Source organism: Microcebus murinus, chromosome 32 (genome assembly GCF_040939455.1).
Source record: "Microcebus murinus isolate Inina chromosome 32, M.murinus_Inina_mat1.0, whole genome shotgun sequence".
Classification (NCBI taxonomy): domain Eukaryota; kingdom Metazoa; phylum Chordata; class Mammalia; order Primates; family Cheirogaleidae; genus Microcebus; species Microcebus murinus.
Genome location: NC_134135.1, coordinates 2,820,383 through 2,891,012, shown reverse-complemented (window position 1 = coordinate 2,891,012; position 70,630 = coordinate 2,820,383). Strand labels below are relative to the sequence as shown.

Below are 70,630 nucleotides of genomic sequence, written 5' to 3'. Positions count from 1 at the left end.
GTTGGGCGCGGTGTCTCCGCCGGCTGGCGTCCGTCCCGTCCCCTAGCGGGCGCGGTGTCTCCGCCGGCTGGCGTCCGTCCTGTCCCCTGTTGGGCGCGGTGGCTCCGCCGGCTGGCGTCCGTCCTGTCCCCTAGCGGGCACGGTGTCTCCGCCGGCTGGCGTCGGTCCTGTCCCCTAGCGGGCGCGGTGTCTCCGCCGGCTGGCGTCGGTCCTGTCCCCTAGCGGGCGCGGTGTCTCCGCCGGCTGGCGTCGGTCCTGTCCCCTAGCGGGCGCGGTGGCTCCCCCGGCTGGCGTCGGTCCTGTCCCCTGTTGGGCGCGGTGTCTCCCCCGGCTGGCGTCGGTCCTGTCCCCTAGCGGGCGCGGTGTCTCCGCCGGCTGACGTCCGTCCTGTCCCCTAGCGGGCGCGGTGTCTCCGCCGGCTGGCGTCGGTCCCCTAGCGGGCGCGGTGGCTCCCCCGGCTGGCGTCCGTCCTGTCCCCTAGCGGGCACGGTGTCTCCGTCGGCTGGCGTCGGTCCTGTCCCCTAGCGGGCGCGGTGTCTCCCCCGGCTGGCGTCCGTCCTGTCCCCTGGCGGGCGCGGTGTCTCCGCCGACTGGCGTCCGTCCTGTCCCCTGGCGGGCGCGGTGTCTCCGCCGACTGGCGTCCGTCCTGTCCCCTGGCGGGCGCGGTGTCTCCGCCGACTGGCGTCCGTCCTGTCCCCTGGCGGGCGCGGTGTCTCCGCCGACTGGCGTCCGTCCTGTCCCCTAGCGGGCGCGGTGTCTCCGCCGGCTGGCGTCGGTCCTGTCCCCTGTTGGGCGCGGTGTCTCCGCCGGCTGGCGTCGGTCCTGTCCCCTGTTGGGCGCGGTGTCTCCGCCGGCTGGCGTCGGTCCCGTCCCCTAGCGGGCGCGGTGTCTCCGCCGGCTGGCGTCGGTCCTGTCCCCTGTTGGGCGCGGTGTCTCCGCCGGCTGGCGTCCGTCCCGTCCCCTAGCGGGCGCGGTGTCTCCGCCGGCTGGCGTCGGTCCTGTCCCCTAGCGGGCGCGGTGTCTCCCCCGGCTGGCGTCCGTCCTGTCCCCTGGCGGGCGCGGTGTCTCCCCCGGCTGGCGTCCGTCCTGTCCCCTAGCGGGCGCGGTGTCTCCGCCGGCTGGCGTCGGTCCTGTCCCCTGTTGGGCGCGGTGTCTCCGCCGGCTGGCGTCCGTCCCGTCCCCTAGCGGGCGCGGTGTCTCCGCCGGCTGGCGTCGGTCCCGTCCCCTAGCGGGCGCGGTGTCTCCGCCGGCTGGCGTCGGTCCTGTCCCCTAGCGGGCGCGGTGTCTCCCCCGGCTGGCGTCCGTCCTGTCCCCTAGCGGGTGCGGTGTCTCCGCCGGCTGGCGTCGGTCCTGTCCCCTAGCGGGCACGGTGTCTCCGCCGGCTGGCGTCCGTCCTGTCCCCTAGCGGGTGCGGTGTCTCCGCCGACTGGCGTCCGTCCTGTCCCCTGGCGGGCGCGGTGTCTCCGCCGGCTGGCGTCGGTCCCCTAGCGGGCGCGGTGTCTCCGCCGGCTGGCGTCCGTCCTGTCCCCTGTTGGGCGCGGTGTCTCCGCCGGCTGGCGTCCGTCCCGTCCCCTAGCGGGCGCGGTGTCTCCACCGGCTGGCGTCCGTCCTGTCCCCTGTTGGGCGCGGTGTCTCCGCCGGCTGGCGTCCGTCCCGTCCCCTAGCGGGCGCGGTGTCTCCGCCGGCTGGCGTCCGTCCTGTCCCCTGTTGGGCGCGGTGGCTCCCCCGGCTGGCGTCCGTCCTGTCCCCTGTTGGGCGCGGTGTCTCCGCCGGCTGGCGTCCGTCCTGTCCCCTAGCGGGCACGGTGTCTCCGCCGGCTGGCGTCGGTCCTGTCCCCTAGCGGGCGCGGTGTCTCCGCCGGCTGGCGTCGGTCCTGTCCCCTAGCGGGCGCGGTGTCTCCGCCGGCTGGCGTCGGTCCTGTCCCCTAGCGGGCGCGGTGGCTCCCCCGGCTGGCGTCGGTCCTGTCCCCTGTTGGGCGCGGTGTCTCCCCCGGCTGGCGTCGGTCCTGTCCCCTAGCGGGCGCGGTGTCTCCGCCGGCTGACGTCCGTCCTGTCCCCTAGCGGGCGCGGTGTCTCCGTCGGCTGGCGTCGGTCCTGTCCCCTAGCGGGCGCGGTGGCTCCCCCGGCTGGCGTCCGTCCTGTCCCCTAGCGGGCACGGTGTCTCCGTCGGCTGGCGTCGGTCCTGTCCCCTAGCGGGCGCGGTGTCTCCCCCGGCTGGCGTCCGTCCTGTCCCCTGGCGGGCGCGGTGTCTCCGCCGACTGGCGTCCGTCCTGTCCCCTGGCGGGCGCGGTGTCTCCGCCGACTGGCGTCCGTCCTGTCCCCTGGCGGGCGCGGTGTCTCCGCCGGCTGGCGTCCGTCCTGTCCCCTGGCGGGCGCGGTGTCTCCGCCGACTGGCGTCCGTCCTGTCCCCTGGCGGGCGCGGTGTCTCCGCCGGCTGGCGTCGGTCCTGTCCCCTGTTGGGCGCGGTGTCTCCGCCGGCTGGCGTCGGTCCCGTCCCCTGTTGGGCGCGGTGTCTCCGCCGGCTGGCGTCGGTCCCGTCCCCTAGCGGGCGCGGTGTCTCCGCCGGCTGGCGTCGGTCCTGTCCCCTAGCGGGCGCGGTGTCTCCCCCGGCTGGCGTCCGTCCTGTCCCCTGGCGGGCGCGGTGTCTCCGCCGACTGGCGTCCGTCCTGTCCCCTAGCGGGCGCGGTGTCTCCGCCGGCTGGCGTCCGTCCTGTCCCCTGGCGGGCGCGGTGTCTCCGCCGGCTGGCGTCGGTCCTGTCCCCTAGCGGGCGCGGTGGCTCCCCCGGCTGGCGTCGGTCCTGTCCCCTAGCGGGCGCGGTGTCTCCGCCGGCTGGCGTCGGTCCCGTCCCCTGGCGGGCGCGGTGTCTCCGCCGACTGGCGTCCGTCCTGTCCCCTGGCGGGCGCGGTGTCTCCGCCGGCTGGCGTCCGTCCTGTCCCCTGTTGGGCGCGGTGTCTCCGCCGGCTGGCGTCCGTCCCGTCCCCTAGCGGGCGCGGTGTCTCCGCCGGCTGGCGTCCGTCCTGTCCCCTGTTGGGCGCGGTGTCTCCGCCGGCTGGCGTCCGTCCCGTCCCCTAGCGGGCGCGGTGTCTCCGCCGGCTGGCGTCCGTCCTGTCCCCTGTTGGGCGCGGTGGCTCCCCCGGCTGGCGTCCGTCCTGTCCCCTGTTGGGCGCAGTGTCTCCGCCGGCTGGCGTCCGTCCTGTCCCCTAGCGGGCACGGTGTCTCCGCCGGCTGGCGTCGGTCCTGTCCCCTAGCGGGCGCGGTGTCTCCGCCGGCTGGCGTCGGTCCTGTCCCCTAGCGGGCGCGGTGGCTCCCCCGGCTGGCGTCGGTCCTGTCCCCTGTTGGGCGCGGTGTCTCCCCCGGCTGGCGTCGGTCCTGTCCCCTAGCGGGCGCGGTGTCTCCGCCGGCTGACGTCCGTCCTGTCCCCTAGCGGGCGCGGTGTCTCCGCCGGCTGGCGTCGGTCCCCTAGCGGGCGCGGTGACTCCCCCGGCTGGCGTCTGTCCTGTCCCCTAGCGGGCACGGTGTCTCCGTCGGCTGGCGTCGGTCCTGTCCCCTAGCGGGCGCGGTGTCTCCCCCGGCTGGCGTCCGTCCTGTCCCCTGGCGGGCGCGGTGTCTCCGCCGACTGGCGTCCGTCCTGTCCCCTGGCGGGCGCGGTGTCTCCGCCGACTGGCGTCCGTCCTGTCCCCTGGCGGGCGCGGTGTCTCCGCCGGCTGGCGTCCGTCCTGTCCCCTGGCGGGCGCGGTGTCTCCGCCGACTGGCGTCCGTCCTGTCCCCTAGCGGGCGCGGTGTCTCCGCCGGCTGGCGTCGGTCCTGTCCCCTGTTGGGCGCGGTGTCTCCGCTGGCTGGCGTCGGTCCTGTCCCCTGTTGGGCGCGGTGTCTCCGCCGGCTGGCGTCGGTCCCGTCCCCTAGCGGGCGCGGTGTCTCCGCCGGCTGGCGTCGGTCCTGTCCCCTAGCGGGCGCGGTGTCTCCCCCGGCTGGCGTCCGTCCTGTCCCCTGGCGGGCGCGGTGTCTCCGCCGACTGGCGTCCGTCCTGTCCCCTAGCGGGCGTGGTGTCTCCGCCGGCTGGCGTCCGTCCTGTCCCCTGGCGGGCGCGGTGTCTCCGCCGGCTGGCGTCGGTCCTGTCCCCTAGCGGGCGCGGTGGCTCCCCCGGCTGGCGTCGGTCCTGTCCCCTAGCGGGCGCGGTGTCTCCGCCGGCTGGCGTCGGTCCCGTCCCCTGGCGGGCGCGGTGTCTCCGCCGACTGGCGTCCGTCCTGTCCCCTGGCGGGCGCGGTGTCTCCGCCGGCTGGCGTCCGTCCTGTCCCCTGGCGGGCGCGGTGTCTCCGCCGACTGGCGTCGGTCCTGTCCCCTGTTGGGCGCGGTGTCTCCGCCGGCTGGCGTCGGTCCTGTCCCCTGTTGGGCGCGGTGGCTCCGCCGGCTGGCGTCGGTCCCGTCCCCTAGCGGGCGCGGTGTCTCCGCCGGCTGGCGTCGGTCCTGTCCCCTAGCGGGCGCGGTGTCTCCCCCGGCTGGCGTCCGTCCTGTCCCCTAGCGGGTGCGGTGTCTCCGCCGGCTGGCGTCGGTCCTGTCCCCTAGCGGGCACGGTGTCTCCGCCGGCTGGCGTCCGTCCTGTCCCCTAGCGGGTGCGGTGTCTCCGCCGACTGGCGTCCGTCCTGTCCCCTGGCGGACGCGGTGTCTCCGCCGGCTGGCGTCGGTCCCGTCCCCTAGCGGGCGCGGTGTCTCCGCCGGCTGGCGTCGGTCCCGTCCCCTGGCGGGCGCGGTGGCTCCCCCGGCTGGCGTCGGTCCTGTCCCCTGGCGGGCGCGGTGTCTCCGCCGGCTGGCGTCGGTCCCGTCCCCTAGCGGGCGCGGTGTCTCCGCCGGCTGGCGTCGGTCCCGTCCCCTGGCGGGCGCGGTGTCTCCCCCGGCTGGCGTCGGTCCTGTCCCCTGGCGGGCGCGGTGTCTCCGCCGGCTGGCGTCCGTCCTGTCCCCTGGTGGGCGCGTCCGTCCCGTCGCTGTGGGGAGCGAGTGCCGAGCCCCGCAGCCCCTGGAGACCGCGCCCACGGCCGTCGCCGCCGCCCTTGCGGTCACTATTTTCATCAAGGGGCACTTAGCAAGCGGCGACCCCGACCGACGGCGGACGCTCTGGGCTCGCAAACATGTTAATCACATGATCGCGCAACGAGCGTGTAATTATGAACTGAGGCAAGGCTGGGCGAGCGTCTGCAGCTCGTCGTTGCTGTTATTTGACTCCGTGCCCAGCCAGCGCGAGGACGCCCGCGAGGGACGGGCCGGGGGACGGGGCGGCGGTCTGGGTGCAAGTCTCTGCCCGGTGGGTCCTCGCTCTGGAACCTCTCCGCTACCGGGGTCACGGAAGGGCAGAGCCTGAGATCCGATAGAAAAAGACCTGCCGCACGCCTGTCATCCTAGCACTCTGGGAGGCCGAGGAGGGAGGATCCCTCGAGGTCAGGAGTTCAAAACCAGCCTGAGCAAGAGCGAGACCCTGTCTCTACTATAAATAGAAAGAAATTAATTGGTCAACTAATATACATAGAAAAAATTAGCCGGGCATGGTGGCGCATGCCTGTAGTCCCAGCTACTCGGGAGGCTGAGGCAGGAGGATCGCTTGAGCCCAGGAGTTTGAGGTTGCTGTAACGCCACGGCACTCACTCTAGCCTGGGCAACAAAGCGAGACTCTGTCTCAAAACCTAAAATACAATAAAATAAATAAAAAGAAAAAGACCTGCGAATCTTTCCCTCGGCCCTCCCGACACAGCTGCGCCAGGCACTGTCCTCAGTGCTCGGCCCGAGTTGAGACTTTTTAGCCACACGTCCCTGTGAGATGTCACTACTGTTGTTCCACTTAGCAGATGAAGAAAGCGGGGCACCAAGAGTGCACGTGAGTCGGCAGAGGCCATCCAGCTTGGAGGGGTCGGAGCGCAGGGCGAGGTCCGTCTCAGCGCTCGCGCTGCTCTGTCTGCCCGAAACCTGGCGGGACTCCGCCCTGGCTGGAGCTTCTCACCCGCAGACCCCAAGTCCCCTCTGGGCGCCGTCCTGCCTCGCCCAGTGTTTGGGTGCCATGTGGCCCAGAGTTGTGGCCACATCTGCAGAGCGTGGCGCTGGCCCCGAGGGGGAAGAGAACCCGGGGGTCTTGTAAGAGAGAGACTGCATGGAACCAGGCCAACCTCCTACTCCTGGTCCCGGGAGCCGATGACTCCAGACAGATTGCTGGCCTCACTGCCCCCCTCGACACCCTCCGCCCAGTGGCCATGCCGGTGCCTGCCGAGCAGCCCTCGTGATTTCGGCCTTTTCTGAGGCAGAGAAGGGTCCAGCCTCCGTGGATGAACGAGTCACAAAAGTCAGTTTTCACAGCTCCATTTCCCTTCCCAAGTCCAGGGTGGCCCAAACAAACCTGTGTACGTGAATGTTCACGGCAGCAAGTGTTCACGGCGGCCAAAAGGTGGAAACGCCCCACACGTCCATGGACTGATGAATGGATAAAGACAACGTAGAACGGCCACGCAGTGGAATATTACTCAGCCGTGAACAGGGATGAAGCACCGGTGCATGCTGTAACACCAGCGACCCTCAAAAGCGTCATGCTCAGTAAAAGAAGCCAGACACAAAAGGCCACATATTGTATGAGTCCATTTATAGGAAATGTCCAGGACAGAAAAATCCACAGAGATGGAAAGCAAAGTCGTGGTTGCCAGGGGCCGGGTGATGAAGAGAGGGGCAGTGGTTCCTTAATAGGCATGAAATTTCCTTTTTGGGTGACGAACAATTTCTGGAACTAGGTAGTGGTGATTGTTGCACAGCATTGTGAATGCATTTAGTTCCACTGAATTGTGCATTTTCTAATGTCTCGAATGGCAAAATTTTGCATTGTGTGCATTTCACCACAATAAAAATAGAGTCCAGGCGTGGACAAAGGACAGCTGCGACCACTGTGACACCCAGAGACGTCAGCGTGACGGGATGCTGGGATGGACGTCGCTCCCCGGTAAGAAGGCAGGAGGTGCAGATGCCACTCCGCTACCCCGAGCACAGTCAGGTCAGGACACGACCTCTGGAGCTGCCCCAGCCATGTTGTGCTCAGGAGGTGACAAGACAAACATTGCAGATGTCAGAGTGATAAAATAGAAAGGGCTTGTTCCTCAGCGACATGCTTGAGTTTTTGCACAAAACCTTCCTGTTAGGCGAGATAATTAAGCATCCTTTTGGCTTTGGCTGGAGTTAGGTAACGCCACCTGAGCTCGCCCTAGCTGACGACAAGGCACTGACTGCAGGAAGGAACAGGAGCCCGTGGCCACAGGTGAGGGATGCATTTGAGAATGGCCCTTCCTTCGTCACACTCACCTTTTGATAGCTTGGAGCGGGGGCCCTCAAACTTTTTAAACAGGGGGCCAGTCCACTGTCCCTCAGACCGTGGGAGAGTGCAGTGCACGTTCCACACGTGCGCACTGCGGCCCGGGACGAGTCGGCTGCTAAGCAGGACAGGCAGCGGTGGCAAAAACACCCGGCAGGCCGGATAAATGTCCTCGGCAGGCCTCATGTGGCCCTCGGGCCGTAATGTGAGGACGCCTGGCTTGGAGTCTCTTTTGTGCAAAAAGAGAGAATTAGGAGGGCGAAAAAAATCGTGAGATGCTGCATCTCAGCGTGGGCTTGGGAAGAGAGGGACGCGAGCTGGGAGAGGCGGTCTCGCCTGGGCTCGTGGCTGCGGAGAGAGTGTAGGTGGAGGCAGGCAGGCATTTTGATACCCACTTTGTTCCCTGGGGGCCAAGTTTCCTTCCAGCACCCCTCTCCCGGCTGTCTTTGCCGCCTAAATGGGCTCCAGGACGGCCCCGAGGAGAACACGCCGGTCCCGTGCCAGCCGCGGCCTGAGGACGGGGCGCCCACCCGCGCTGTCCTCGCGCCGCTCTGCCTGCTGGATGCGGCCGGAGAGCTCACACACGCACTGCACCGTGTCGCCCGCGGAGTGGACCTCCGCTGTGAGAGGTGGTGCGTGCCCCCGCTCTGTCCTGCCTCCCTCTGCCCCTCTGGGTGCAGCCATTTGGGTCTAGGGCTCTTCGGGGAAGTAGACTCTCTAAGGTTCAAAGAGAGGGAGTGGAAAGCCAGCAGCCTTCTCCTCGCCCAGCCACTTTCTCTAACTCAGGTTTTTACTTATTTTTATTTTTTTATTTTTATGATTTTTTTTGAGACAGAGTCTCGTTCTTGCTCTGTTGCCCGGGCTAGAGTGCCGTGGCGTCAGCCTAGCTCACAGCAACCTCCAACTCCTGGGCTCAAGCGATCCTCCTGCCTCAGCCTTCAGAGTAGCTGGGACTATAGGCATGCGCCACCATGCCCAGCTAAACTTTTTCTATTTTTGGTAGAGACAGGGGTCTCACTCTTGCTCAGGCTGGTCTCAAACTCCTGAGCTCAAGTGATCATCCAGCCTCGGCTTCCCAGAGTGCTGGGATTACAGGCCTGAGTCTTAGCATTTTATTTTATTTTATTTTATTTTTTGAGACAGAGTCTCACTTTGTTGCCCAGGCTAGAGTGAGTGCCGTGGCGTCAGCCTAGCTCACAGCAACCTCAAACTCCTGGGCTCAAGCGATCCTCCTGCCTCAGCCTCCCGAGTGGCTGGGACTACAGGCATGCGCCACCATGCCCGGCTCATTTTTTCTATATATATATTAGTTGGCCAATTAATTTCTTTCTATTTATAGTAGAGGCGGGGGTCTCACTCTTGCTCAGGCTGGTTTCGAACTCCTGACCTCGAGCAATCTGCCTGCCTCGGCCTCCCAGAGTGCTAGGATTACAGGTGTGAGCCACCAGACCAGGCCTGTGGAACCAGTTATTGCAAAGGCCTGAGGCAGATGCATGTGAGTGTGTTTGAGGAATGCCCTAGCAGCCATTGTGGCTGGAGCAGAGATTGGGGGAGGTGCTGGAGATAAGGTTATAGAGGAACCTGGGTAGGAAGCCTTAGTCATTTTAAGGACTTTAGTGTTTTTCTGTGAATGAAATGAGTTATTTCAGAGTTTGGGGCATGGTATGACTTAGATTTTAAAATAGGGTTGCCAAGTTAAACACACAATGCCCAGTTGATTTCAAATTTCAGACAAAAAATGCATAAATTTTAAGTATAAGTATAGCCCACAAACTGTACGAGATATACTTACACTAAAAATATTTTTTGTTTATCTGAAATTGTAACTTTAACTGGGCATACTGTATTTTAATTTGCTAAGTCTAGCAATTCTATTTTAAAAGGATCTCTCTGTCTGCTGCATTGAGACCAGATGGTCAAGGCCGTTAGTGAGGGTAGAAGCTGGGAGATCGTTTAGGAAGCTTCTGTGATAATCTAGGTGAGAAATGATAGTGGCTGAGGCCAGAGGGGTGCCGGGGAGGCTGAGGACCCACCCTGGCCCACCTGATGCATCACAACCTTCAGGAAGTCTATGGGCAGTTAGAGGAGGGGACTGCGTAGAATCTGACAATATCAGCTGTAAAAATTATTCCCTGCCTACTCATTTCATGTGCAAGGGAAAACAAGAGCACTGAAATGTGAGACGTGAAAAGGCACAAGATAAAAATGTGCTTGTCTCCCTTATCAGTGTTATGAAGGCCTTTTTCCACATCGCACTTCCTTTTCCACTTAGATAAAAATCCAGACTCCTTATTGCGTCTCGCAGAGTTCTGCATGGTCTGCTCTCAGCGCCTCTCTTCCCGGACTATGCTCCGGCCAGCTCACTTTGCTGCAGCCACGCCATTGACTGAAAACACAACAGCCTGGTGTCAGTTCTGAGAATTGGCACATGCCAAGCTTGCTCCTGCCCCAGGGCCTTTGCACTCACTGTAATTTCTGCCTGAAATGTCATTTCCCCTTACATTTCTCATGGCCAGATACTTCGCAGCCCTTCATTCTCAGCCTCAATATATTTTCTTCCAAGCCTTCCCTGACTCACTTCCCAAAGGAAAGATCTATCCTTCATAATCCATTATGTTATATTGCATCGCCCTGTTCACAGCTAGAATGTCACTCACTATGATGTATAAATATTTATTCATTTGATTTTACCTGTATTTCCAAAACAATATAAGAACCATGAAAGTGGGGATCTTGGCTATCTTTCTAAAAGAGTAATAACCCTTTCAAAACTGCCTGGCACATAGTAGATGCTCAATAAAAGACTTGTTAAATAACTGGGTAAACAAAACAGTTGCCGACAGGGGCAGTAACTTGCTCGAAAGGGAGCCAGCACCAGGAGTCTGTCTCCTGATCCCCGAGCCAGGGCCTAGTGCTCAGTTCCTCATAGATTTAATGCTCATAAAGGGCAACAACTACATCCTCACCCACTCTTTGAATTCCCCAAATCCAGGAGTCATTTCAGGAGGGCTGTTCAAGGTCCTTTGGTGACCACCTCACCTGGGTAAAAGTTTTGGCTTCTTGTGGGTTTGCTTTGCAATTTTCAACATTCTTATGACTAGAGTGCCCATAATTTCTCCATCATCTTCCATCAAACGTAGCCCCTAAATTGTTTTTAGTCCATTTATATGAGTTCTTATTAATAGAATTTTTATTGTGGTAAAATATGTATAACATAGAATTTACCATTTTAACCATTTTTAAGGATACAGTCCAGTGGCATTACTTACATTCACATTATTGTTGTGCAGCCATCACCACCCTCCATCTCCAGAACCTTTTCTATTTTCCCAAATTAAAACTTTGTACCCATTAAACACTAATTCTCCATTCCCACCTGTTGGGGGCTGATTCTGGTGTTGTGCCTTACACTAATCCTTCACATCAGCCTGTAATGTGCGTGTGCTGCCTGACGCAGCAGTAGTCAGCAGTTTCTTCAGACACGGTTGCTGCCTCGTGACATGATAAGAGGCCTGAGTTTCTGCACATAAGCAAATGTTGCCCGGCTCCCACATGGAGGGCCCCCGTGGGAGTCTGGAGGCCATAAAGATAATTAGAACATTCTGAAGGTCTGTCCCCGTAGATGATTGGTAGTCAATGACAGGTAAGATCCCTCAAGGGAGGGGCGACCTAAGACAGGCACAACTGTGGGGGCGGGTCACTGGCTGAAAAAGAGAGCAAGAAGGTCTTCAGATGGCTGCATTGCTTTATGTTGCTTATCTTGGCCTTGGCTTTTGAGCTATGTCCGGCGCCTTAAGTAACCGTTTTGAGGTTTGAGATCATGGGCCCATTGTTCCCTTGTGATGCAACTCCGGAATTAATGGTTATCGCTGCTATGGTCAGTTGCTTACGTACAAGGAACTAACCTTGGGTCTGGAGGGTGTAAAAATAAAGTGACCGGTGCATTGGGCACTCGAGTCATGTACTGTCTTTGTGCGTCTGTGTCATTCTTTTATGTTCTGTGTTCATCCCCCGTCCTGTAAACGGGTCGCAGCACCCACCTGCCCCAGCCCCTGAAGAACCATTCTGCTTTCTCTCTCTATGAATTCCACTCCTCTAGGTGCCTCGTATAAATGGAGCTATATGGTATTTGTCCTTTTGTGGCTGACCTATTTCACGTCACCTGTCTGTGTCCGTGCAGTAGCATGTGTCAAAACTTCCTTTCCGAGGCTGAATAACATTCTGTTATGTGTGGAGCCAGATTGTGTTTATCCACTGATGGGACTTAGGTTGCGTCCACCTTTAGGTTTTTGTGAATAGTGCTGATATGAACACTGGTGTACAAACACCTCTTTAAGACTCTGCTTTCAATTCTTTTGGGTATCTATGCAGAAGTGGAGTTGCTGACTTGTATGGTAATTCTATTTTATGAGTTAAAATTTAATGGTCTGAGTTTTTGTTGTGTCAGTTAATGACTCACACTGAGAGCAGCCCAGTAGGGGACGGTTTTTAAGAGTATGATATCGCCACAGAGGGACCACACTTAATAACGATGTATTGTGTCCTTGAAAATTGCTAAGAGAGTAGATTTTAAGTGTTCTCACCACACACACAAAAATGATAAATACGTGAGGTAGTGCATACGTTAATTAGCTTGATTTAGCTAATTAACTAATAGATATCCACCTTATATACCTATTTCAAAACATCATGTTGCACACCATAACTATACACAATTTTAATTTGTCAATTAAAAATTAGTAAAAAATATCAGTAATGTTAAAAAATCCAATTTAATATTGTGGGGAAAAAAGTGCATAATGTTACAATGAACTACATCTCATTTCCCGAAGGGTCAACAAAAGACCAACTGAGGCGCAGCAGCCAGGAGCAGGGGGGAAGAGCGTGACCACCCAGCTTGGAGCTTCCTTTTCAAACTGCAGAGCTGAACACAGGTCTCTGGAACAGGACAAAGGGTCTCCCGTGTCCCCAGCCGCTGCTGTGCTTTAGGAAACTTCACGGACTTGGGCAAAAGTTTTGAGGCTGGAAATGAGAGTATGAGTGTGGAGTAGGGTGAGATTGAGTTTTTGTAGGGAAATAATAATCGCAGTTTTCCTGATTGATGTTGTGCTAGACACTGCACTTAAGGCAACAGCAAGTGGTGAGGCTGGAAGAAAAAAAACTTTTCTTCTGCCCCCCTTCACCTCTCCTTTGGCGGGAAGCAATCGTGAGCTGCCACCTAGCTGCAAAAGCCAGCAGCAACCACCCAGACCTAGAATGGCTTTCACCGCTATCCCTTCAAATCAGGACACTTGCCAACGCAGCTTCTCCGTTCTGATTATCTGTTGGCTTATACTCAATCACCACAAACTTAGTGGCGCAAACAACCGTCACTTATTACAGCAAGGGGTCAGGAATTTGGATGGGGAACAGCGGGATGGTTTGTGTCTGCTCCACATCATCTGCAGCCTCCGCTGCGAAGACTGGAATGGCTGAGGGTGACTTGAGTGGTAGGAACTGGAATTATCTGGAGCCATCTGGAAGCTACTTCCTCACCTGTCTGGAGCCTGGGCTGGGATGACTCCAAGGTTGGGCTCAGTTCGGGGATGGCTGCCCCAACTGCCTGCACATGGCCTCTCTACGTGGCTTGGGCTTCCTCACAGCATGGCGGCTGCAGGAGGGGCCGACTTCCCGCATGGTGTTTGGTTCAGCAAACAAGGTAGGAGGTGAACCACTTTTATGACCTGGGCTTAGAAGTTGCACAGTGTCACTTCTGCCAAAGTCTCCTGGCCAAAGCCATGGTGGATTTACCAGTATTTAAGAAGGAACTGTAGACTCCACCTCTGGAAGGGAGGAATGTCTAATAACTTACAGCCATGTCCTAAAACTGCACATTCTCCCTGAGGGCTTAGATATACAGCTCTATCCAGAAGAGTTGCCTGGTTTGGTACAGCCAAATCAGAGCAGGCAACTCTTCTGGATAGATTATTTGTGGGGGTGGGGAGGGAGGTAACAGATGGACCAAGAATTTAAAATAAGCATAAAAAATATACTAAAAGAGATAAGGAAACATGTTAGCAATGTGAAGCAAGAACAATAATCCATAAAGCAAGGGTTTTATGGAAATAATGGGTATGAAAATATATGATGGTAAAATAAAGGATATAATATTATCCTTTCATAGACTAGACCATAGAATGGATACAGCTGAAGAACAGATTGGTGAGAGAGAAAACCTGATTGAGGAACTTGCTCAGGAAGCTGGTATAACTGTATTAATATCAGAAAAAAATAAGAAGATAGAAGCCATCACCGGATATAAGGGACAGCTGCTTCTCATAAGCTTTCTTTGCTAAGAGGACCCTCATTTTGTTCAAGTGTCAAGTGGCCATCCTCGTGCTTTGGTGAGATTGGGAACTTTTCCAGTCCCAGACGAGCATCTTGGTTCGTCTAAGCTTTAGCGAGGCATTGGCTCTGAAAGCGGCATCCTGAAGCTGCTCGTCAGAAATGCAAATCCTTGGGCCCCACCCCCCACCTGCTGAATCAGAAACTCTGAGAGCAAGGTGAGGTTCTGCAACCTGCAATTTGGCAAGTCCTCCAGTTGACTCGGATGCACGCGAACGTGCAGACGCTGTTCTTAGCCCGTCTAGGTAACTCCACGCCTGCTGCGAGTGAGTGACTGAGGAGTGAGCCGGATGCAATCATGCTTTTTTGAGATGGGGTACAAATCTTGCAGAAGGCTCCGTCGTGTTAGAAAGGGTCACCTTGGAAGGGCCATGCCCCTTATCTGCTTTTTTAATTTTACCCTTTCAAAAAATAAACTTTTTATTTTAAAATAGTTTTAGATTTGCAGAAACATTGCAAAGACCGTACAGAGGTTCCCATTTACCCTATTACCTGTTATCAGTTTCCCCCATTAGCATCTTACGTTAGTACGATACACATGTCACAGTGAAAGAACCAGTGTTGACACGTTATTAACTAAAGTCCATGCTTGATTCAGATTTCTTTGGTTTTTATGTAACAAGTTTTAATGTCCTGTTTTTCTGCCCCGGGATCCTGTCTGGGACACCATATTACATTTATTCCTCGTGTCTCCTTAGGTTTCCCTTGACTGCAGCAGTTTCTCAGATGTCACTTGTTTGAAAACATGGACGATTTCAAGGAGTGCTGGTCAGGTATTTTGTAGAATGACTCTCAATTGAAGTTTGTCTCATGTTTTTCTCGTGGTTAGACTGGGGTTGGGGGTTTTGAGAGAAACACCCCAGGGGTGACATCTCGTCTCATCTTGTCAAGGGGACCCAGGTGCTATCAACACAACCTGTCACTGGTGATGTCAACCTTGGTCACCTGGCTGAAGGAGTGTTTGCCAGGCTTCTCCGTGGTCATGTTACCTTCCTTCCTTTTCTACGCTGTACTCTTTGGAAGGAAGTCCCTGTGTTCAGCCCACACTTTAGGAGTGGGGAGTTATGCTCCACCTCCTTGGGGGGTACAGTGTTCACATAAATTATTTAGAATTCTTCTGCATGGGAGACTTATCAATTCTAACCCACTTATTGACTTATTTATTCAATCACTCATCCTTTATCTGCTTTCACTACTGTAGTGAGATTGATAAGCCCGAGATTGCAAACTTCTAGTGGCTTGAAGCTGAGAACCCACAGATGAGGACGGGGAAGGAAAGAGAGACTGAATCTGCAATTTCTTAAAAAATTGAGAAATAAAAATTATATGTATTTATGGTACACATGATGTTCTGACATATGTATACACCATAGACTGAATAAATCAAGCTAATTAACATAGGCATAACATACTTTTTTGATGATGGGAACACTTAAAATCTACTCTCTTAGCCATTTTCAAGTATACAATACATTGTCGCTAACGACAGTCACCATGTTGTGCAATGGAATACTGATCAGCCTTTCAAAAGAAGCGAACTTGTCATTTTCAACAGCATGGATGAACCGGGAGGACATTATGTTAAGTGGAATAAGCCAGGCGCAGAAACACAAATACGACACACTCTCTTATATGCAGAATCTAAAAAGAGTTGAACTCACAGAAGTAGAGAATAGATTGGTGGTTACCAGGGGCTGGGGGTGGAAAATGGGGAGATGTTGGTCAAAGAACACAAAATTTGAGCTAGACAGGAGGGGTGAGTTCAACAGATCTATTGAACCTGCAATTTTGGTGGCATTAATTAATTAATCTACCCCAAAATGACCCAACTTCTGGCCTTCTTGTCTCCTTTGCCTAAGACACTACTAACGGGGTCCCCCAGTACTTGGAAGGAAGACAAATCCTTCCTAAGGGACATGTAACTGTAACTGTTTCTACCTCCTCCCAACCGTTTTTGCGAGATGTGTATGAGATAATGTCAGAGTTCTCTTTTTGTAATCAGCTCACAAATTAGTTTAGTGGGCTAAGCACACCTTTTTATTTCCTTGTTTTTGTTTGTGGAAACTCTCTTTTTGAAGGGAACTTCAAGTTCCTGAATGTTAATGATTCTCTTTAAGACGGTTAAGGCAACTTGATTTTATTAGACAGGTTGGAATTTGAATGGGAGAGAGAGACACGAATCTCGAAGGTGAATGAACCCAATCCTGCCCTCCGGATGGCAGGGTCACAGGGGGTGCTCAGAGAAGAGTAGAGTTACCACGCCCCCCTGCACCCCACATTGAACGCGGGTTCGCTGCTTGTGCCAACCAGGTTGACCAGACGGACCCTGGTGACCAGCTGCCCTCATTACACAGATGGAACTGGGGCGTGCTTCCACAGCAAGACGTGTTATTTTTGCCTTTTCTGTATTCTACCCTTAATCTTACTGGAAAGGTAATTTTGGGGTGGTAGAAATAAAACCTGAGAATTTGATGATATGAACTGTTGGAACAAAATGGCTCATTCCTTGTACATTCATGTTTGATCTTAGCATGCTAAGCAGGGTGGGAGCATGAAGGTCTGGATCTCCCCATGGAGCCTGTTGAACGTTGCCCCTAGAATATCCTTGTATTGACTGTCATCACTCATGTTCACGTTTAGCTCCACAAGCTTGCTTATTTGTTTGTTTGTTTGTTTATTTTCGAGACAGGGTTTCACTCTGTTGCCCAGGCTAAAGTGCAATGGTGTGATCAGAGCTCACTGCAGCCTCAAATTCTTGAGCTCAAAAATGATCCTCCTGCCTCAGCCACCCAAGTCATGAGGACTACAGGTGTGCACCACCACACTTAACTCTCCATATGGTTTTTTTTAGGAGAAGAAGATGCCAAGAATAACCCATAATGCTAAGCACTCACATTGGGGTGCATCTTTTTTTTTTTTTTTGGGACAGATTCTCACTTTGTTGCCCAGGCTAGAGTGAGTGCCATGGCATCAGCCTAGCTCACAGCAACCTCAATCTCCTGGGCTCAAGCGATCCTCCTGCCTCAGCCTCCCCAGTAGCTGGGACTATAGGCATGCACCACCATGCCCGGCTGATTTTTTTTGTATATATGTTTTTAGTTGGTCAATTAATTTCTTTCTTTTTTTTTTTTTACAGGCATGTGCCACCATGCCCGGCTCATTTTTTTTTATATATAGATTTTTAGTTGGCCAATTAATTTATTTCTTTGTTTTTTTGTTTTGTTTTGAGACAGAGTCTTGCTTTGTTGCCCAGGCTAGAGTGAGTGCCGTGGCATCAGCTTAGCTCACAGCAACCTCCAACTTCTGGGCTCAAGTGATCCTCCTGCCTCAGCCTCCCAAGTAGCTGAGACTACAGGCATGCACTATCATGCCTGGCTAATTTTTTCTATATGTTTTTAGTTGGCCAATTAATTTCTTTCTATTTATAGTAGAGACGGGGTCTCGCTCTTGCTTAGGCTGGTTTCGAACTCCTGACCTCTAGCAATCCGCCCGCCTCGGCCTCCCAGAGTGCTAGGATTACAGGCGGGAGCCACTGCGCCCGGCCAATTTCTTTCTATTTTTGATAGAAATGGGGTCTCGCTCAGGCTGGTTTTGAACTCCTGACCTTGAGCAATCCGCCTGCCTTGGCCTCCCAGAGTGCTAGGATTATAGGTGTGAGCCACCGCGCCCAGCCAGGGGTGCATCTTTTAAAACGACATCATCCTTCGTGTCTCTATGTGTGTGTGTGGGGGTGTTCGGGGGAGTTTAGCTGAAGCCTTTTGATGTAGTTCTGAATTCAAGCTTTCTGACATTTCCTCATGGTGGGGAGGAACTGGTTTCTAAGAGCACTGACAGCTACTTCCCCAAATCCACAGTTCTAAGCCCCAACTTTCTGTTCCCCTTCCGAAAGGAACTTTCTTTAACTGTGGTGCAAGCAATCAAATGGATATGGAAAAGACAGCTGTTTCAATGTCTTGTCCCAAGGCAATGAATCAACCACAGCAAAAGGACCTAAATAAAGTGACCTTTCGTGGAATGAATGGATGCCAGCATCCTCTACCAATCATCTAGCAATCATCACATGCAGCACAGTTTATTATACAGCTACTGCTTTCCTGTGAGCAGCAGCAAATCCACACAATTAAAAGAAGGACTGAAATGACCCAAGTTTCCAAGCACTGTCAACATTTTGGTGAATGTCATCTTGCATTTTTTCATGCACCTATTCATGAACTCTTGGTGTTTTTGTTTTTTGATGAAAACAGACTATGACCATCCATTCTTCTTCCAAATCTGCTCATGCACAACATCCCCAAGGCTTTCACACACATATGTAACAGAATGTCAAAGCGGAATCATTGCAATCAGTTTCTGCTCAAGCCTAACGATTATAGATGCCAAGGAGGTCAGATCCCAAAGTAGGGCCATTCCTGCATGACTTCAGGAGAAGCTGCTGGAGAACAATTTCCCTGAACTCCTGGTCCCTTGTCCACGTGAAGGTATGAAAAGGGTGTTGAGATCAGAATGGTCCCATCCTCTCTCCACCATTGGGGGCGTGATGGAGGATGATGGATTCTCCTTTGTTCTTTTCCAGTCGAGGGGAAAAACTTCAACTGCACCTTTCAGAGTACTTCATATGGGGTGATGGGCAGGGCCCAGAGAGGAATGTGGTCGGGAAGAGAGAGATTGAGAATGAGCATGAATGGGTCGGGAGGTGGCATATCCTTTGCAAGAGCGCCACCTGGAGGTAGGAGGTGAAGCCTGCAGAGAGAAACTGGAAATGTACTCATGGGTCCCCAAGGAATGAGTAAGGTGTCCTTACCTGACCAACAGGGAGAGGTGCGTTTGCAGGCATGGAGGGCACAGCAGGTGAGAGAGCTTCAACCTTGTGAGACAGTGGGAGAAGCAATAGAAGCTCCAGGTGGGGAAATAAAGAAAAAGCTGACCATGCTCACTCTGCAGTTGCAAGCAACCTGCCAAATGCATTTCAATGACTGCACTGACACTATTTTTTTTCCTTGCATTTGAGTTAAAAAAAAAAAGTGACAAGAAGTCCTTAAGACCTAAGATGATTCTAAAGGCCATGAAACTTGCCTTAGATGTCACCCAAGGGCACAGGTGAAGGATTAGACCTAGGAGGTGTGTATGATAGGGCAGTAAGGGAAAAGAAAACAATTGTTTTTTGAATTAATGTAATAATGACACCTACATCTTTACAATGCATTTGCTTACAACTAGGGCAATCAACTCGTCCGGATTCGTCCAGGATTTTCTTAGGTTTAGTCCTGAAATGTCTGTGTCCTGGGAAATCCCTCATTTCTATTTTAAAAACTAAAAGTCCCACACCCTGAGACACACATACCCCCACACGGATCCAGGGAAAACTGGGACAGTTGGTCACACCACCTACAACAACCCTATCAGACAGAGATCTGTCTCTCCACAGGAGGAAAGATATGACGTCCTGAAGATTTTAAGAAATTTTCCCAAGTTCGCACAACCTGACCTTGTGTCCAACACTAAAAACAAAAGACTCTCTTCTTGCCACAGTTCTAAGCCTCTTCCCCCAGCATGTCCCATGTGGAAGAGAAAAGTCGAGAAAAAAAACTAGACAAAACTTGCTACTGCATTTGTGATTTTAGAAAATAAATGGTTAGGAATTACATCATTAAAGTAAAAGGAAAGTGGTTGATGGATTGTTCATCTTAACATCAAGTTAAACTTTTATAGGGCTTGAACACAATGCAGCTTAAACGTTCAAGTTTACTAATGAAACTTTCCTATCAGGTGATATACTTTCAAAGTAATGATTGCCTTTTGTACCAACCACTGTGTTATGGCTCACATGATTGATGGTACAATGCTTCCAAAGAATTTGAAACAACAACAGTAAGGTAAAGAATATCTCACTTTTCTGTCCATAACAGAAAAGTAAGATATTATTATAAATGTATAGCACTAGAAAAATTCTCATAATCCTCTAGCAAATATAATGAGTTGCCTTTGGAACATAGGGTATTATATGGAGAAGTTGTAGAAAATATATTTCCTTTCAATTTATTTTTTATTTATAATCACTATACTATTTAAAAGATGTTTACCATCTGTAGTAGTTTGCTAGGGAAACCATAACAAAATACCACAAACTGGGTGGCTTATAAAATAGAAATGTATTTTCTTCCAGTTCTGGAGGCTGGATGTCCAAGGTGAAGGTGCAGGCAGGGTTGGTTTCTCCTTGGCTCGCAGAGGGCCTTTCCTCTGGGTACATGCATTCCTCCTTTTATAAGGGCACCAGTCAGATTGGAGCAAGACCCACAGCAAAGACCTCTTTTTCAATGTAATCACCTTTTCACAAGGTCTTATGTCCAAATACAGCCACAGTCTGAGGTATTAGGAGGTAGGAATTTTTTTTTTTTTTTGAGACAGAGTCTCACTTTGTTGTCTAGGCTAGAGTGCTATGGCATCAGCCTAGCTCACAGCAACCTCAAACTCCTGGGCTCAAGCGATCCTCCTGCTTCAGCCTCCCGAGTAGCTGGGACTACAGGCATGTGCCACCATGCCCGGCTAATGTTTTCTATATATATTTTTAGTTGTCCTAATAATTTCTTCCTATTGTTTTTAGTAGAGATGGGATCTCGCTCTACAAGTTAGGAATTTCACGCAGGAATTTTGGGGAGATGCAACTGAGCCCATAACACCATCCTTCAAGAGGAAACTGAGGTTTATTATCCATGCTTTCTCTGCATTAAAAGGGATTCATATATCCCTTTTTGACATCAGGAAGGAAGTCAGGTGCTCAGTGGCCTTTTCATGGAGTTGTTTTGAATTCTGCTGGTAAACGACCTTCAGTTAGTGCCCTAAGGTCATTTGCAGGGCCACCTCCACACTATTTTTTACTTCTTCAATTTACTTGACTTGAAATCCTGGGCCCAGACTGCATGTCTGTATCTTCCCAAAATTCATACATTGCATTGGCATCCCTTTTTTTTTTTTTTTTTGAGACAGAGTCTTGCTCTGTTTCCCAGGCTAGAGTGCCGTGGTGTCAGCCTAGCTCACAGCAACCTCAAACTCCTGGGCTCAAGCAATCCTACTGCCTCAGCCTCCTGAGTAGCTGGGACTACAGGCATGAGCCACCATGCCCGGCTAATTTTTTCTATATATTTTTAGTTGTCCAGCTAATTTCTTTTTATTTTAAGTAGAGAACAGGTCTCGCTCTTGCTCAGACTGGTCTCAAACTCCTGAGCTCAAATGATCTGCCTGCCTCGGCCACCCAGAGTGCTAAGATCACAAGCATGAGCCACCGCACCAGGCCTAGAACAAGTTTTTGAGAAGAATCTAGAGCCAGAGAGATAACTAAACAATTGAAGCATGAAGCCACTTTGCCCTGAAGGTATCTGAGAATACTACACACTTGGACTTCAGCTCTATGGACAGATAGGGTGAGGGGACAGAAGTTACAGCTCAGGGCTCACTCAAGGTAGAGAGTCTAAATTAGAGAAGTTCTTCTCTTCAGCTTAAGCTGAGAGCTCAAAGGGCTGCATTGAGTCTAAGAAGATGGGATACAAACCAACCCTAACACAGATTTGTACCCCAGCTATGTATGATCTGGGTAGGCCAGGGAATCTCTAGCAATGAAATTGGTGAGTATGTCCATGAACATTTGAGGCTGTCGATGCTTCTAGACACGTGGCAGGAATAAAAGCACAAAGCCCATCAGGGAAAGGCCACATTCATCCAAGGTATTGTAGTGCTAATGCAAACAATTTTTTAAAGACAATGACCATATAGTCAACAATGACTATGAAAGAAAATAAGAACCAGCAGGAAGAACAGAAATAGATGCACGCACATTTCAGAATTGGAGTTAAGGAGTAATATACAGACAGTATATATAGTCACCCCTGGTATCGCAGGTGATTCATAGAGGAGGAGATATATTTACTGCTCATTACGTGGGAGTGGATCCTCACAAAGGACTTCATCCTTGTTGTATTCATGCTGAGTAGGTGGAGGAGGAGGAGGAAGAGGAGGGGTGGGTCTTGCTACCTTGGGAGGTGGCAGAGGCAGAAGAAAATCAGCATGTAAGTGGACCTGGGCAGTTCAGACCCACCTTGTTCAAGTGTCAACTGTATAATGGTGCTTACTGTGTAGAAAGAAAGAAATAATATGCTTGAACAACTGCAAAGAACAGAAAACTACAAAAAAGTACCATGACAACTTTGAAAAAAAGAGCCAAATAGAACTTCTAAAATTGAAAACTACAGTAACTGAAAACTTTAAAGAATCAGTGGACACCTTTGGAGAGCAGGGGGTAGAAGGAGCTTCCAGTGTTAGCAATGTTGTTCTGCAGGGTGTTCGGTTTGTTAAAACTGATTAAGCTATGTGCTTATGGATTTGCCCTTTCATGTCCCTATGTTTTACTCCAAAAATACCTTAAAAGTAGCTCTGGAAATACAGGAAAAAAAGCAATGAATACATTTGGAAGTAGGATATACATAGTAGAAGAAAGAATTAGGGACCTGAAATATAGATCAGAATAAATTACTCATAATGTAGAATAAAGACACAAAAAGGTAGAATATACCAAAGAGAGGGTAAGAGAAGTGAAGGATACAGTGAGAAGGACGAATATAGATTTGATTATAGTTTTAGAAAGAAAGGAGAGAGACAATGAGGCAGAGACAATACTTAAAAGATGATGGTTGAGAATCTGCCATAACCAAAAAAAAAAAAAAAAAAAAAAAAAGAAACAGATTCCCAGATTCAAGAAGCCCAGAAAATATCCCAAGAGTCCAAATAGATTTTAAACTAGATACATCACAATGAACCTAGGAAATAAAAAAAAACAGTGAAAATAAGTTAAAACACCAGGTGGAAAAAAACAGATAACATTCAAAGAAACAGCCGCTATTCAGAGTAAAACAATAACAAAAGGAAACAGTGAGCAGTGCAGAGAGCTTCAATATATTAATACTAAATGCATAAACTTCCAGACCTAGAAGTTTGTGCTCATTGGAAATATCCAATACTATCATATGTAAACCAACTAAAGGATCAGGTTAGAAGAAAACATTTGATTGAACTGAAAAGAATTAACATTTTATTTCCAAGAGACACATTTAAAACATAAAGACATAGAAGGGTTGAAAGTTAATGGAGAAAAGATATATAACGTAAAAACAACAAAAACAAAAAAACAAAAACCACTAAGCAAAAGAAAACTGGTACCCATCAAGACTTACTATAGTAATTAAAGGAGTATGAATACCAGAAAGATGCCCATGAATAATATCAATTGGGATCATTGATTTCAGTAAGGTTTGCCAAGACTCTTTGATCAAAAGAAAATCTGTTCTCAGACTAGCCTAGACTCAAAGGAGGATTCCTTTTTCTTTTCTTTCTTTCCTTTTTTTTCTTTTTTGGTTCAAGAATGATTGAACGAGAAAGCTGCAGGGAGTGAAGGAATGCTGAGTTTTGGAAGCAATTAGAAAGAAGAAAACAAAAGCTGAAGGCACTCTTACTCACCCTCATTTCCCGGATGTTTTCTGAGTCATCTCTGTGTTTCTCATGAAAGATCAGCTTCCTCCACATGGCGGGACAGATGGTCACCAAGAACTCCCAAGTTTTAACAAGAATGACTCTGTGTGGCTAGAAAAGCAGAAAGATACTCTTCTCCCCAGCTACTCCCTGCTGTGCCTTCAGCACTTCATCACCAGGGCTGTGTGGTAAGGGGAGGGGACAAAGAGGTTGCAGCATTCCTGGGAGCTCCTGGTTAAGCTCGGATTGCCTACTGTGAAATGTGTCTAAAACACACAAAAATTAAAAAAAAAATAAGCTGGGATATCAACAGGACCTGCTTCTCCTCCTCCACTCCCAGCCCTGCATCGGAGGGGCACATTCCATGTGCCTAGATCCGCCCTGCTGTGATGGCCCCAGGGTCCCTCTCTTCAGGTTTGGGACAGTTCCCTGAATGCCTGTGAGAAAGGGGTTGCTACCTGAGACTCAGTACCTGGGGTAGGTCCCTGGCTTGCATCCCTTCTCCTGGGGATCTGGCTGGACAAGATGCCTGAGCTGAAGGTCCAGACGCTCAGTGCGTAGTAAAAGTTGGCAGCAAATGAGGTACTTCTTGCCCCGAAGGGGCTGGGCTGGTGCCTCAAGAAAGTTAGGGAATTTTTAATCAGGATAGCAGAGTTATACACACATACATACACCTATGATTGCACACACACACGTGCACACATGCATGAGCCTATACACACATGCACACATACACACACGTGCACACACACACAAAGTAAGAACAGAGAAACAGACATGCTACAGGGAGAAACAAAGAATCAGTACAGATGAAAACCTAAGATTCAAGAGTCCTCTTCTCTCTTGGGCTCCCCTTCACCCTCTTCTCAGCCCAGCTTTCTCTCTGTTTACAACGATGTGTCTTGGGCTGTATAAAAGAAGCCATGAGCTGCGAAGGAAACAGGAAAGCCCAGGAAACAGCCCCACTCAAGTTGCTGAACCAATGGTGTCCCTTTCCAGAGGGACAGTGGTGGTTGGGCCCCTCCCTTAGGTGACACCACATCCTGCTGCAGGATCGATGGTCCCAGAGTCTCACCAAAGATGGGAAGGACCTGAGAAACCATCCCATCTGTATGTTTCTCACTTTTACAGACCCAGAAACTGAGAAAGGGGGAAAATTTCTTCTTTTGCACCCTAGAACACATAGTTATGTCTTAATCCATTTCTTATTTGGGTAATTCTTTCAGATTAAAAAAAAAAAAAGCATTGGTCTAGTAGAGGATTTGGCAAACTATGGCCCACGTCTTATTTTTGTAAATAAAGTTTTATTCAAACACAGCCACACCTACTTGTTTACATATCAGCTATGGCAGCTTTCATGCTGCTGTAGCAGAGTTGAATAATCTCAACAGAGATCCCATGGCCCACAAAGCTGAAAATATTACTCTCTGGTCCTTTTAAGAAAATGTTTTCTGTCTTATGATCTAGTGTGTAGGTCTGGCCTTTGGGTCTGAGTCTGCCACAGTTATCTGTATAACTTTGGAAAAATAAATAAATTCCTTTGATTCTCTGCACTTTGGCTCTCTCATCTGTCACCAAGGATATGACTAAGATGACCATCTGATGTCCCTTCTGCTTTTTCTCTGGACATTCCATGAGCCTCTAATTCTATCACGTAGACACAGTTTCTGGGTAGATGGACATTAAATCACATTACCTGTTATTATTTTTGATAATGTGGGCATGCCTTAGCCAAAGATAAGACTTGAAGGTTTTCTTCTTTATGTATACATTGTAGTAATTGTATACATAGAAACTCTGCCTCATCAACTATTTGGTTGTCTTGAAGAACAGGTTACAAATAAAAGGCGGGATAAATTGTTTGATTTTTTTCCCTTGTATTTAACACTTTTGTGAGTTGATTTTCTAGCATCTTCCAATGGTAGCCAATAATATTTTTTTTTCTAATGGGAACCAGTAAATAAGAGCCCTCCTTACTTCTCTGGCTAAACGTCTGCAAGACAAAAGCCTAGAATGTCATCATCAGTCACAGAGTTACAGGGACAGCTGTTCTGAATAATAATGTAGCACAGAAGCAGAAATAGAGATGAGACACACACAGAAGAAAAGTCTAAGTTGTATTTGAGTGTAGGGATGCAGTTTTTGGAGGATATCTCTAGTTCTGTCTTCCTTAGTTTTGTTATATGATTTAATTCCTTCCTTCCTTTTTCCTTTTTCACTTCTGTTCAAGTTTCTAAAAGTTGGATTTTTCCTTTTGTTATTTTCTTTTTCTTTTTCTTTTTTTGAGACAGAGTCTCACTTTGTTGCCCAGGCCAGAGTGAGTGCTGTGGCATCAGCCTAGCTCACAGCAACCTCAATCTCCTGGGCTCAAGACATCCTACTGTCTCAGCCTCCTGAGTAGCTGGAACTACAGGCATGCACCACCATGCCCAGCTAATTTTTTGCATATATATTTTTATTGGTTAATTAATTTCTTTCTATTTTTAGTAGAGACAAGGTCTCGCTCAGGCTGATTTCGAACTCCTGACCTCAACAAGCAATCTGCCCGCCTCAGCCTCCCAGAGTGCTAGGATTACAGGTGTGAGCCACCACGCCCAGCCTCCTTTTGTTATTTTCATCTAAGAGTCTAAATTAGGCTAATAGTGGAAGGGGGTGTAGATAAAATAGAGATTATCATATTTCATCAAGTTGAAGACACAATGTGAGGGAAAAAGAATGGGCCTTTCAATAAAAGGGTAGTGGCGCTGGTCTGAGTGCAGTGGTGTTTACAACGAATTGATCACAACCAGTTACAGATTCCTTTGCTCCCTCTCCACTCCCACTGCTTCACTTGACTAGCTTTTTTTTTTTTTTTTAAAGGTACTGGGATAACTGATTATCCATACAGAAAAATTAGATCCCTACCTCACACTGTAGACAAAACTTAATTTAAGGTGTACTAAATATGAAAAACAAAATTCTAAAAAAGTTTAGAAGAACATATAGTGCTGTGGCCTGTTTGCAGGACAGGGGATGAACGCAGAACACAAAAAAGACACACAGACGGTAACAAAGATGGTTACAAGACTGCAGTGCCAAATGCACCAGTCGTTTTATTTTTATCGAAGTTACTTCCTTGCACATGACCACCCAGGCATTGCAGCAACGGCCATACATACCAGAACATGTAGCCAGATGTCCCCTGACACAAGGTTTCCAGGTGGTTGCTCTGGGTGCCAGGCATAGATCACAGACCGAGATTAGTAAGGATGGGCAAGGCAGTCACAGTGGGCATTTTTCATCCCCAGTTTCTCTTAGCCTGATCCCCTGGGGCTGTGCATGGCTTAGGTCGCCCCTCCCTTGAAGGGTCTTACCCGTCATTGACTAACCAGCCATCTTATGGGGCTAAGCAGCAATCACAGGAACAATGTGTTTATTGTGTGGCCTCCAGGCCTCCACTTATCATGGGGCTGGGCAGCCCTTGCCTCAATGCAGAAACTCAGGCCTATTGTTATGCATCTGGGCAGCAACCTTGTCCAGGGCACATTACTCTTAAACATTCTGGACAGGGCACATACATTACTCACTAAATTTAATTCTTAAACCAAGAAAGTATAATGTCAGTCCCCAACAATATAGGAGAATATAATGATCATATAAAGCTAGTCAAGACATAAAGAAATCTCTCAAAATGTAAATTAAAAGATAAATTACTTTGAGTAGCTTAATGTTAAAAAGATGCAAGGGAATGAAAATACAGACTTACAGGAGATATTTACAACATGTACTTTACAGAGAAAATGTGTACCTAATATATAAATACTATCCTCAAATCAGTAACAAAAAGACAATTCAATAGAAAAATGAACAGTGTACAGAAACCATCCATATGGTCATATGGTCAATAAACATATGAAATGATGATAAAGCTCACTCGGAATCAGGAAAATGCAAGTTAAAGCAATGCAAGGTCTTTACATAGACTTTTTTTTTTTACTTCAGGGTATTGTGAGGGTACAAACATTTTGGTTACATTTTATGTCGTTGCCTCACCCAAGAGAGGGCTAGAGGCAGGCCCTTCCCCTCTACAATGCTCACCATGTCCTTTCATTGTGAGTTTACCCCCCCAACCCCCTAATCCCTGGAGAATATTACTACCATGTGGCACCATAGTGTTAATCAGTGAGTAAAAAATTTGATAGCGAGTACAAGTGGAGCCTATTCTTCCAATCTTGCATACATAGATAACTTTAAGTGGATTATAATTTCACATATTTTAATCAGCAAAAATTAGAAAATTTAATACATTTATACATTATCAAAGAAGTGGGGAATTGGAAACATATATTGTTGATAGAAGTATAAATAGGTGAAATCACTTTAGTTATCAATTTGCCCCTTCTAATGGAATTAAAGATGTAGACATCATAGAAGACAGATCTTACCTCTAAATACATGCCCTGGGGAAGTCACACGTGTGAACAAGAAGGCAGGCACGAGAACGTGCCCTGCAGCATTTTGCTGATAGTGCAGAGCTGGAAACAGCCCAAATGTCCAGCAGTCAGGGAAAGGATAAAGAGACCATAGTTAGTGCATGCAACCCAGTTCTTCCTTAAAATTTGTTTTATTGAGATATGACTCACATATCATCAAAGCCATGTTTTAAAGTGCACAATCCAGTGATTTTTTAGTATATTCACAAGGCTGTGCACGCATCACTGCTGTCTAACTCCACAACACTTTCATTGTCCCCCAAAGAAACCCCATTCTCATTAGTGGTCACTTCTCATTACTCCCTCCCCCCTAGCCCCTGGCAGCCACTAATCTACTTTCTGTCTCTAAGGAATTGCCTATTCTGGACATTTTGTACAAATGGAATCATACAATATGTGGCTTTTTGCATCTGGTTTCTTTCACTTAGCATAATTTTTCAAGGTGTATCTGTGTTGTAGCATGTAACAGTACTTCATTCTTTTCTATGTCTGAATAACATTCCATAGTATGGATAACAACTGAATTCTATTCAGTAAATAATGGACTAGATCTACCAAAATCACTGAATGAATCTCAAAAGCAAAATATTGAGGACAATAAAAAAGTTAAAGATTTTAGTATACAATATGATTCCATATATGCGTGTATGTGTGTATATATATATATACATATATATTCTTCTTTTTTTTTTTTTTTTTGAGACAGAGTCTCACTCTGTTGCCTGGGCTAGAATTCTGTGGTGTCACCCTAGCTCACAGCAACCTCAAACTCCTGGGCTCAGGTGATCCTCCTGCCTCAGCCTCCCGAGTAGCTGGGACTACAGGCATGCGCCACCATGCCCGGCTCATTTTTAAAATATATTTTTAGTTGTCCAGCTAATTTCTTTCTATTTTTGTTAGTAGAGACAAAGTCTCACTCTTGCTCAGGCTGGTCTCAAACTCCTGAGTTCAAAGGATCCACACGCCTCTGCCTCCCTCCCAGAGTGCTAGGATCACAGGCGTGAGCCACTGCGCCCGGCCCGTATGTGTATATTTTAATTACGTAAGTATTACCACAAACTGATTATCAAGAGATGCCTCTTTAGAAAAGTATTTTAAAATGCACAAGACTAACGTACAGTGCTGAGGAGAGTGTTTACCTTTGTTTATGAGAGGAAGGAAAATAGATTGGGAGTGGTAGAAGTAAAAAAAAAAAGCAAAATGTTAATGTCTAGAAAATAGGGTCTCTATGCATATTTCCTTTTATATTATTTGGGTTTTTATGATTGAGTTATTTCAAAATTTAAAAGTTAAAAAGAGAAAAATTATCCAACAGATGTTGTTGAGCTAAGAATATGAATATTTGTACTGAATAAACATTCTAAATCTGAACACTTCCATTTATTCCTTTTTTTTTTTTTAAGACAAAGTCTAACTCCAAGCCCGTGGGCAGAGTGCAGTTGTGTCATCACAGCTCACTGGAACCTCAAACTTCGGGGCTCAAGGGATCCTCTTGCCTCAGCCTCTTGAGTATCTGTGACTACAGGCACGTGCCATCTCACCCGGCTATTTTTTTCTATTTTTGTAGAGATGGGGTCTCCTTCTTGCTCAGGCTGATCTCAAACTCCTGATCTCAAGCGATCCTCCTGCTTCGGCCTCCCAGAGTGCTAGGGTTACAGCATGAGCCACACCACCCAGCCTATTCCTATATTTTAAAAATGACTTTCAAACTTGACTGAGTGACACAACTTTGGAAGCAAAGCTCACATATTTGTGTTTATAGATATGTGACCGTTCAGTGACTTTGTAACAAAAAAGTCAACACTCAGAGAAATCCTTGCAACAACATACAGCTGACCCTTCAACAACATGGGTCTCAAAGGCATGGGTCCACTTACACGTGGATTTTCTTCTGCCTCTGCCACCCCTGAGTCCACAAGACCAACCCCTCCTCTTCCTCCTCCTCCTCAGCCAACTCAACCTAAAGATGAAGAGGATACAGCCCTTTATGGTGATCCACTTAATGAACAGTAAATACACTTTTTTCTCTTTATGATTTTCTTAATAGCATTTTCTTTTCTCTAGCTTCTGTTTTTGCATAATTATTACCGACATCTGTATTTTAATTTTTCTATTTCCCCATCATGGGGTAAAACAGGTCATCAAAGGGAACCGAATCCATTTGACCATTTCCTTTTTTGCGTGTGCTTCCCAGAGGTGTTCAATAACTGCTTGCTGGATGGTTGATCAGTATTCTTTCCTTGAATTGTTCTGTGGGGAAACGTGGGGTAGAGATAGTGTGGTGGGGCTCTTGGGCATGGGTAATCCACAAATAAGTCAGATTTTTTAAAGATGAAGAGCTTAATTTGGTTGACACGGAGTAGGAGCCAGGGACAGAGAGTCTCCAGGTTTCCTTATTTCCAACGGCCTCACTCCATCCTCCTCCAAGGGGTCTCGCCATCCTCTTTCTACACTTTCAGTGTTGTGTATTCAACACATCCCGGGGGCTCCTTGGTGGGGGCAGAAGCTGCCTCAGACAGTGCGCTGACATTTGGCTCCACATAGCTCACTCCCTGGGGATCTTCAGTCTTTGGGGAAAAGAGATGGACACAGATGAGCATTTAGGGCTGAGTGATTCAATATGGTAGCCGCTAGCCACATATGGTTATTTAAATCTACATTAACTCTAAAATTAAATTAAATTAAATATTCAGGTCCTCAGTTGCACCAGATGCATTTCAAACGCACAATAGCCGCGTATGGCCGGAGCCTGCTGCCTCGGGTAGCACAGGCATGAAACATGCCCACTGCTGCAGGGAGTTCCGCTGGACAGCGCCATTCTAGAACGGCTGCACTTGCAGGAGCATGAGGAGTTTGACTATAGCATTAGTAAAACAATACAATCAATTAAAATCAGTGCAAATGTATGATATTGAGAATAACAACTACCAACTGACAACTACTGATTCTGCAATGTTATATTCTTGTAATATTATTATCAGTGGTTTGTCAATTGATGCCATAAACTGAACATTTAAAATAGGCCAGATCTTATGAAGATGGGAGGAATAAGTTCTAGTGTTCAACAGCACAGCACAGTGGCTATAGTGAACAACAACATATTTTATATTCCAGAATAGCTAGACGAGAAGACATGAAATGTTCCCAACACAAAGAAATGACATCCATCCTAGGTGATGGATCTCCTAAAAACCTTGATTTGACCATTACTCATTGTATCCATATACCACAATATCACATGTACCTCATAAATATGTACAAATACTAGGTATCAACAAAGAAAAATAAAAATAAAACAGACCAGATCAGAGAGTAGAATGGTGGCTGCCAGGGGCTTGGGGAAGGAGGTGACGGGGAAGTGTTGATCAAAGGGTACAAAGTTTCAGTTATACAAAATAAGTAAGTTCTGTGCAGCTACTGTATAGCACAGATCTTGCGAAGAACAATACTGTATTGTATACTTAACATTTCACTAAAAGGGTAGCTCTTATGTTGAGGTCTCAGCTCAAAAGAGGGAAAGAAAACTCCAGAGGTCAGGAGGAGGCCTTTGGAAGTGATGGATACGTTTATGGCATCGATAGTGACAATGGTCAACGGTTTCACGGGTGTATATTTATCTCCAAGCACGTCAAATTGTGGCATTAAATATGTACAGTTTTTTGTGGAAAAGAAAAGAGAAAAACAGACCAGAGTAACCATTTGTTCGTTGATGCTTTGATGCCAACCATATGACATTTAGAATTTGCCAGAAACTCTGAAAAACCCTTTATATTAGTGACACCACTGGGTTTGCACAAGCCTTTTAAACAGGGGTTTTGATCCCCATTAGCTACAAGATGAAATGAAAGGGACTTTGTGATTTGTCACAGGGACTTCGTGATTTGTCTAAGCCCACACAGGTGATAAATAGTAGACAGTGGGAGCTGGAATTCAAAGCACATGTTTTTAAACACGATGTTAATTGGCCTCCCGTCCATGGCGTGAGTTGGGGGCGTCGGTACAGCCATAGCATGGGCTAAACCAGGAGGCAGACAGGCCCAGCCCCTGGTGGTCAGTGACGTCTCGGAGGATCCCGAAGCGGGAGAACTCACCAAGAGAGACGTCCTTTCCGTCTTGGATACATCTGCACGTGAGCGAGAGAAAAAAGTGAGCGCTTAGGTTGTAGGAGTTACAACTTGGTCTTTCTGTCCCCTAATTCTCTCCACTTCCCTTAACACTTACCTGTAGCATCCGGCTTGGGAGATTCGGAATGGCTGGTACTGAGAGAGAGAAAAACACAAGAAGGCATGGAATCTGAATGAAGGCTTGGGGCTTTGGCGAGGAGAGGAGGGAGGTCGCAGAACGGGCTGGGCTTGGGGGCTCTGGGTGGGGCTAGGCGTGCCAGTCACGGTGTCTGAAGAATGGTGGTGAATTAAGGGGAGGATGAGCTATGTCAAGTCTATCTACCTCTCAGCGGATTCTTCATGTGTTGAAGCTCTAGGTTCTTCCGTTGATGAACCTACAAAAACAAACACAGGGAGGAGTTTACCTGCTGGGAAAATCCTTCACTCTCCCTCTCTCCCTTTCCGTCTCTGAACTCACCTCGCTGAGTGTGCCTGTATATGCAGACGACCGAGAGGAAGAGGAGAATGATGGAGATGCAGCTGACAGGGGCGAAAAAGATGATCCTGGTGTCTGCTGGGGAAGGGCAGGCCAGAGAATGAGCTTGGCTCCTGAAACGCACTGCAGGGAACAGCCTGGGGCAGCCAGACAGACCGCCTGGCTCCCAGACTCGGATCTGCGGCTCCGAGAGCTGGAACTTCCGATTGCTAGGGGAGTTTCAGGGCTGTCCCCTCACCTGTGAAGTGAGGCTGGCACTCGGAGCGACTCCATCAGATGGTAGGGGGATTAAATGGGTCAGTGCACCCAGCCCCACCTTGGGCGCGGGAAATTCCCAGTGAACGTTTTCGTGCATAGAGATAATGCGGATCATTTATCGTGAGCCAGCCCCGTGCTCGATGCTTCCGATATGTTCTGTCTCACCACCCGAGACAGATTTACTATCCCTATATCGAAAATTCATAACTAAATTAGGCACTAGGGAATACAGACAATTGCCCAAAGCCACACAGTCATTATGGGTTTGATGCAGGTATGACAACCTTTTAGCCAGTTGACCCCAAGGTCAGGGTCGCTCTGTGCTCAGCTTTGGGGGTGAATGTACCAGACAAATGACATTCTGAACCCGTCCCAGGGAACCCATAGTCTAGTGAGATGAACATTACCCAACTTACTGTAATGCTACACAGACTGTGACGAGTCCAATAATAGATGAATGAAAGTTTAGACTGTCACCCAGCTCAAGAATCGTTTTCTTACCTTCTGCTTTCACTACGGCATATTGAACCCGTCCACCGACCTCTCTTCACTCCCTGACACTGGGAAAGAATTTGCTATTGTTTCTGGTCATAGAACGGACTAGACACGTGAACTCTTCTGGCTCAAAACAACTCACATTCTTAGCTCAGAAATGTTTTCTGAATTTTCTTACAGGCAATGATGAGCTGACAGTAAAGTTAGAAATTTCTGGAGAGAAAGATTAATTGAAGACAAGAAACCATACAGGAGAGCGGAGGCCTGGGGTTGACGGAGGCCATGAGGGCATTTGCCGTGGCTCTGGTGTTTACGACTTCCTGGGGCAGCGGGGAAGGAAACAAAATGCAAAGTCTGCCCGAGGAAAAGGATTCTCCTGGGCAAACTTCACTCTGTAAATCAGGGACCCAGTGAGCAGCATCCCAACTGTTAATGGTAGACCAGGAATGGCCTCTCGACTAGTGAGGAAAACCAACTCTCTCGAATCTTGTAACAGAATGAACAAAGGTAAAAAGTGCCCCGAGACTTTGCAAGCCAACCCCAACATGGGTTTGGAGCTCAAGTTGAAAAGAGCTAGAGACAAAAGGGCGCAATTTGACTACAAGAAAGAGGTTTTGAAAGTGAAAAGTATTTATCAGGGGCGATGAGCAACAAAATGGATACTCTTAAAAATTGAATTATTAATTTAGGAAATGGGCTTCAGGAATTATTTAAGAATGTAGAATAAATGTTTGTAGTTATGAAAAGAAAGTTAAGAGATGTAGAGACTAGACCAACATCCACAACATGGGGACTCCAGAGGCGGGAATGGTACACGTGAAGGAGAGCAGTGTAAGAAATAAAGGAACATTTCCTTGTTTTAAAGGAAGATGTTAGTGTTTCACTTTTTAAAAACCAAAGGATAGACAATAACATTAATGGAAGTATTTGGGTTGGGCCAGGTGTGGTGACTCATGCCTGTAATCCTAGCGCTCTAGGAGGCCGAGGTGGGTGGATCGTTTGAGCTCAGGAGTTCGAGACCAGCCTGAGCAAGAGTGAGACTTCGTCTCTACTAAAAATAAAAAGAAATTAGCTGGACAACTAAAAATATATAGAAAAATTAGCCGGGCATGGTGGCGCATGCCTGTAGTCCCAGCTACTCGGGAGGCTGAGGCAGGAGGATCGCTTGAGCCCAGGAGTGTGAGGTTGCTGTGAGCTAGGCTGACACCACGGCACTCTAGCAGGGGCAACAGAGTGAGACTCTGTCTCCAAAAAAAAAAAAGTATGTAGGTTGTTTCTACCCTTTGGCTATTGTAAATAGTGCTGCTAAGAACATTCATATACAAGTTTTTGTTTGAAAAACTCTTTTCATTTCTTTTGGGTGTATCCCTAGGAGTGGACTGCTTCAGGGGTATTAGATTTCCATCTAGGGTGATGAGAAAGTTCTAGAACCAGATAACAGGGAAGGTTGCACAAGATGGTGAAAGTACTTAGTGCCACTGAATTGCACACTTTAAAATGGTGAATTTTATGTTATGTAAATGTTATATATATATATTTATGTTATATAAATGTTGTGTTATGTTTACTACAATAAAAAAAGAAATTCTACAAAGCTTTAATTGCTTTTCTAGGCTGGTTGTCTTCCTCTGGTCTGCTAAACGGCCTCCACGCCATCCACGGAACCTGGGCAAGCCTAATAAGTAAGCCCCAGAAGGTTCCGTTAGTGACTGTGGGTTTTGTGAGTCTCCACACAGAGCCGGGGTTCCCTCAGCTCACAGCCCGAGGCCGTGCTGACAGGAAGTCGCTTTCTAGATGGAAAAGTGGTGGTGGAGTAGTGCCACCCTCTGGCCACACTCTGTCTTGTCATGCTGGACAACAGAGGACATCACGATGGTTAATTTTATGTGTCCACTTGGTCAGGCCATCGTGCCCAGCGGTTTGGCCAAACACCCGGTGGGGTGTGGCTGTGAAGGTATTTTTAGACGGGATTAGCACGTGGATCAGTAGCCTTTGAGGAAGGCAGCTTCCTCGGCAGTTGGCAGGTGGGCCTCATCCCAGCAGTCGGAGGCTTTGCGAGAGAAGATTGAGACCCCCGGGGGGAGGTAGGAGCTCTGCCTCCAACTGCCTTCCGACTCAAGCTGCGACGTCAGGTCTTCCCTGGGTCTCCAGCCTGCCTGCCTACCCTGCAGATTTTGGACTTGCCAGCCCCCCAGTCATGTGAGCCAACAATTCCTTAAAGAAAATCTCTCTGCATGTATACACGTCTATATTCTACTGGTTCTTTCTCCCCGGAAGACCCCATCTAATACAGACGTGACCTCTGCTCCTCCCTTCAGTCACGTTTCGATGGGCTCACTTATGCTGGGAGGGCACCATGCCGGTGGGAGTGGGGAGTCTCATGCCATTCCCTGAGACTCCCCGGTGACAAGGGACCAGTTGGAAGGACTCAGGGAGGATTCCGGGTGAGAACAGCGTTAGACAAGGGTAGAAAAGAATGACTAAAACTAAAAACCATCGTTCTCAAGAGAGAAAATTTCCACCAACAAAAGGAACTAGTTTCTCAGCGATATTTATAGGCAAGTCTACGTCATAATATTTTTAATTCTTACAACAACCCTGCAAGATTGGTATCAATATTTCCATCTCATTGGTAAAGGACATGCCTATGGGTGAGTCCAGGAATTACAAAACGGAACTGTACCCAAAGCGTATATAGTGTTACAACGAGGAAGCAGCACGTAGTTGAGGCCGGGCAGTAGATTCCACACAATTCCTCCTGTGTGTGGCTTTCCTTCATGCTTGAATAAAGAAACACGTGGTAAAACTTCAAGGAGTAGGAAGAAGAAAAATGATTGAAGACAAAAAGTTGAGTAGCGGGGAAGGGGGGCGGGTATATACATACATAATGAGTGAGATGTGCACCATCTGGGGGATGGTCATGATGGAGACTCAGACTTTTGGGGGGAGGGGGGAAATGGGCATTTATTGAAACCTTAAAATCTGTACCCCCATAATATGCCGAAAAAAAAAAAAGTTGAGTAGTTATAGAAACACCTCTCCAGGCCCCTCCCTACCTTTGTGTGTGTGCTTTGGCTCTTAAGATTTTTCCCAGGTACACGACGATCTGAGGTCACACTGCAGAGCCAGGTCTGAGACGCTTTGCAACGTCTGGTCCTCGGCACCAGCAGAGGGTCTCTGACCCAGCCCCCACCTGGTCCCCTCACTAGCTTTCTATCTGCATATGTGTATATATATATGGAATTATCTATCTATCCACTTACCTATCATCCATCTAACCTGTCCTTTATCTAATCTATACATCTTATCATCTCTATCTTTATATCTGTCTACCCATGTACTTACCTGTCATCTAGCTATCTAATATAGCTATTTATTTATTTTGAGACAGAGTCTGGCTTTGTTGCCCAGGCTAGAGTGAGTGCCGTGGCGTCAGCCTAGCTCACAGCAACCTCAAATTCCTGGGCTCAAGCTATCCTTCTGCCTCAGCCTCCTGAGTAGCTGGGACTACAGGCATTCGCCACCACGCCCGGCTAATTTTTTCTATATATGTTAGTTGGCCAATTAATTTCTTTCTATTTTTAGTAGAGACAGGGTCTCGCTCTTGCCCAGGCTGATTTCGAACTCCTGACCTTGAGCAATCCACCCGCCTCGGCCTCCCAGAGTGCTAAGATTACAGGCATGAGCCACCGCGCCCAGCCTAATATATCTATTCTTTCTATCTCTATCTAAACCACCTACTTGAAATGAGGCTCTTCTCTTCTCTTCTCTTCTCTTCTCTTCTCTTCTCTTCTCTTCTCTTCTCTTCTCTTCTCTTCTCTTCTCTTCTCTTCTCTTCTCTTTCTTTACTTTTCTTTCTTTCCTTTTTTATTTTTGAGACAGAATCTCACTCTGTTGCCCGGGCTAGAGTGCCGTGGCGTCAGCCTAGCTCACAGCAACCTCAGACTCCTGGGCTCAAGCGATCCTCCTGCCTTAGCCTCCCTAGTAACTGGGACTACAAGCATGCCTGGCTAATTTTTTTTTCTCTATATATTTTTAATTGTCCAGCTAATTCTTTCATTTTTTTTAGTAGAAACGGGGTCTTGCTCTTGCTCAGGCTGGTCTTGAACTCCTGAGCTCAAACGATCTGCACACCTTGGCCTCCCAGAGTGCTGGGATTACAGGCGTGAGCCACTGTGCCCACTGAGGCTTTTCTTAATTGATCAGCAAGCAGTAGCAAAAGGAGTGGAGAATTATTGATAAGACATGCCTGAGTTCTAATACTGAGTCTCCCACTTACAGACGTCATAAATGTCCCCTTCCCTTTCCGGAATAGGCTATTATTTGGTTAAATAAAAGGAAGGGGCAGGGAGAAAATAATTCCTAACTTGAAGAGTTAGGCCGGGATGAAAGATACTGGCTTTAAAGCACTTGGTCTAGAGGCTGACGCATTGTGTAGGATAACGAGATTGTAGTTGTCAGCATCATTGTCTCACCCAATATCCCATCCACATCATCTCCCTCTGTAACGGATTCCATCCGTGTCCCTCTGCCCACCCGTGTTCCCAAACCCTTCCACCACTTGTATGCATTCTAGATCACGGTTTCTTTCACTCTCCAAAGGGACCACTCGCATCTCTTCGTTGGGAAAGTGCCTGGGAGAATCCAAAATGCCTTGGAGGCCGGGCGCGGTGGCTCACGCCTGTAATCCTAGCACTTTGGGAGGCCGAGGCGGGATTGCTGGAGGTCAGGAGTTCGAAACCAGCCTGAGCAAGAGCGAGACCCGTCTCTACTATAAATAGAAAGAAATTAATTGGCCAACTAATATATATAGAAAAAATTAGCCAGGCATGGTGGCGCATGTCTGTAGTCCCAGCTACTTGGGAGGCTGAGGCAGGAGGATTGCTTGAGCCCAGGAGTTTGAGGTTGCTGTGAGCTAGGCTGACGCCACGGCACTCACTCTAGCCTGGGCAACAGAGTGAGACTCTGTCTCAAAAAAAACAAAAAAACAAAATGCCTTGGAATTCGAGGGAAGCGCCTCAGCCGTGACTGCTGTCTGTGGGATTAAGGCTGCCCTGGCCCTCTGGCCTCCTGCATCTGTGACCTTGTGTCGCCAGCACTTTTCTGCAGGATCGAGTAAAAGATGCCATCTGAGGGGCCTGAATGGCCCACCCTTGTTTGCTCTCTTTTCCTCCAAGCCCTTCTTTCTTACTCCCCCACAATGTCACTTTCACCTGATACTGCCTAAGAGCCTGCTCCTGGCGGAACCGAACCCCAGGAGCCTCCAAAGCAGCAGTTCGATCAGTGCATCTCCGTGGACTCGTGAAAACAGGGCGGGAGCAGCTGTGTGTGGACTCCCGGGACCCCTCAATGGAAGCAGAAAAACAAGCCTTGCCTCTTGTCCTTTCAAACCTCCCCTTTTCCAGCCTACAGTTTCTCTCACCCAGGAATTCACCAGAAATGAGAAGTAAGTTGTTGTAAAACTACCCTCTGCATGTGACCCCATACCAGCTGAACTGGGTCCACCCTGAGATGTCCACATATCCTGGCAAAATTTTACATCACTGCTTACAAATTGCCAAAAATAGATGATAAAGTACTGCACTGTTGGACTCAGACTAATCCATGAGACACAGCGTGGCGTGGGGCATAAATAAGTCAGGGGCACCAGAAAGGAAGCCTGGCCTTGTGTCAAGGTTAGGTGATCAAATCCCCCCCAGTCTCTGCATAGCAGCTAGGTAAAGGTCTCCTTCTGGTGGCTTTCAGGCATAAAAATACAGGCTAGGGACACCATGCCTGTGCTTAAAGCTATTTCATTCTGTTTAGAGTTGTGGTGACATTCAACTACTTGAATTCAGAAAGTACATTTTAAAAATTATAATACTGACCCTCTTATGACAAGAGGGGGGTCTGTTGGCTGTTCTGTGGCGAGTATCTTGCTCTTACTCTGTAAACCTATCTCCTCTGTCCTCAGTCAACTTCATTTCACGCTTGCCTTGCTTTTGGTGTGTCTGGTCATTCTTCAGCCAAGAGCACACCAAGAGGCCGGGCGCGGTGGCTCACGCCTGTCATCCTAGCACTCTGGGAGGCCGAGGTGGGTGGATCGCTCAAAGTCAGGAGTTCGAAACCAGCCTGAGCAACAGCGAGACCCCATCTCTACTAAAAATAGAAAGAAATTAATTGGCCAGCTAAAAATACATAGAAAAACTTAGCTGGGCATGGTGGTGCATGCCTGTGGTCCCAGCTACTCGGGAGGCTGAGGCAGCAGGACTGCTTGAGCCCAGGAGTTTGAGCTTGCTGTGAGCTAGGCTGATGCCACAGCATTCTAGCCCGTGGGCAACAGAGTGAGACTCTGTCTCAAAAAAAAAAAAAAAAAAAAAAAAAAAAGCACACCCAGAACCGAGAACAGAACAGGACAGACAACTACAACTCAACATCAAAGTGGTTCCATGGTGACGTCTGAACCACGAGGTGGCCCCAACCCAGACACTAAAGCAAGACCCCAGACCATGATCAGAGCCCTCTTGTTACGACAGGGGGGTTCGTTCTCCATTCTGTGGCAAATGCTATCTTGGTCTTACTCTGTGAACCTATCTTGTCCTTCCTCAATAAACTTCATTTCACCCTTGCAGAAAAAAAAAAAAAAGGAAATATAATATCCACTTGGATGGCTGCAATTTTAAAAAAGGAAATGTGTTGACAAGGATGTGGAGATATTGGAACCCAATATATTACTGGTAGGAATAGGACAGGTATAGCCACAATGGGAAACCATTTGACAGTTCCCCAAAAAGTTAAATATACAGTTACCACATGTGCCAGCAATACTACCCCTGGGTACACTGCACCCAAGAGAATTACAAGCAGGGACTCAGACACTCGTGTCCCAACATGCATAGCAGCAGTGCTTGCGTTAGCCAAAAGGTGTAGACAACTCAAACGCCCATCAGCGGGTGAACAGATAAACAAGATGTGGTATATGCATATAGTGGGATATTCTTCAGCCATGAAAAGAGACGAAGCACTCACACATGCTACAATCTGGATGAACCGTGAAAACATTACGCTAAGTGTAAGAAGCTAGTCGCAGAAGATCACATATTATTAACATATAAACCCACTTAAACAATGTGATTGTCCACCCTAGGCAAAACCACACACACTGGATGCATTGAATGGTTGACAGGGCCTGGTGGGATATTGGGGAATGGGGAGTGACTGGTTAATGGGTACGGAATCTCGTTTGGGGCGATGAGAATGTTCTGGAATTGTATAGTGGTGATGGTTACACAACCTTGTGAATACACTAAATGCCATTGAATTGTACACTTTATAAGGGTTAATTCATGCAATGTGCATTATATACCAATAAAAAAGAAAAAATAGCTGGGTACAGTGATGGCACTTGTTATCCCAGCTACTCCAGAGGGCTAGGCAGGAGGATTGCTTGAGCCCAGAGGTTCAAATCCAGCCTGGGCAACATAGAGAGACCCTGGCTCTAAAAAAACAAAAGGTCAAAAGAAAAAATGATGAAAGATTTCAAAATAAAAAAACCTTCTGTTCTCTTTCACACCGCACTAGATCTCTCACCTAATTTTTTTTTTTTTTTTTTTTTTTGAGACATAGTCTTACTCTGTTGCCGGGGCTAGAGTGCCGTGGCATCAGCCTAGCTTACAGCAACCTTCAACTCCTGGGCTCAAGCGATCCTCCTGCCTCAGCCTCCCGAGTAGCTGGGACTACAGGCATGTGCCACCATGCCCAGCTAATTTTTTTCTATATATTTTTGGTTGTTTGGCTAATTTCTTTCTATTTTTAGTAGAAATGGGGTCTCACTCTTGCTCAAGCTGGTGTCAAACTCCTGACCTTGAGCAATCCTCCTGCATCAGCCTCCCAGAGTGCTAGGATTAGAGGCATGAGCCACCATACCCGGCCTTTTTTTTTTTTTTTTTTTTTTTTTAAGACAGGCCTCTGCCTCCCAGGCTAGAGTGCAGTAGAGAGCACGATTACAGCTCACTACAACCTTAAACTCCTGGGCTCAAACAATCCTCCTGTCTTAGCCTCCCAAAGTGCTGAGGTCACAGTCTGAGCCATTGTGCCCGGCCTCATTACTGACACGTCCATGTTCCTCCACTCTATCAGATTGTATCTCTCTCTTAGAACATTCCTGGCATGGATTGTGTTCATAGTGCTGGAGTAGCAGTCATTTCCCAAGCCTACTAACATGAAATAAAAATGTTTCAAATAGCTATCTTGCAAGAACACGCTGGACAATACCTTTTTAAAAGCTAATTATACCAGCCTAGGCTCTAACAACGTTTAACAATTTTGGCTCTTAGGAGTAGACTGAAGGAAGATTATGAGTTGCTGAAAGGAAGGATGATTAAGCATCTAGAAGCCAATTTATATTGCAGTTGGCCCTTGAGCAACACAGAATGAAATGGCATAAGTCCACTTAGATGCTGATTTTCTTCTGCCTCTGCCACCCCTGGGACAGCAAGACCAACCCCTCCTCTTCCTCCTCCTCCTCCTCCTTTTCCTCCTCTTCCTCCTCAGCCTACTCAACATGAAGATGAAGAGTATGAAGATCTCTATCATGATCCACTTTCACCTAATAAATAGTAAATATGTTTCTCTTCGTTCTGATTTTCTTAATAACGTTTTCTTTTCCCTAGCTCACTTTATTGTAAGAATACAGTATATAATATAAGACATATAGCATAGAAAATATGGGCTAATTGGCTATTTATGTTATCGGTAAGACTTCCAGTCAATAGCAGGCTATTAGGAGTTAAGTTTTGGGGGGAGTCAAAAGTTGTACATGAATTTTCAACTGTGTGGGGGTTCAGTGCCCCTGTCCTCCATGTTGCTCAAGGGTCAACTGTATACGTTTGGCCATTAAACTCTAGGTGAGTTCCTGTTTCCGCCTAATGCCACCCAAAGCTCTGATTTTTATGAGAAGCTCTGAGGACAGAATCTCAGCTGATTATTCATCGACAAGCAACATCAGTGGAAAAGAATTTAACATTCACCTGTTTTTGATCACTCATGTTCCCAAAGTTCCTGTCCTGTAAGTGCCCCGGTGCTCCTGGAGTCCCCGAACCAGTACACAAAAACTCACCCCCCTCACTCCCCAAATTCCACCTTCGTTTTCATTTGTGTACCACGGTGGACGACGTGCCTTGTGCCATTCTACGCACCCGCGTCTTCAGAACCTGAAAGTGCTTAAGAGGCCGTCTCGCCACTGCCCCAGAAAGGCAGTAGCTCCCCGGGAAACACCGAGAAAGGTTCTTCTTATGTGCTTTAAGCAAAGACAATTCCCCATCCCACGAGGCAAATCTACTTGGGAAAGGCATCTCCTTTCTAATTATCTTACCTTTTTTTATTGAGGGACCTCCGAGTTCATCGTGTTTATCTAGAAAACAGGAGACAAGAAAAGGATCACAGTGATTATATGGGAACCTTGAGAACATGAGTCCTCATATCCTACTTGGGGACGGGATGCCCTCTTTGGGAAACAGAAAAGAGAATGTCTTTTCCATTTCCCTGCGCTCCCTGGGTCCTCAGACCAGGCACAGGGCATCAGATCACTCTTTTTCATACTTCTTGAGGCCGAGCATGGTGGCTCACACCTGTAATCCTAGCACTCTGGGAGGCAGAGGCAGGAGGATCACTCAAAGTCAGGAGTTCGAGACCAGCCTGAGCAAGGGTGAGACCCTGTCTCTACTGAAAATAGAAAGAATTAGCTGGACAACTAAAAATATATATAGAAAAAATTAGCCAGGCATGGTGGTGCGTCCCTGCAGTCCCAGCTACTCAGGAGGCTGAGGCAGGAGGATCACTTGAGCCCAGGAATTTGAGGTTGCTGTGAGCTAGGCTGATGCCACGGCACTGTAGCCCAGGCAACAGAGTGAGACTCTGTCTCGAAAAATAAATAAGTAAATAAAAAGAAACTTGTTGAGTTTGATATTATTTTCAATAACAAAAATATTTATGATGACACCACTAAAATGCCCCCCTCCAATTCTATTCCTTAACAGTCTTCCCTATCTCAACAAAGAAAACTGCAATTTGCCCAATTGCGAGGGCTCTGCCCTCCCCTCTCCTGGAGCATGGGGACTGTGAGAGGTATGGCTTCTCACCAACAGGTATGGTAAAGGTGACTGTCATTTCCATAATTACATTACAGTATGTAACACTATTTTGCCAGGGCTCTCCCTGTCCTTCTCTCTCTCCTTGCAAGCTCTGCAGAAGCAATCTGCCTGAATCCCACACATGCAAAGAACCAAATATTGCCAACAACCACAGGGGCGGAGAGGTGGACCCTTCCCCAGTCACTCTCCAGATGAGAACCCAGGCCTGGCTGGCACCTTGGTTGCATCCTTGTGAGACCCAGAACAGCAGACTCAGCTAAGCTGTGCCTGGGCTCATGACCACAGAAACTGTGAGATAACAAATGGGTGTGTAAAGTTGCTAAATTTGTGGTGTTTTGTTATGCAGCCACAGATTCCTAATATAATACCTTTCAGTTATTCTCCATCTATAATGTGTTTTCTAATTAATTTCATGTCTTGTTCTTGTTTCTTTCTTTCAAAAGAGATTGTAAACTCCTGTTGGCCAGAGACCTGGTCTGTCTCAGTTATTAGATACTGTTATATATGTCAGCACATACCAAAGTATCTGCATTTGAAGGGTGAATGAACAGCACTTCTGTCCCAGGTGCTTTAAATTAATTTTCTTTAGTAGCAGAAGCATTCATACTCCCTTTTTGTAATAAATAATGAGTAGTATAATCAAGTGATTTGCAAAGCAGCAAACAGTCTCTATGCGGAAGGCAGACCTGGAAAATGAACCACTAAACATTGATACTACATCTGTCTTTCTATGTAATGGTACAGCTAGGAAAGAAGTGAAGAAATCAGGAAAGAATAGATGATCTGCCAAAGAACATAGTTGAGAAGTGGCAACTTATTACTGGGTTTTTAGGGCTAAAGTGTGGGTGTGACAATTCTTAAGACTGCAAGAAAAAGTTATTGGGGATACAATATGAAATCAATATTGTGCTGATGAGCACATTGTTGAGGGATCATTGATCATGAGCCTTAGAAAGAGAGTAATCAGAGGTGAAATATCATGAAGTGCTCAGTTTCTCACTATGCCCCAAGCCCAGTCTTAGCCATTGAGTGGACATGTTGCTACTTCTACCTGACACTGATGATTGTAAGGTTGCTCCAGGGATTTTCCTTAATACAGCCAGCCTGACCTACTGGAAACAACAGAAACCATCAAAAATATTGTTGAGTGGTTAATGAATGAACAGACAGATGGATGGATGGATGGATGGATGGATGGATGGATGGACAGATAGATGGGTGGATGGGTGGGTGGGTGGGTGGATGCCTGTGTGGATGCATGGTTGGACGGATGGGTGGGTGGATGGGTGGGTTTATGGGTGGATGGATGGGTGTCTGGCTGGATGGGTGGATGGTGGGTGGATGGATGGATGGGTGGGTGGGTGGATCAATGGATGGGCAGATAGATGGATGGATGGGTGGGTGGGTGGATGGATGGGTGGATGAGTGGATGGATGGATGGCTGGGTGGATGGCTGGGTGGATAGGTGGATGGTGGGTAGATGGATGGATGGGTGGGTGGATGGATGGATGGATGGGCAGATAGATGGATGGATGGGTGAGTGGATGGATGGATGGTGGGTAGATGGATGGTGCGTGGATGGATGGATGGGTGGGTGGGTGGATGGATGGATGGATAGTTGGATGGGTGGATAGATGGATGAATGGTGGGTGGATGGTGAGTGGATGGATGGATGGGTGGGTGGGTGGATGGGTGGGTGGGTAGATGGATGGATGGATGGATGGATGCATGGATGGGTGGGTGGATGGATGGATGGATGGATGGATGGGTGGATGCATGGATGGGTGGGTGGATGGATGGATGGATGGATAGGTGGATGGGTATATGGATGGATGGAGGGGTAGGTGAGGGGGTGGGTGGATGGGCAGATGGATGCATGGAGGGATGGGTGGATGAATGGATGGGTGGGTGGCTGGGTGGATGGTGGGTGGATGGATGGATGGGTGGGTGGGTGGATAGATGGATGGGCAGATAGATGTATGGATGGGTGGGTGGATGTATGGATGGGTGGATGGATGGATGGATGGGTGGGTGGGTGGATGGATAGATGGATAGATGGATAGTTGGATGGGTGGATGGTTGGATGGATGGATGGATGGATGGATGGATAGGAGGATGGGTGCATGGATGAATGAATGGATGGGTGGATGGATGGATGGATGGATAGGTGGGTGAAAGGATGGATGGATGGATGGATGGATGGGTGGATGCATGGATGGGTGGATGGATGGATGGGTGGATAGATGGATAGAGGGATGGATGGATGGATAGGTGGATGGGTGGATGAATGGATAGGTGGATGGATATATGGATGGATGGAGGGGTGGGTGAGGGGGTGGGTGGATGGGCAGATGGATGCATGGAGGGATGGGTGGATGGATGGGTGGGTGGCTGGGTGGATGGTGAGTGGATGGATGAATGGGTGGGTGGGTGGATGGATGCATGGGTGGGTGGATGGATGGATGAATGAGTGGGTGGGTGGATGGATGGGTGGATGGATGCATGGGTGGGTGGATGGATGGATGAATGAGTGGGTGGGTGGATGGATGGGTGGATGGATGGTGGGTGGATGGGTGGATGGATGGATGGGTGGGTGGGTGGATAGATGGATGGGTGGATGGATGGATGGGTGGGTGGATGGATGGATGGGTGGGTGGGTGGATGGATGGATGGGTGGGTATGTGAGTGGGTGGGTGGATGGTGGATGAATAGATGGATGGGTGTGTGGGTGGGTGGATGGATGGTGGGTGGATGGATGGATGGGTGGGTGGGTGGGTGGATGGATGGGTGGATGGTGGGTGGATGGATGGATGGATGGGTGGGTGGGTGGATGGATGGATGGGTGGGTGGGTGGATGGATGGATGGGTGGATGGTTGGATGGGTGGATGGATGGAAAGGTGGATGGGTGGATGAATGGACGGATGGATGGGTGGGTGGATGGATGGATGGATGGATGGGTGGGTGGATGGATGGATGGATGGATGGATGGATGGATGAGTGGATGGGTGGATGATTGGATGGGTGGATGGATGGAAAAGTGGATGGGTGGATGGATGGATGGATGGATGGATGGATGGATGGATGGAAAGGTGGATGGGTGGATGAAAGGATGGGTGGATGGATGGATGGATGGAAAGGTGGATGGGTGGATGGGTGGGTGGATGGGTGGATTGATGGACAGATGGATGGGTGGATGGATGGATGGAAAGGTAGATGGATGGATGGATGGAAAGGTGGATGGGTGGATGAAAGGATAGGTGGATGGGAGATGGATGCATGGATGGATGCGTGGATGGATGGATGATGAATGGGTGGATGGATGGATGGAAAGGTGGATGGGTTAATGAAAGGATAGGTGGATGGGTGGATGAATGGATGGATGGATGCGTGGATGGATGGATGGATGTGTGGATGGATGGGAGGATGGATGGATGGGTGGGTGCATGGATAGATGGAAAGGTGGATGGGTTGATGGGTGGATGGATGGATGGATGGAAAAGTGGATGGGTGGATTAAAGGATATGTGGATGGGTGGATGGATGAATGGAAAGGTGGATGGGTTAATGAAAGGATAGGTGGATGGGTGGATGGATGGATGGATGGATGAGTGGATGGGTGAATGGATGGATGGGTGGATGGGTGGATGGATGGATGAGTGGATGGATGGGTGGATGGATGGATGGATGGATAGCTGGGCGGGTGGATGGATGGATGGATGAGTGCATGGATGGATGGATGGATGTGTGGATGGATGGATGGATGGATGGATGGAAAGGTGGATAGGTGGATGGGTGGATGAATAGATAGGTGGATGGGTGGATGGATGGTAGATCAAAGTGATGCAGAATTATTTCTTATTCCCCTCCTTGTAATCTCAAGTCACTTATGTCACAACCCTCTCTTATGCATCTTCTCTCCACTGTCTTCATTATTTTCCTCTTATTTTCCCAGCCACCTGTAATCTTAGCTCCATATATCATTATTTGCCTTCCCTGCATCTTTCATAGAGTTCTGGTCAGTCTTCCTAGCTCTTCTGCTCTGACATAAAACGGGAGTATTTTTGCATTTATGTTTGAACAGTAACTGTGAAGCCAATTGTCTTTGTGACACTGGGAGGTTCCCCAACCTCCATAAGCAGAAAGGAGTTGGTAACACAACCATCGTCACAGGAAGTAGAGGTCCAATGAGTTAATGGGCTAAGTTACTTGTAATGGAGACTGGAACACAGAAAATGGCATATACGTGTCAAAGGTCAGTGTTGTCACCCTGTCCTCACCTGTCACCCAGATCTCCAGGCTGTTGCTGGGGCGGGAGCCCAAGTGTGGTGAGTTACACTGGTAGTATACACAGCTGTAGTTCCCACTGTCATTGCTGGTCACGTTCCAGGGCATGAAATCAGTTTGGTTTTTTCTTACTTCCTTGACTTGTGACAGCTCTGGGACCCCGTTTTTCAGCAGGGCAATTGCGATACATTCAGTTCCATTGTATGGGATCAGACATTGGAGTGTCCTGTGACCAGGAGTTGTCCCAGGATCTGTGTTGAGTGAGAGGGAAGGTTCCGGGAGTGACCCTAAAGAGGACAAGGCAGTGGAGGTAAAGGGAAGGCCAGGGCTTCCCATTCCCACTGTACCTGGGGACTACCTCACCTGCCTCTCTATCAACCCTGGCTTTTGCTTCCTGTAAATGATGCCCTGGCTTCCTGGGGCCTCGCTGACCTTAGAGGGACTGTCCCTCCAGAGTGGGTTAATTTGTAGAACTAGTAAATGACTTGCCCTCAAGCATGCTTTGCAAATGCAGACCAAACCCACCCAGAACCCTCACTCCCAGCCACCTCCTTCACTGGGCCACCATGTTCCTGCCCGAATCACCCCACGACCAAGTACGAGACAAACTGGGACAGCCTCTGTGCCCAGAGCCAGTCCTAAGCCTGTTACTTCCCACAGAAATGCAATATAAGCTCTTGCCCACGGTCTTCCCTCCCTCTGCCGCCCCATGAGGCCCTCAGAGCGAGGCATGCCCTTCCCTCGGGAACTGGGGCTCGGTGGAGCTCACCTCCGGATCCGTTAGCCGTACTGTACCTCAGATTCCCTATTAATTGGCTGTATTCTAAAACTGCGGTCCCCAACCCCCGGGCCGCGGACCGGTACTGGTCTGTGGCTTGGTAGGAACCCGGCCACGCAGCGAGAGGTGAGCAGCGGGCAAGTGGGCAAAGCTCCCACGCTCCCGACCACCCGAGCCCCGCCCCGCCAGATCAGCCACCACCTGAGCCCCGCCCCGCCAGATCAGCCACCACCCGAGCCCCGCCCCGCCAGATCAGCCACCACCCGAGCCCCGCCCCGCCAGATCAGCCACCACCTGAGCCCCGCCCCGCCAGATCAGCGACCACCTGAGCCCCGCCCCGCCAGATCAGCGACCACCCGAGCCCCGCCCTGCCAGATCAGCGACCACCTGAGCCCCGCCCCGCCAGATCAGCGACCACCCGAGCCCCGCCCCGCCAGATCAGCGACCACCCGAGCCCCGCCCCGCCAGATCAGCCACCACCCGAGCCCCGCCCCGCCAGATCAGCCACCACCTGAGCCCCGCCCCGCCAGATCAGCCACCACCCGAGCCCCGCCCTGCCAGATCAGCGACCACCTGAGCCCCGCCCCGCCAGATCAGCCACCACCCGAGCCCCGCCCTGCCAGATCAGCGACCACCTGAGCCCCGCCCTGCCAGATCAGCGACCACCTGAGCCCCGCCCCGCCAGATCAGCGACCACCTGAGCCCCGCCCCGCCAGATCAGCGACCACCTGAGCCCCGCCCCGCCAGATCAGCCACCACCCGAGCCCCGCCCTGCCAGATCAGCCACCACCCGAGCCCCGCCCCTGCCAGATCAGCCACCACCGGAGCCCCGCCCCGCCAGATCAGCCACCACCTTAGCCCCGCCCCGCCAGATCAGCCACCACCTTAGCCCCGCCCCGCCAGATCAGCCACCACCTTAGCCCCGCCCCGCCAGATCAGCCACCACCTGAGCCCCGCCCCGCCAGATCAGCGACCACCTGAGCCCCGCCCCGCCAGATCAGCGACCACCTGAGCCCCGCCCCGCCAGATCAGCCACCACCCGAGCCCCGCCCCGCCAGATCAGCCACCACCTGAGCCCCGCCCTGCCAGATCAGCCACCACCTGAGCCCCGCCCCGCCAGATGAGCGGCGGCAGGAGACTTTCGCAGGAGCTGGAACCCTGCTGTGCACTGCGCCAGCGAGAGCCCCAGGCTGCGCGCTCCTTAGGAGAACCTAACGCCTGGTGACCCGAGACGGAGCCGAGCGGTGATGCCAGCGCTGGGGAGCCGCTGCAGATGTAATAAGCGTGCTGCGCTTGAATCATCCCGAAAACAACCCCCCACCCGCAGTCTGCGAAAACTGGTCCCTGGTGCGAGAAAGCCCGGGGACGCTGTTCTAAAGCACTCTCCCACCCCCACCTCACGGCCGCTCACGCCCCGCAGGGGATCTCGCCCCACGCTCGGTCCCCTACATTGGAGGCGCTGCGTCTACCGTTCTGCTTCCCGGTGGCTTCTACCCGCGCCAGCTCCCACCGCAGGAGAAGGAAGGTGTGCACCAGAGAGCGAAGCCACGGCCGTCCTCACCGGTGACGACCAGCTGCACGTGCTCGCTGGCCTCTGACCACGCGTCGGAGGCTCGGGTCTTGTAGGCGCAGAAGTACCTCCCGGCGTCCTCAGGCCGCAGGCGGGAGAGGGGGAACGCAGCCCCCCGGCCGGCCGAGCTCTGCTCCCGCGGGTCCCTAGGCTCGTGCGCCTTGCGCAGCTCGAACGTTGCATTCGGGAAGGGAGCCTGGCACGTCAGCGTCACGCTGCTGTCGCGCGCGGCCACCCAGCTGGGCCAGGCGCGGAGGGAGGGTTTGGGAAGTCTCTCTGGAAAGAGTTCAGAGAGTAACGTGAGCCTTTAGCTTGATGACTGTAAAGCCCCTCCTGGAATTCAGAGGATTAAAGGAAGACACAGGAGGTGCAGCAAGAAACAGTGTACGCGGAGAACTCACCATTCTTCTCCTCTTCATGGCCCAGACTCAGCCCTGGAAGAGAAACCTCGGTGAGAGAGAAATCGTGTGCTTGTCTTTGAGTGCAAATCAGGCAGAGAATGCACAACTAATTTGTTAAAAATCTGTCACGTTCCTTGCAGGTGTTTTCTCAGGTTTACCTTTGACCTTTTACTTTTGTCCCAGTGTTTGTCGTTTAGAAGTTATGTGTATATAGAAAATTCCAGTAACATTTTCTGATTTTTTTGAATCGCTTTTATGATGATTCCCTCTTTCACTGTCTACAAATCATCTAACATTGACTTAGGTTTTTTTTTTTTGAGACAGAGTCTCACTCTGTTGCCCGGGCTAGAGTGAGTGCTGTGGAGTCAGCCTAGCTTACAGCAACCTCAAACTCCTGGGCTCAAGCAATCCTCCTGCCTCAGCCTCCCGAGTAGCTGGGACTACAGGCAGGGACTACAGGCATGCGCCACCATGCCTGGCTAATTTTTGTATATATATAGTTTTAGTTGGTCAATTAATTTATTTCTATTTTTAGTAGAGACAGGGTCTTGCTCAGGCTGGTTTCGAACTCCTGATGTCGAGCAATCTGCCTGTCTCGGCCTCCCAGAGTGCTAGGATTACAGGCGTGAGCCACTGCGCCCGGCCTTGACTTAGGTTTTCTTCTCACGTTTGCCATGATTGCAGTTTTTTCCTTTACCATTTGATTAATCCAAAGGTTACTTTACAGTGGAGTGTGTGTGTGTGTGTGTGTGGGGGGGGGTCTCCTTCATTCCAACAGAGAGAATTTGCCCCCCTCCCTTCAAGATATTTTCTGGTTCCAAGCGCTCTCCTCACTTGTGGCTTTGATTTGTACATATGTGAGCCCCTCCCTTTTCTGTGCTCCGGTCTTGGAATTGCCCTCTGGGAAGGGAGCTATAAACCTGTGGGGAAAATGGGGCCTCAGTCACAGAGTTTGTTTCTGGGTGAAGCTAGACTTTTCCTAGGGACACAAGAGTGTCTCAGAGGCCGGGCGTGGTGGCTCACGCCTGTAATCCTAGCACTCTGGGAGGCCAAGGCAGGAGGATCACTAAAGGTCAGGAGTTCGAAACCAGCCTGAGCAAGAGCGAGACGCCATCTCTACTATAAATAGAAAGAAATTAATTGGCCAACTAAAAAGATATAGAAAAAAAATTAGCTGGGTATGGTGGCGCATATCTGAAGTCCCAGCTACTCAGGAGGCTGAGGCAGGAGGATCACTTGAGCCCAGGAGTTTGAGGTTGCTGTGAGCTAGGCTGACGCCATGGCACTCACTCTAACCCGGGCAACAGAGTGAGACTATGTCTCAAAAAAAAAAAAAAAAAAAAAAGAGTGTCTCAGGGCATCTGTCTCTTGTTTTCTGGAGTCACCAAAGCTGCCAGCACCCACCCCCCGGCCGGGGCCAGGGGTCACCACAGGGGCATGTGATCAGCCCGAGGTTATCTAGTGTCCCTTGCTTTGACCCAGGTGCTGACATGCAACGTGGACCCCCAAGCTTCACTGAGAAGGAATGAGGTGGGGGCTCGATGTGGGCTGAGGCTGCATTAGCTGCAGGATTGGCCTGGACTGATAGGGAGGACATCAGCTTCTGGGTGGCCAGGGGTCCCAGGTGTCAGGGTCCTGCTCTTTACAGTCAGTCATCTCATTGCTGCTGTCAGCCAAGCTTCTGTTCAGACAGTGGTTCCTTTATTCTTAATAAAGGATCACACTTGACTCAGCCAAGGAGAACTGGCTACAATGGAAAAGTCTATCTTAAGGGGAAGAGACTCATTGACACTCATTGAAAAAGCAAAGTGTGAAGATAGGCGTATGGTTAGCTCTTTGGAGTATTAGGAAAATCCTGGTAGGGAGGAATGGCAACATCAAGAACCATACTTCTCAGGAAATAATCACAACACAAAAGTTACCAGTGACCGTGTATCTACCATTTAGTGAGCTCTTTACACACATCAACTACTTACCATAATTTACGAGCTCTATGTACATCCACCATCTTCGTGCAAGTACCATTTACCATGTATTTACCGTTTAGCAGTTTCTTTACATACGTCAGCCGTTTACACACCTGTATTACTCAGCAGGTCCTCTACACATAGCTATCCTTCACCATGCAGCTACTGTGGTTCATGCATTTGTCACTTACCATGCACTTGACACTTAGTACAGTCTCTGCATACATGTTTACGTGCGTCAAATGAAGAGCTACGCAACGTGCATGCTAGTTAGGTGCTATTACCTTCAACCAAGGTAGGGAGGGACAGGTGACATTAGCAACCACAGTTCCCTAGAAAAAGATGATAATAAAAACTACCAATTGTTGGGGATCTACAATTTAACAGATCCTTTAAATACATCATCTGGAGAGCTTAAAACTATTATGTAGAGTATTATTCAGCCATAGAAAGAAACGCAGTTCTGACACATGCTACATTGTAAATGAACCTCAGAGACTTCATACTCAGTGAAAGGAGCCAGACACAAAAGGTCGGTCACACATTTATGATTCCGTTTGTAAGATATACCCAGAGAAGCGACATCCAGAGTGACAGAAAACAGATCAGTGGTCATCAGGAATTGCAGGGAGGAAGGAGAGGAGAGTGGCTGCCCAGTGGGCGTAGTGTTTCCTTTAGGGCTGACGCAAGTGTCCAGGGACTGACAAAGGTGTTGGTTGCACAACATTGCGAATGTGCTAAACGTCACTGAGCTGTACGCTCTTAAATGGCTAACTTTGTTATGTGAATTTTGCATCCATAACTGTTTAAAACTTTATATATGTTAAGTACTTTTGCCCTTCTAATCAAGACATGCATGAGCTTAAATGTCAAAAGTTCACACGAAATAAGGTGGAGCCGAAGAATGATGAATTGTATTAGCTCACGTAAGCAAACTCAGTCAGTGGAGTGGGAGACTGGCCTCCAGAACAGCCGATTCCAGGGGCTTAGTGCTGTCAGGCATTACGTTTGCACATCTAGCTCTTTATGAACATTGGCTGGATAGGACCACCAGCCTGGGAGCAGGGCTGCAAGAAGCTACAGCCCTGCATCTTTGAAAGCTCCCTCTCATAGAGGAAAGAAGTTTGCACCTCCATGCCAGTCTAAGAAACTTCTCAACAGAACTGGACCGACTCATCTTGCATCATAGATCCATTCCTGGAACGACAATTATGGCCCAAAGGGTGGTTAGGGGTTGATACGGGTTGATTTGTGTGCCCCTGAAAAGATAGGTTCAAGTCCTAACTCCTGTGCACGTGACCTTATGTGGAAACAGTATTATTTGGTCTTTGCAGATGTAATGAGCTAAGCCAAACTGAGGTCTAGCTGAGTAGGCTGATCTCTAATCCAATACAAGCAGTGTCCTTATAAGAAGAGGAGAAGAGACAGAGACAGAGACACGGAGGGAAGACAGCCACATGCAGACAGAGGCAGAGATTGGAGAGATGTCTCTGCAAGGTGAATAACACCAAGGAGCGCCAGTTATCACTGGAAGCTGGAAGAGAGGCTGGGAACAGTCCCGCAGAGCCCCCAGAAACAATCAACACTGACACCTTGATTTCAGACTTCTGGTCTCCACAACTGTCAGAGAATACGTTTCTGTTGCTTGTGGCATTTTGGCATGGCAGCCTCAGGAAATGAACACAGGGTGGATGAGGTCAGTGTCTTGGTTGATCAGTTCACTTGTCCTGAGGCTGGAGACTTGGGCGTGGGGGTCGACAGCCACCCCTCAGGCACAAGCGTGTGGCGGGGTGGAGTCACCCCTAGAGAAGGAGGAAGGAACTGGGGCAGATGAAGCATGCTGAGGTCCACCACACTGCCCACTGCTACAGGGAGGAACAGGGGCTTGGTGAGGTGGGGCTGCTCGTGCAAAGTCCACAGCTCCTATGTCATAGGGCCAAGATCACAATCCAGATCTCCCTTTCCACAATCTGAGGTCTGCCTGATTACACTGGGTTCACACTGAGGATGCTTAAAGTCAGCCTAAGCATAGGCCTGCTCAGAAAATCTTCTTATTCACAACTTTGCACCTTGTGTAGATCTTACAACCCAGCCCTTCCCTACTGCTTTGGAACATTCATGGGCGTGCCATGGTGTTTAGAGGACACGGACCCCCAGATCCCATCAGAGCTCTGCGTTCCCCAGCTGAGCACACAGAGGGCGGCGCCACATGTCTCTGCAGTCGGGGGCCCCATCTCTTGAGTGTGGGCGCCAGAGCTAATGCGTGTGACACCCCCAGCCCACAGATCTGACCCAGCACGTGTAGTACGTGCATGCAAGGCATCATTTCTGCTTGTTTCCCAGCTTAACTTCCACTGCCCCGTGCACTGTCCTGGCCATCCAAACCCGTGTGCCCCAGTCCTGGAGACTCACCAAGGCAAAGCAGGGACAGGAACTCCGTGATCATAGCGCCCCTTCTTCCTGAACCGAGATCCCGTCTTCAGTCTTGCAGTCCAAAGGAGGAGCAGGCCTGGGGCAGACACAGCCCTCTCCCTGCCACTTTGCCCCAGGACGTGCAGGTGGAGGTCCTGCTCTGAGCCCCTGGACCTCCACACCCCCTGGTGCACGGTTTCCTTCTTGCAACCGACTCAGGAAACAAGAAGCAGTCCATGACCACATCTTCCCCCAAAATCCTGCGTGTGTGGCTCCGCCCACTCTGAGGTCCATCCTACCCCATCTGAAGTCTTGCCCAAGATACTTTTTAAAACTAATTTTTATTTTAAAATAGCTGTGGCTTCACAAAAGATAGTAGAGTTCCAGCATACCCACAGCCAGCTCCTCCCGACAGTAATATAACAATAGTACATCATCAAAGCCAGAGAACTGGTATTGGCACCGTGCAATTAACAGGACTACAGATGTTACTCAGATAGCATCTGTTTGTGCATAACCTGTTTCTCTTTTTTTACTTTTCTTGGCGTGTCTGTGGGTGTAGTTCTCTGACATCTTATCCCCTGCATATCTTTACAGAACCACCACCACAATCAAGGCAGAGACCGTCCCACCACCACACAGGGACTCCCTCGTGCCGCCTCTGTGTAATCTCTCTCTAACCCGCTCTGCATCTCCGCATCTTTATCGCCTCGAGAATTTTACATAAATGGGGTCATACATTACCTCAGCCCTGGAGCTTGGCTCTTCTCACTCCGCACCATGCCTGTGAGATTCACTCAAATTATTGTGTGTTAATGAAAATGAAAAAAATATGATAGCTATGTTCGGCACCTTGATTGTGGTGATAGCATCATGGGTGTCTGCATATGTCCAAGCATATGCAATGTATACATTAAATATATGTAATTTTTATACCAATTATAACTCAACAAAACTTTAAAGAAAAAGAATCCTGGCCGGGTGTAGTGGCTCACGCTTGTAATCCTAGCACTCTGGGAGGCCAAGGAGGGAGGACTGCTTGAGCTCAGGGGTTCGAGACCAGCCTGAGCAAGAGCAAGACCCCGTCTCTACTAAAAATAGAAAGAAATGGGCTGGGCGCGGTGGCTCACGCCTGTAATCCTAGCTCTCTGGAAGGCCGAGGCAGGTGGATCGTTTGAGTTCAGGAGTTCGAAACCAACCTGAGCAAGAGCGAGACCCCCGTCTCTACTATAAATAGAAAGAAATTAATTGGACAACTAATATATATACAAAAAAATTAGCCGGGCATGGTGGCACATGCCTGTAGTCCCAGCTACTTGGAGGCTAAGGCAGGAGGATCACTTGAGCCCAGGAGTTTGAGGTTGCTGTGAACTCAACAGAGTGAGACTCTGTCTCAAAAAAAAAAAAAATATAAAAGAATCCCTGGAATTCTCCTTGTCTGATCCTTGCCTCCCATTTTCCCTGTTTTCCTGTCCTCAATGCCCCTGACTGTGCACTTTGGCAGGGTTCAGTACCTAGCAATACATAATAAACCATTTAAAAGAAAATACAAGTAATAAAAAAGTTGCTGTGTGTATCAACAGTTCATTCCTTCTTTGCTGCTGAGGAGCGTTTCATTGCGTGGATGTGCCGCCGTTTGCTTGTCCGTCCAGCCCTGGACGACATTGGGGTTGTTTCCAGCCTGGGGCTGTTACAAGTGAAGCTGCAGTGAACACTGGTGTGCAGACGTGTGTGTGAACACGCACTGTCATTGCTCTGGGGTAAATTCCCAAGAGTGTGATTGTGTGGTTAAGCTTGAGTTTCACTTTTAAAGAAATGAAGAAAATGCTTTCCAGAGAGGTCTGCCCAAAACATGTTAGTGTCTTACATAAACCAGCAGATTCCTAATACCATGGTTGCAGCTGAGGTCAGTTACCACTGGGGATAAAGGACATTTCAAAGTGATTTAGGAAACAATGAATATTAGAGTTTAGTGAGGTGATTGGCAGCGACGTTAAATATTCCTTGAATATATTCTTCTAGGTGTAGTTCTCTACCAAATACTTTTCATCTGGAACAGATCGCTGGGAACATTCCCTCCCGTGCTTAGGTTAATTTGAATTCGTCAGGGATTATGCAATGATTAACGAACGGCTGAGATATTGGTGCAGAACTCAAATAGATCATAGGCTCTGCATGGCCACCTCCTTTGTTCACGCTGTCAGGCGTTCCTGGCTCTACCTCATTCTGCACTTGCCTAGGAACAGCAGGCGGAGCTGGGGGGTTCTCGTAGGATTTAGTGTCCACTGGGGATTTCCCTTGAGGCCAAACTATGCCTGGCCAACAGCTCTGTAATGGGTGAGTCGATTCTCACACCTTCTCTGAGAGTGCACAATAGATCCAGTTCCTCAGATTGGACTGAAATTACTGAAGGGGTTCAGGTTGGAAAAGAAGACAAAGTGAAGAAAAATCCCAAGTCTGGGCCACTCTGTCATGAAAGACACATGGTCTCAGGCTCATGTAGGCTCATCACCTTCTAATTCAATCTCAACCTTGTCCTGCAAGTGACTTTTTTTTAGTATGATTTCTGAAGAGTTAAATTTCCAACAAATTGCCAATGGAAAGTGAGTTTTAATTTTTATTAAGATTTGAAATCACAAGGTTCGATGAAAACTAGTAACAGGAGTGTGTGTGTGAATGTATGTACACCCACGTGCCATCTCTCTCAGCTTGGCTTATTTCTGCCTAGCTGTATCTGCATTTCAGACGGAGTGGCTTGGCTCTTGTCCACATGTTCTGCATCCTCCTCCTGCGAACAGTATGTGAGCCCTCACAGGTTCTTCTCCTAGAGATAGAAGATGCACAAGAATGTGAATCAAAACATGCAGTGCCTCTAAGGACTTAGGTTGGAACTAAAACATTGTCACTATATTATATCTTATCCTATCGACCAAAGCAAATAACACTGCTTAATCAAAAGCCCAAGGGCTATTAATGCAATCTATAGCAGTATGACTTTTTGGCCACAAATTATTCATATATATTCCATGTACTAAGTATGCTCATTCCCAAACAAGAACTCCCCAAAGTTTTTATCCAATAATAGCATCAGGCTTTAAATCCAGGATCTAGTGATCATTGTCCAATCTGAATGTGGCTCCTTTTGATCCAGTAGTTACAAACCGAAAAGACAAGTTAGCTGTCTCCACACATCCACTACAAAGTAGAAAAATAAGGGTGGATAACCTCAACACTCCCATTGGAAAGGGAGAAGTCCCCATGGGAGGCACACAGTAGTCCCTGGCTCATAGCAATTTTGAAATCGCACTGGGCAGATGCTGCTACTCTAGGGGTGGAAATGTTCTTTGATAAGGTATCAGTTCTGTTCCTCGGGAGTGAATTCCCAGCCCACTGGGAATTCCTCCAGAGGTCTTGGCTTTTCCCTCTGAGATGTCTTTCTTTTATCACCCGTCCTTGTCCACTTGTGAAGGAGACTCTGGAAAATACGTCCCTCTTGATGGATGAGCAGATTTCTCAGCTCGCTTTCTGCCTGTAGAGTTAGGCCCCAGAAGTCTTTACAGAGCCTCTTTAAGTTCATGCTGGCCACACTTTTGCCATTGCAGCTCTCTCAGAAACATGATGGGTTTCCCACATATTTGATTCCAGCCCATTCCATCTGGTAGAATACATAGCCACAGTTCTTTTTGAGACATCATTCTCCCTGTAGATTTAATTATGGTATTTTGGACAAATCAGGCTACTATAGGTGCATATTGCTAGGTTTTCTAGGAGAGATTCTTTGTCCAGTTGAGAAGATGTACTTGACATCACCTTAATTTCCCGAAGGCCCTAACAAAGGATGTTACAGTCACCAACTCTTCACTTTCCTAAAGAATTTATTTGCATGAACATCATGAGAAAGCAATGTAGATTTTTGTTCAATATTTTACAGAAGAGATAGAGTTTTATATCGCACACCCCACTGCTGATTTTGTCCCTCCTGTTCCCAGTGCAGTGCACATGTCCCTGGCTCCATTAGTGTCACTCATCTGATTCCTATTTTAGCCCCACTTCAAATTTCTTAACTCATTTTTACGCAGAGCAATTCAGATCATCTAGCAATTGATCCCTTAACCTACATACTTAAACCCACCTGCTGTAGTCAGCAAAATACATTTTCAAATAAAGAGATATTTATTTACAAAGGCACACTTTCTGAATAGAAATCAGTGACTCAAAGAGATACCCACACTGCACTTTTCATTGCAGCATTATTCACAATAGCCAAGATACTGAAGTAACCTAGTTATACATCGATGGATGAATGGATCAAGAAAGCGTGGTGTATGCATACAATGGACTGTTGTTAGTCAGGATTTAAAAAGGAGGAAATTCTGTCACTTGCAACAACTTGGATGAACCTGTGGAACATTATGCTAAGTGAAATGAGCTAGACACAGAAAGACAAATATTGTATGACCTCATTTACATGTGGAATCTAAAATAGTTAAACTCATAGAAGTAGGCTGATGGTTGTCAGGGGCAAGAGAGAGAGGGAAATGGGGACATGACAGAAGGTATAAAGTTTTAGTTATGCGAGATATTTAAATAAGTTCTAGACACCTGCTATACAGTATGGTGCCTATAGCTAACAATACTGGATTGTATACTTAAAATTTGTTAAGAGGGTAGATCTTAATGTTAATTGTTCTTACCATGGAAAATAATAATGATAATACTAATAATAAAAGGTTTGGAGAAAGCTTTTGGAGGTGGTGAATATGTCTATGCCTTTGAAGGTGGTGATACTTTTATGGGTGTATATCTATCCCCAAATTCACCGGATTGTGTACTTAAATATATGCAGCTTTTTACATGTTAATCATACCTTAATAAAGTGGTTAACATTTTTTAATGCTAACCTTTTTTGAAAATATTTGGAAGTGGTAAATAAGAAAAAAATTCCTGAGAGAGATATATTCTCCTGTTATGATTCATATTCTATCTCCTGAACTGTTATGCTAATTGTCATATACCAATACCTTTAAATAGTGTTTCATGACAATGAGTACTTTTTCACAGCATGGTTATAAATTGCTTCCTCAAAATGGTTTAAATTGTTACATAGTATTTCACTCTATGGAACTTGTAACAAATCAACCTCCTCCTTCTGATCATTAATATTAGTATTGTTTCCAATTTATTTGCTACTATAAAAGTAACTAAAATGAATGACTGGTAGATCTTTTGGATGTCCTTGATTATTCCTTAGGGTAAACTACTGAGAGTTAATTTCCCAAGTGGAAAGCTATAAACATTTGCAGATTGGGAGTTGAGCTTTATAACCTAGTTGCCATTTAGTAACCAGCATTGATTTATCAGTTTAAAAACTGATTATGCATGTGCCATTTTCTAAAATTCTATCCAATATTAGACTTTAGCTTTAAAAAAGTTTATCAAATGGATAGAACAAAATGGTATTTTATTTACTTTTTTTCTATTCTTTCTTTTTTTTTAACTTTTAAAAATATATTGAGAAAAGTGTGTAAAAATCCAAGATATGATTATAGGTTTTATTCCTTTATAATTATTAATTTTTATGGGTATTATACATATATTATTAGGCACATACAAAGTTATGATTATTGTGTATTTCTCTTGAATTGAATATTTTATCATTAAGAAATATTTATCTTCATATCTAATAATATTTCTTGCCTTAAAGTCTACTTAATGTGATATTAATTTACCATGTCAGCTTTCTTTGCCTGGTGTTTGTATGGCATATATTTTTGTACCTTTTTTCTTTCAGCTCTTATGTGCTTAAAGTGTTTATCCTGAAAACAAAACAGCATTGAGATTTTAAAAATATATATATAGTCTTTTAATTGGATTTTTGATCCATGTACATGTAATGCAATTACCAATACTGTAGGATCTTGCTATTCAATTTGTCCATCTCTTTTATGTTTCCTTATTCCCAACTTCTTTGTTTTAAAAAATTATTCAATTATCTGTAGTATGTCATTTTAACTTCTCTATTATTTTTACCTCTGCTTTGTTTCTTGTACAATTCTTTTAGAGTTCACCCTATTGATAATATACATGCCTGACTTACTAACAACTATGTCATATTTTCCAATTTAAAGCAAAAGCTTAACAAGAATGTAACTGTAGACTAAATCTGTTTTTAAATGCACGAAGCACAATCTTGCTCATTCTCTGCACATTTATTTTAGAGATGCACCTCATATTTAATAGCCATTCAAAAATATTCACTAGGCTGGGCACAGTGGCTCATGCCTGTGATTCTAGCACTCTGCAAGACTAAGGCAGGAGGATCTCTTGAGCTCAGGAATTCAAGATCAGCCTGAGCAAGAGTGAGACCCCATCCCTACTAAAAATAGAAAAAACTAGCTGGGCATCATGATGCATGCCTGTAGTCCCAGCTACTTGGGAGGCTGAAGCAGGAGGGTCACTTGAGCCCAGGAGTTTGAGGTTGCTGTGAGCTAGGCTGATGCCACGGCATGCTAGGCCAGGCAACAGAGTGAGATTCTATCTCAAAAAAAAAAAAAATTGCTAACATCGATTTCTTCATTCAATACCACTGTCCAGCATCTTTTTTATTAGCCAGAGAATTCTCAAAATTGTGTATATATCTATATCAACCGCTTTCCATCTGTCGGCAGAATCCTTCAGATCCTGGCTTTAGGAATTTCTGGCTCATGTAGATGTGTTAGAATTTGGGACCTTAATTTGACTATGATCAGATAAAGATTTTGCATAAATTAAGACCTGCAGAAGGTTTTGACTTCTCATTTCCTGAATGTAGTTGTGACACAAAACCTGTAAGTCACGTGAGAGGAAGGAAGAGAAGGGCTGGAGCAAAGACATTACTGTCCACATGACCAGTCGTCCCTCTTGTGACTAAAAATTCAAGAAGGGTCCTTGGAACAGACTGCAGGGCCAGTATGATCCCTGATTTACTTTCCTTCTTCTGTTTCGGTAAGTCCCTTGGATCTGTACGTTGGGGCAGGGGTACATTGAAGATTGTAAAGAGAAATAATAACGTTGGCTTGTCTTCACTGATTGCTTCATGTGCGCCAGGAACCTTACTGGAAGCTGTGTGTACATTTTACCCACCGAGTGTTTTTCAATATGTAGATATTTATTCATATTCTGCATCCAACAGCTGTCCTATATGCTGACACCACCTTTCCTTTATTTTTATTTTTATTTATTTTTTATTTTTTTTGAGACAGAGTCTCGCTTTGTTGCCCAGGCTAGAGCGAGTGCCCTGGCATCAGCCTAGCTCACAGCAACCTCAAACTCCTGGGCTTAAGCGATCCTCCTGCCTCAGCCTCCCAAGTAGCTGGGACTATAGGCATGCGCCACCATGCCCGGCTAATTTTTTCTATATATATTAGTTGGCCAATTAATTTCTTTCTATTTATAGTAGAGACACAGGGTCTCACTCTTGCTCAGGCTGGTTTCGAACTTCTGACCCCGAGCAATCCTCCCACCTCGGCCTCCCAGAGTGCTAGGATTACAGGCGTGAGCCACCTCGCCTGGCCTACCTTTCCTTTATTTACTTAAAATTTTACTTTCATTTTCTCAACATTTTTATTTAAATAAGTGTATTTGTTTGAAGATTGAAATGTCATATCAATAGTCTAAATAAAAAAAAAATTTAGGCCAAACATGGTGCTCACATCTGTAATCCTAGCACTTTGGGAGGCCAAGGCAGGAGGATTGTGTAAGGCCAGGAATTCGAGACCACCCTCGGCAACATAGTGAGACCCTTGTTTCTACAAAAGAAATTTCAGAATTAGCTGGGTGCAGTGGTGTGTGGACCTGTAGTCCTAGCTACTTGAGGGGCTGAGATGGGAGGATTGCTTGAGTACCAGAGTTCAAGGTTACAGTGAGCTATGATCACAACACTGCACTCCAACTGTCTCAAAAAAAAAAAACAAAAAAACCACAACAACAAAAAAAACCAAACAAACAAAAAAGCAAAATTTAAAAGAAAATTCAATGTTACTTACCAAAATTAGAAGGTTCATGTAACCATATATACAATGAAAAGGAAGAAAATGTTAGGGCATTCTAGTTACATGCCATTTCTGGTCAAGTTTCTGAGGCTACTACTTTATTACAAAGGGCATTAAATACCCAGTGTTAGAGGTGTGTACTAAAGTCTAGCACTAATCTTAAAAGTTCTTCTCCTTATGATGAAAGACATTAAAGTGATTTGAAAAGGTAACATTTTTCCGATGCCACTGTGCCATTGCGTCACCTAAAACCATTCCATATAGCAGCATCCATCGTTCATAGTCCACACTGTGTCCTTAAAAATAAAATCCTGCGTGGTAGGAATCAGGCCCACATTGACACATGAGGACTCTGAGTCCCGGAGCTGAGGATTCCCGGCCAGGGTCACACAACGCATGAGCAGAAAAGTTGCAATTCAAACCCAGACCCACCTGGCTCCAAAGTCACTGCTGTTTCCACTGAGTCATGATGAGGAATTGAGAGGGATGCTCGCACGGGGTCTTCAGAATGGAAATGTCCTTAGGGTGAGAGAGAAGATGACGGTCTGGGGAAAATTCTAAGGAGATATAAGAGGAGTGGTCCAAAACGCGTGGAACAGGGGTGCCCCTCAGGACGCCTGTTTGCAGGTACCAAGAAAGCCTGTTTTCTACTCACAGGGACAGCGTGTGGGTCTTACCTTCTTTGGTCGTAGTGACATATTTCTGTCATCACCATATTTTCTGATCCCTACACGCAAGGGTAATCCACAGGGCTCTCATTTCTTAGGGCTGGTCGACCGGCGGGAGGAATAAAGAACGTTATTATAAGTTTGCATCTTTTACCATTCGGGTGACATCTCTCTGAGCCACGCTTGCACTGGGGCGACTCGCCAGTTGGTCAGTGCACATTTGTTGAAGTCCCGCTGCGTGCCGGGAGCTGCGCAGGCGCGGGGATGCTGAGCGGACGGCAAAGAGCACCTCCAGGTGCCGCAGGCTGACGGCACCACGTGTCTCCCGCAGTGCCAGGTGCAGAAACTTTATAAACTCCGTTAGGATTTTACGAGCAGGCCGGGCGCGGTGGCTCACGCCTGTAATCCTAGCACTCTGGGAGGCGGAGGCGGGCGGATTGCTTGAGGTCAGGAGTTTGAAACCAGCCTGAGCAAGAGCAAGACCCCGTCTCTACTATAAATAGAAAGAAATTAATTGGCCAACTAATAGATATAGAAAAAATCAGCCGGGCATGGTGGCGCATGCCTGTAGTCCCAGCTACTCGGGAGGCTGAGGCAGGAGGATTGCTTGAGCCCAGGAGTTTGAGGTTGCTGTGAGCTAGGCTGACGCCATGGCACTCACTCTAGCCTGGACAACAAAGCGAGAGACTGTCTCAAAAAAAAAGAAAAAAAAGATTTTACGAGCAAATGGTTTCTGTTTTAATTGATGTCACTCAAGGCTCCAAGTAGCCTTTATTCCCGGGGATGGTTCCCGGTCACCCTATCCCAGATGACACTCTCAGGAGACTCCCGATGGCCACTTAGAGCCTTCCACAAGGTCAGGAGTGACACTAGGTCGCCTGAGTCCTCAGGCTTCCCCCAACTCCCCACGGTTAGCGTGGTACAAAACAAATCACGGGCTCTCCCAGAAATGGTAAGACCAAGAGTGGTTCAGGATAAAGATGAGGGTAGAAGGATTTGTGGACTGTCACACAGCCAAGGGAGGGCCTGGAGCTCCCGGCGAGAGCAGCCTGCAGTGCTTCTGGCAAATCTCTGTGAGGACAGCGGAGGGGCTGAGACAGGAGCCACAGCCACACTCCAGCGTGGGGACAATGAGGACTCCCAGTGCCCGACCTCCAGGGGTCCGTCCTCAGCAGGAGCCTCTGGGGTGTCCCCAGGGCTCAGGGCGGGACTAATATGCTGCCTCCGGGCAGGTGCTTGTGTCTCATGATGATTCTTTTACAGGGTTCTGTGCTGATCAAAGAAACGTAACTGAACAAGGTGGGTATTTCTTCGATTAAGCCCTCCTTGGTCCCTCATCCCAAATTCCCCTCCCCCCTTTCCCTCCCCTTTCTTTAAATGGGTCCTGAGAGCAGGTGAGCGAGCCAGACCCGGCCGGGCTCTGCGTCCTTCCAGGGTCCCTGCCCAAGCCCTCCCTCGGTGCCTGGCCCAGCTCGGTGGCCCCAGCCGGCAGCAACGTGACCCTGCGATGCTGGACTCCCGCCAGGGGCGTGCACTTTGCTCTCAGAAAGGGAGGGGCTGCTCTGGAGCTGCCGCAGTCACCTGGTTCCCCAGAGGGCCCGGGCGAATTTCACCTCGCTGACCTCCAAATCAGAAACGCGGGAGAGTACACCTGCGAATACTACAGACAGGCGTCCCCCGACACAAGGTCACAGCCCAGCGACGTCCTTCTGCTGTTGGTCACAGGTGAGGAGGGGGCGCCTTGGAATGACGGTGGCGATCCCTGGGACGGGGGAGAGGAAGAAAAGGGGTCCCGTCTCCAGAGTAGTTGGGGATGGCGAGACAGAGACAGGAGCAGAATTGAAGAGCTGGGTTTTATCCGGGACTTGGAGGAGGAAACATCTCTTTCCTGGAGTCGAGTGGCAAGAGGGAGAGATCAGGTGGTTGTAACCTCCTTCCCTCCACGGGAACCCCCGCCGGGAGAGCCAGGGTGAGTGCGGGACCCAAGGGGACCCTCAGGACCCCAGAGCCCAACTTCTCTTACAGGACACTTACCTAAACCTTCCCTCAAAACCCACCAAAATCATAAAGTATTTGCAAGAGGAAACTTGACTCTTCAGTGCGAGAAGCCAGACGCTACGACTCAGCCCACGATGTTCGCTCTGCTGAAGGCGGGGGCTTCCGCCCCCATGCAGCTGCGGAGCCCCGAACAGAACAGGGCCCAGTTCTCCCTTCAGGACCTGGCAGTCGGTGACGCCGGGAGCTACAGCTGTGTGTACTACCAGACGAGGGCTCCTTTCTTGGCCTCACAGCCCAGCAACCATCTTGAAATCTGGGTGATGGGTAAGGTTTTGCACGATTTAGGGGAAGTTTTTCTAATGGAAGAGCATTTGTTCTGCTATTATTATTATTTTTTTTTTTTTTTTGGAGACAGAGTCTCACTTTGTTGCCCAGGCTAGAGTGAGTGCCGTGGCGTCAGCCTAGCTCACAGCAACCTCAAACTCCCGGACTCAAGCGATCCTCCTGCTTCAGCCTCCCAAGTAGCTGGGACTACAAGCATGTGTAACTCAAAGCATCTGTTCACCTGGGGAGCTGCAAGATCTATTTTTCAAGTTGCATGTAACTCATGCACGGAAGACAATAAAAAAGAACACATTTTTCATTCAATTAGAAAGCATCGTTTTGGTTTTGAAGTTTTTAATTCTATTTTCATAATAAAACACCGTGGCCCCAAGGAAAACAAATTTTTTTCTAATATGGCGGTCAGTGTGATAAACACGGGCTTCTCTAGAGGAGCCAGAACCAAAGCCAGCCTCAGTCTCTTCCTGAGTGAAGCTGAGCTACGCAACGCCCCAAGGCTAAGATGCTGAGCCCCAGCTCCTTTGAAAGCCCGTTGCCCGCGTGAAGTTGAATCTGGCAGCGGGAAGAGGGTGCTGGATTTCAGTGCTCTGGGGAGCTCCTTAGGTCTTCCATGTTGCAAACAAGCCTGATTCCAAGTGCATGTTGGAAAAGGGAAATAGGAAATGTAGGAAGGTAGAAATGAGATGAAGAACAATGAAATGAAAGAATAGAGAACATAAAGGAAAGGTGATGGCCGGGCGCGGTGGCTCACGCCTGTAATCGCTGCACTCTGGGAGGCCGAGGTGGGTGGATTGTTTGAGCTCAGGAGTTCAAGACCAGCCTGAGCAAGAGCGAGACCCCGTCTCTACTAAAAATAGAAAGAAATTATCTGGACAACTAAAAAAAAAAATATATATATATATATAAAATTAGCTGAGTATGGTGGCGCATGCTTGTGGTCCCAGCTACTCGGGAGGCTGAGGCAGGAGGATCACTTGAGCCCAGGAGTTTGAGGTTGCTGTGAGCGAGGCTGACGCCACGGCACTCACTCTAGCCTGGGCAACAGAGTGAGACTCTGTCTCAAAAAACAAAAAAAAGAAAAGGTGATGGACAGACCAGTCAACTCTGACAAAACCCAGCATTTTGTTTTCGGTGATTGTAACTTTAACGAAGATACAGCTGGTCAGTGGCCAGGAAGTGCAAGTGAGCAAATGACTGTCGGACTTGGCAGATCCCTTTGAGAAGGAGGGACACTCTTTTATGGTCAATGCTTAAGCCTTTCTCTCTTTCCTTTTGCCAGGCGATTACACCACGGGAAACCTGGTCCGGCTGTGTCTGGCTGCCGTGGTCATGGTGATCGTGGGGGCCTTCCTGGCCGAAGCCTGGTACAGCCACACGGCGCCCCCACAGGGACCGAGATAAATCGCACTGCTGCTCTTTTCTTTTTCTTTCTTTGTTTTTTTCTTTATATTTTTAATTATTATGGGTCCATAATAGTTGTGTGTCTTTATAGGGTGCATGTGATGTTTTGATACACGCATCCAATGTGAATTAATCAAATCAGGGTGACTGGGGTATCCATCGCCTCAGGCATTTAACATTGCTTTTCGCCAGGAACATTCTTCCCATTCCCAACCTCGGCTACTGCGAACATGAGCACTTCTCTTTTCAGTGTGCGGTCGCACTCTAACCACCAGACCGCCCTTGGGGGCTTCCCGAGTCTCTCAACGTGGGCACAAATGGCATTTTAGGGAGGATATTTCTTTACTCTATGAGACTATCCTGTTCATCTTAGGAACTTTTAGCGTGTATTTTGCGCCCTCATTATAAACATCAGTTGAAGCCCCAATCATTGTGGAACAAGAAAAACAGCAACGGCTATCACGTCTTTCCAAGCTTCCCTAGACGGTGCCCCCCCCACCACCCCCCACCCCCCCGTTGAGAACCTGCGTTTGGAGGCCGGGAGAAACAATGTTCCTCCTCTCCCTCCTCCCCCTAACCTCAGATCTGCCCTCCCCTACCCAGAGACCCCACAGTGCCCGGGGAATGGAAAGTTAGACTGGCTGACCCTTAACAGCGTCCTGTGCGACCTGCATCCTCGGCTCCGTCGGGTTCTGCTCAAGGACGGTTTTCTTCTTCCTGTCCTTCCCGCCTGGGCCAGAGGACAGAACTGGACACGAGACTCGTCTAATACGCTTTTGTGCGCTTGAATAAATACTCACAACTTCAGAGTCAGGCTGGGGAGCAGGTCCACTCTCAGCTGCAGGGGACACTTTCTTCATTTGGAAGTGGAGGAAGCTTCCTGTATAACAGGCGTCCTCCAACTACAGCCCGCGGGCCACATGCAGGTGCTTTTGCCTGTTTGTTTTTTTACTTCAAAATAAGATATGTGCAGTGTGCATAGGAATTTGTTCATAGTTTTTTTATTTTTTATTTTTTTGAGACAGAGTCTCACTGTGTTGCCCAGGCTAGAGTGAGTGCCGTGGCGTCAGCCTCACTCACAGCAACCTCAAACTCCTGGGCTCAAGCAATCCTCCTGCCTCAGTCTCCCCAGTAGCTGGGACTACAGGCATGCGCCACCATGCCCGGCTAATTTTTTCTATATATACATTAGTTGGCCAATTAATTTCTTTCTATTTATAGTAGAGACAGGGTCTCGCTCTTGTTCAGGCTGGTTTCAAACTTCTGACCTCGAGCAATCCACCCGTCTCAGCCTCCCAGAATGCTAGGATTACAGGCGTGAGCCACCACACCTGGCCCATAGTTTTTTAAAACTATAGTCCAGCCCTCCAATGGTCTGAGGGATAGTGAGCTGGCCCCCTGTTTAAAAAGTTTGAGGATCCCTGCTGTATAATATTTATATTGCTTCCCTTCTACTCTCCCTATTTTGTGCTTCTGGACAAGCAATTAGTCAAGTATTTGAATTTATGTACTTATCATATGCATGTTTTAAATTTTATTTCACATTTTCCTGGTGTTTTACATAATTTTGGAACATTCCAGTCCATTCCATGGCATCCATTTGCCCTTGAGCGGTATCCAGTATTTCTGGTGCAGGTATAAAATTTGCATTTTATATATTTGCATTTATTTATTTATTTTAAATTGGCTATTTCAAGCCATTGAATCAATCTAAGTGTTCATCAGCCGATGAAAGGATAAAGAAAATGAGGTACATATAAGAATGGAATACTCTTCACCCAGAAGAATGAAATCTTGTCATTTGCAGCAACAGGGTGGAACTGGAGGTCATAAAGTTCAGTGAAATACACCAAGCACTGAAAGACAGACTCTGCACGGTCTTACTCGTATGTGGGAGCTAAAAAAGTGGATCTCATCAAGATGGAGCATAGGTCGGTGGTTACCGGAGGCCAGCAAGGGTAGGGAAGCCAGAGGGATAAGCAGAAGCTGATTAATGAGGACAAACATACAGTTTGATAGAAGAAATAAGACCTAGTGTTAGAGAAATCAGTCAGGTGACTACAGTTTATAATAATCTGTTGCATATTTCAAAATAATTAGAAGGGAAGAACTCACATAGTTCTAGCACAAAGAAAAGACAAATATTTAAGGTGATGAACATCCCAAGTACACCGATTTGATCTTTACAAATTATATGAATGTATCAAATTATCACACATACTCCAAAACTAGGCACATCTATTATGCATCAATAAAAAAGAAACAAAGTGTGGTATATATTATACACACAGTGGAAGACTGTCAACCTTTAACAAGAGGAAAATCGGTCATTTGCAACAACATGGATGAGGCTGGAGGACCCTGGGCCAAGTGAAACCCGCCCGTCACAGGAAGTTACATTTCCATTTTTTAAGATCCGTTGTGGTTTCTTGCTAATAATATCCCTCTCTTTCATAAATACTCATTCTTACTTTAGAACTATTATGTCCTTTCTTATAACTCTGAGTATGTGCTTATCAAAATTAATTTCTGGTCATAATAGACACAATTCTCTTAGATGTAAGTCCTTCATTTTATTTATTTCCTTTCATCGTGCTGGTTTTCTTTTTCTTTTCTTTTCTTTTCTTTTCTTTTCTTTTCTTTTCTTTTCTTTTCTTTTCTTTTCTTTTCTTTTCTTTTCTTTTCTTTTCTTTTCTTTTCTTTTCTTTTCTTTTCTTTTCTTTTCGCAAGCATGAAACAAAGTTTATTGAGGAAAGACAGCCAGGTTTACAGAGCAAGTGAGATTCGTTAGCCACAGACGATGAATGGAGCCCCTGTCCTAACGGGAGGGCCCATTGTGTTGGCTTTCATCATGATTGATGGGTCTTGTTTCTTCTCACATCGTTACAGTTGAGATCCCCCTTTTGTAACTGTGAAATCTGAGGTCAGGGCTGCAGCCCCTGTCTGGTTTTGTCCTCTGCATTCTTCATGGTGCTGGGGAGACCTGGGGCTTCCCCTGGGCTGGGTGTCGTGTGGCTGGCCCTCTTGGAACGGCTGTTCCTGGTACTCTCAGGCGTGAGGAGGGCTTTTCTGTCCCTCCCTCCAATCAGCAAACCTCATGGCTTCTGCTGAGAATAGACCCTTCAGCTGCTATCTGGTCAAGAGTAGTCAGGACAGACAGAGCTCTGGACTGATAGTCAATCTGGGTGAGGAAAACCAAAACACCCCTCGTTGGTTTCTCTACCACGACCTCTGGCTGCGGTCTCCACCTTGCTGGCTCATGGAAACACATTTAGTGACGCTCCCGCTCCCTAATGCGTGACTACCCATGTCTATTTTAGACTGTGGTTTTTTTCTCTTCCATCAGATACCATTTTTTAACTTTTTATTTTGAGATTATTATAGATTCACAGAAAGTTGCAAAAGGAGGATAGGGAAGTCCCTCATACCCTTGACCCAGTTTCTCCTGATGGTCACATCATACTTCCATTGCAATGTCAACACCCAGTCGACATTGGTACGATGTGTGCGTACGGTTCTGTGTTGTCTCATCCCAAGGTCACCACCAGCACAGTGAACCTACTGGTCCTGCCCTTCCCCACAAAGGTCTCCC

At 48.2% G+C, this 70,630-nt stretch overlaps 2 protein-coding genes across 5 annotated transcripts; one reads left to right on the top strand and one right to left on the bottom strand.

Annotated features, from left to right (window-relative positions):
- Positions 1–27,477: 27,477 nt before the first annotated feature.
- VSTM1 (V-set and transmembrane domain containing 1) lies at positions 27,478–54,863 on the bottom strand. Of its 3 annotated transcripts, none has more exons than XM_012770840.2 (10): positions 54,600–54,863; positions 50,221–50,253; positions 49,811–50,095; positions 47,465–47,758; positions 42,410–42,448; positions 32,287–32,382; positions 32,152–32,203; positions 31,927–31,964; positions 31,797–31,828; positions 27,478–30,272 (listed from the first exon to the last, which is right to left on the bottom strand). In XM_012770840.2, the coding sequence occupies exons 1-10, from the start codon at positions 54,631–54,633 to the stop codon at positions 30,153–30,155; spliced, it is 1,023 nt and encodes a 340-aa protein (XP_012626294.1). In that variant the 5' UTR covers positions 54,634–54,863; the 3' UTR covers positions 27,478–30,152. The 3 variants fall into 3 exon arrangements, with proteins under 3 accessions (XP_012626294.1, XP_012626296.1, XP_012626297.1); XM_012770842.2 differs by having other exon boundaries at positions 32,287–32,379; XM_012770843.2 differs by having other exon boundaries at positions 47,465–47,722.
- A 6,560-nt stretch (positions 54,864–61,423) lies between these two features.
- Positions 61,424–67,063, top strand: LOC105874746 (T cell-interacting, activating receptor on myeloid cells 1). Of its 2 annotated transcripts, none has more exons than XM_075999014.1 (5): positions 61,424–61,583; positions 64,561–64,596; positions 64,732–65,022; positions 65,368–65,619; positions 66,917–67,063. In XM_075999014.1, exons 1-5 carry the CDS (start codon positions 61,550–61,552, stop codon positions 67,036–67,038), a joined length of 735 nt encoding a protein of 244 aa, XP_075855129.1. In that variant the 5' UTR covers positions 61,424–61,549; the 3' UTR covers positions 67,039–67,063. The 2 variants fall into 2 exon arrangements, with proteins under 2 accessions (XP_075855129.1, XP_012626326.2); XM_012770872.3 differs by having other exon boundaries at positions 61,426–61,583; positions 65,323–65,619.
- Positions 67,064–70,630: the final 3,567 nt, after the last annotated feature.

What these genes read in the sequence shown, in the direction of transcription:
- VSTM1 (XM_012770840.2), bottom strand. Translation starts at nt 54,633, where the DNA reads ATGATCACGGAGTTCCTGTCCCTGCTTTGCCTTG. An exon ending in CCATGAAGAGGAGAAGAATG is followed by an intron (nt 50,096 to 50,220) that starts GTGAGTTCTCCG and finishes AACTCTTTCCAG; the next exon opens with AGAGACTTCCCAAACCCTCC. An exon ending in CATGAAGAATCCGCTGAGAG is followed by an intron (nt 31,965 to 32,151) that starts GTAGATAGACTT and finishes TCTCTCTCTCAG; the next exon opens with TACCAGCCATTCCGAATCTC.
- LOC105874746 (XM_012770872.3), top strand. Translation starts at nt 61,550, where the DNA reads ATGATCCCTGATTTACTTTCCTTCTTCTGTTTCG. An exon ending in AAGAAACGTAACTGAACAAG is followed by an intron (nt 64,597 to 64,731) that starts GTGGGTATTTCT and finishes GCGTCCTTCCAG; the next exon opens with GGTCCCTGCCCAAGCCCTCC. An exon ending in TCTTGAAATCTGGGTGATGG is followed by an intron (nt 65,620 to 66,916) that starts GTAAGGTTTTGC and finishes TCCTTTTGCCAG; the next exon opens with GCGATTACACCACGGGAAAC.